Raw genomic sequence first — 72,089 nt, forward strand, 5'->3', positions numbered from 1 at the left:
AATACCTTCCTGGTTACCCAGAAGCCAAAAACACAGTTCCCGTAAAGCAACCCAGCCTTAGGCTTCCACCCAGATAACCAAGTCAAATATGATGTGGATTACGGAAAGTCTTGTTCATCAGATAAAAAGTTCTACCAATCCCAAAGGACTGGACACATCACCCTCCAAGTCAATGAATACTTAAAATCTCACCCAAATACGCGTTTACTGCCAATTCTTATTAACTAAACATTTATTTAAAAACAAAAAGGCGAGAGAATTGGTTAACAGATCATTATCCATACAGACACGAATAGTGTTCTTAGGTCAGTTTCATAGTAGAGATGGTGAGCTTTAGAGTTGCGAAGAGTTATTTTAGAATTAGTCCCTAGGTTGCAGTCCAATGTCCAATATCAGGGTGATCCAGAATGGAACTGGAAATCTCAATCTTGTGGCTCAAGCTTCCCCTGATGAACCTTACGCAGATTTGAGATGAAAGGATCAGGTCCCAAGAGCCCTTTATACAGTTTCCAGGCAGCCTCTTGACAGCATGAAGTCCTTGGGTGAACAATAGGCAATTATCCTAGCTTTGAAGTAGACCTCCTATTTTCTACGCATCATCGGTAATTAGCTACATGGATTAACATATGGCAATTGCCTATCTCCCGCCATTTGCAGGTAGTTTGCTACATACTTTCAAGAGAAATTAAGACAGTGATATCACTACATTCACAGTTTGTTTAAATGTTAACATCTTCTTTTGATCTCTGAATTAACAGAATGCAGCGATAACCATGTAATCAAACAGTTCCTGCCTAACATCTAACAAGATATAAGTAAACACATACAATTAGTATTACCTCTAATTCTCTAACAATACAGGTTTGCATTTCAAAGCTCTAGTCTATCAAACATGAAATGGCCCTAATTACCATTTACATATCCTTTCATATGTTTCTTAGGGTTGGATCTGGGTCTATTAGCTTGCTAGCTGTGTAACCCTTTCTGGCACTGTGTCACAGCCAGGTATCAATACAGTCTATGACTCAGACCACAGACTGTAAGGCCAGAAGGATCATCCAGTCCTGCACATCACAGGTCACAGAACCTCATCCACCCACTCCTGTAATGGACCCGTAACCTCTGGCTGAGTTACTGATGCTCTCAAATCTTGATTTAAAGATTTTTAAATGCAAGTTACAGAGACTCCACCATTTACTCTAGTTCAGGGGATCTCAATCTTCCTTACACTTCAATCCCCTTCAGACAATAAAAAATACCACATGACTCTAGGAGCGGGGACTGAAGCCTGATCTCACTCAAGCCCCACCGCCCTGGGCAGAAGGACCAAAGCCCAAGCCCCAGTGCGCCAGGTAGGGGGACCAAAGCCAAGGGGTCTTGAGTCCTGGGCAGGGGGCCTGTAGCCTGAGCCCTGCCGCCAAGGCTCAGACTTTGGCTTCAGACCTGAGCAGTGGGACTTAGGCTTTGGCCCCAGGCCCCAGCAAGTCTAACACCAGTCATGGCAACCCCATTAAAACAGGGTCCCGACCCACTTTGGGGTCCCCACCCACAGTTTGAGAACTGCTGCTCTAAGTCAAACCAGCAAGTAACCCATGCCCCATGCTGCAGAGGAAGATGAAAAACCAGCAGAGTCTCTGTCAATCTGACCTGGGGAAAAATTCCTTCCCACCCCCAAATATGACGATCAGTTAGACCTCAGCATGTGGGCAAGGCCCAGCAGCCAGACACCTGGGAAAGAATTCTCTGGAGTAACGCAAAGCCCTTCCTAACTAGTCCCATCTCCAGCCACCGGAGTCTGATCCTGTGAGATGCTGAGTGCCCTCAATGACCACTGAAGTTAGGGAATGGAGGGTGCACCCCAGCTTGCAGGAAACACTCAGCGCCTTGTAGTATTGGGCTTTATGTCGGGTTTTCTAGCCAACTAAAGTACTTCCAATTACAACCATAATCACAAGACACAAAACTAAGCTGGAGCCTGAACTGGCTAATGGACACAGCTGATTTACAGCCTAAAGGCTATATTCTCAGTGAGTAGGAGTATGAGGTGGGCATAGACAGCCCTGCCCATGACCTTGCACAGGGACGAGCCAGAATGTCAGTGCTTGCACTCCTTGGGCAAAGTGCTAGGACCCACCACCCAGCCCAGAGAGCGGCTATGCATGAGATCACACTGCAGAAATGCTCTCCAGATACTGTTCCTGTGCGTCATGGCATTAACACATCCAAATTGAAAAGAGGACCCATACAGAAGCCCTGATCCTCCTCCCTTAGCTCACTCCCCTGCACAGGAACGCAGGGAGCCCCCATTGTAACTAGACACTGCATTGTGATCAGTCTAGACCCTCTCCCTTACGCACTGGATCCTGCCCTGGTTTTGATGCCCAGGGGATCTCTTTGGCTGCGGAAGTCATGAATAGATTTGCCCCACGGAGCACAAGGAACAGAGCGGGATGGCTTTACATAATCACAGGTGGCTGAAGACGAACGCTAGGGGTCTGCACCCTTTCAGTATGCGTGTTTTAAGTGCTTACCCCAGCAGAATTCCCACTGTCAGTCTTTCACAGGCAGAATACCACATCTGCCCCACCTCTCACCACACAGCTCAGGCACGCAATGGCACAACAGCACTTTTAAATGACTGTGAATAACTGGGTGCTTCCTGATGCCCCCTGGCGCCCTCAGAGCAGCCCTGTAAGCAGTCTCTCACCTCCGTTTTCCCTTTTTGGCTGATCAGTAAACTTCAGCGAGGCTCCCTGTGGCCAAAAAATACCCCTCTTTGGGGGGTCTAGGTTTAGTAATGTAAAAGAAACTCAAAGTAAGACTTAAGTCCCACATGAAAGTCCAACACAAATCTACACTCTTCCTACTGCCAGGTCTTCCTGCCTGGGGCCTGGTAGTACAGTACACTGTACTAGTAAGATATTTATAGCTGGTACTCCCTACCAGACAGACACAGGAGGAGCAGAATGTGGGGCTACCCCACGCCAGCAGCTCCTCCAGCACGGCTATACCGCCCCCAGCCCCAGCCTTTCCACACAGCTGCGTCTCCTGTCTGGGGTCTGTACAGCAGCCCCGCCATAGGACAGGGCTGGGGGCGGGGTTGAGGGCAGTACAGCCACCCCGGAGGAGCTGCTGGCACGCGGCCACCTGACAGTCCCATGTTCTGCTCCTTTGGCCTCTGCAGTTCCCGGGGAGCCCAGCAATTCAGAAGTCTCCACACAGTGGAAGGAGGACAGAGCCTGCCTGTCCCCCCCAGGTAACATGAGACGGATCATGGGGAGGAGACGGAGAGAGCACGGGGGCCCTGGGCTGGGGGCGGGGAGGAGTCACGTGGGGAGGTCATGTCCCCCCCTTTAGCTGGTGCCTGCCCTTTATGTCCCTCCCATGAGTGCAACATACTAGTAAGAAATTAATTCTACTTTCACCACTTCTGGGGCCTTTTCTGCAGTGGCAGACCACTCTCAAGCCTCTGTCTAGGTTTCTCCTTTTTGCTCTCCCTGAGCATCCCCCTTCACTGCAGCCTCCTGCTGCTCTTTACAGGGCAATCACCTGAACTATACCTAGGTGTGACTTTTTAGTATTGAGGTTCAGCTGGCCCCAAGCCTCCAGCCCTTAAGGGGCTAGTCACCCTTTTACAGTGAAAAACAATGCAAATGTGAAGGATTGATTCATTATTCAGATTAGATAGACAGACAGGCAGTCAGAATGTATTTAAAGGTCATTGTAACTAGAATTGGCAGCCTGATCTCACCATGAAACGAGCTCCAGGATAGCACTTTCAGTTTGAGGTTTTACCCATAGTAGAAAATAAGAAATGACATCACTCCAGTCGCCCACAGAAAAACCATACTTTCACTTGGAGGTGCCGGTGTGATAACTCACAGCAACTCAAAGCATGACTAGTTTGTGTTCATGTCACTGCAACCCCAAATGTATTTAAAGTTTGAAAACATGGAATGAATTTTGCTGAGCTGTCAACTCAGGAGATTGCCCCCCCCACACACACATCTCCTCCAAACTGATGTGAAAACACAGCCTTCGCTGGTTTTGCTTACAGATCTGGCACGGATGCTTTCAGACCTGTACCCTTTACATGACAGTCATTTTACTTCCTCTTCATGGGCTTATAGAGCAGATCTATCTTGCAAGGATCAAACTGTTTATTTGCTTCTTCATACGTCATCTCTGCTAGCACTGTAACTATTCCAGAACATTTCTATTATCTGGTTGTTAGTGATAATCTATGAAGCAGAAAGGATATAGTTTATTCTGTAAGTTGCCTTGAACCCATTGTGGCAAAAAGGTAAAAAAATTGTTTGACTAGTATATTGATCCAGCACAATATAAAAATTACACTGGTAGTACATTTTGTTAATTAGGGTATCATTTTTATCACAAGGCTTTTACTTTAAAAAAAACAGATAACATCAAATCTGAAGGCCTCAATTTATCCACAGAATAGCTGTAATAAAAATAGGGATATTGCTATTTTTAAGACATAGAGAGATTGATTTTTCAATGACCAAAACACTAATTTAAAAGATTACATTGACTATGGCTAGGGTGCCTTTTCATGAACAACCCAGCCAGGCTCTCATCTTGGACGTAACACTGAAATACATTTCAAGTATTATAACGGGCCAAACTAAAATGCCTGGTCAAAATTCACAAATGAAAAGTTTTCATGTTGAAAAATGGGGTTTCATGAAAATCAATATGTTCCCTGGGAATATGTCAATTTCAACAATGTCCAAATTTTCCAGTTGAAAAATGTCATTGAAATGTTTCATTTTCACATTTTGTGTTTTGTTTTGATATTTGAAAATTTAAAAAAAATGGTTTTCCTAAATGGTTTGGGGATTTTGAGGGCTTCCCACCACCTCTTCTTACCGTTTTTATCATTTCCCCCTTTTTCCACTGGAAAAAAAGAGGGAAAGGTAAAAAAAAAACACAATAAAATTGGAAAAACCCACTTTTTACACCTTTTTACTGTTTTCCAATTCTACATTCCAACAGTCCCAAAATGAAAATTTTCAGAACCTTTCATGTTGTAAAAAAATTGATATTGTGATTTTTCATTCCCATTCAGGATAGAAACAAATGTCAAAGTACCAAGATGAAAATTCTGTTTGCTTACCACCTTTACACTTGGATCGACATGTCCCTGAAAGTGTTAGGGGATGAAATCTGGCTTGAACTTTAAAGCTGTTCCTAATCATGCTTTTTGCTTTTGTATGCAGATTGTGGCATATAGGCAGCATGGCACCATTCAACTTTCTTTTGAGCCACTTTTGCTGTCTGGCAGTTTGACCCTGTTCATTAGAATATTTCCTTTAGCACTTTCAAAAATTTATTTTTTCTTAGGCTTTGCATTATCTGTTTTATTGCCAGGTACTTATACTTCCCCTGCTGCTGTGCTCATTACTTTCCAAAGCCTTTTGCACTAACCTGACTTCTTTTAAATGTAGTTTGCTCTCTACCCATCCATTATTTCACAAACTCACCACAGGTCAGTATAGCCTCCCAGCCAGATAATTTATTCCCTTGTCATTTGGATATAGCCCAATCCTTCAAAAAAGTTTGCATATCTATTTCCATAATAAGTAAATAAACAAACCCCAAATGCCTACCCAACAAAACTAAAGCCCTGCCTGCCTGTACCTATGTTTAAGCCACAAATCCAAAACAAATTTACTTCTGTTCTCCTAGCCTTGGACTAATGCTGGTTGCAATTCAAAAACTATTTGTTTTCAGATCCTGCCCAGTTTACCCTCACTTCTCTTGTCACAATTGGAAAGTAGCCCGTATTCTGAGATGGGCCTAGGTCACAAATTTGAGCCCTGGATCTGCACTCTCTGTTTGCATGGGTAGGCGGTTTCTGGTTGGGGCCCATCTCAATTTCATAAGGAATTTCATAAGGAATTTCATCAAATCCCACCTTACATGACTGATCTATAAAAGTTGCACTTTACTTTATGTTCCTTTATGGAAATTTTTGCATCCTAATTTCAGCTAGTGTTCTCCTGCACCTGTGTCAAGGAGCAGTTTTTGATGATATCACTGCAGGGTTACTTCTTGTTTTTGTACAATGGCTGGAGGAGCAGCAGGAAGCGCATTCTGATAGCTTGTTCTTGGCACAAACAAGAGTACACAGGAGAAGAAGAAAAGGAAACAGTGAGTTTCATGTTTCTCCTAGATGTTCAAAATCTCCTGGGAAGGATTCTGAAGTGAGTTATCACAGCCTGCCTCTGATAAATACATCTCTTTACTGATGTAGGGACTCCAAACCCTCCTTTAACTAAAGAGAGAAATACCTGCTGTCGTCATGTCTGGAATCTGATTTGGAGCTGCAGGGCCATTCTTCCTAATGAAGGAAGAAGTTTCTCAGTGATCTGAAAGGAGACATTTAAAATCTGGAGCAAGTCCCGTCACTCTTTGATTTTTCATCTGACTCTCCAAAGCGTGTGACAACAGTACCCATGAAGCCAGTTCTTCATGTCACAGCACAACAAACAGAGAACACATGCCAAAAAGTGTGACAGAAGGAGGGAGATGGGGAGGGTGGCCTCTCAGAAAGTTAAGGAGCTAATTGTCTTCTCTGAGTTTTCTGTTCATGGAATTTTACCTACAGCGGAACCACACTAATTTGCAGAAATGACTGGGAGACCCGTTGTGAACTACTGAACCTTGTAAATTACTGAGTAATTGGAAAAACACAATGGAAAGCAAGGATCTTGCACCGTAAACTGTACTTCGTTCATTTCTTGAGAAGAGTGTAGATTTTGTTATTTGAAAGAAATCTTTGCAATGTGCTAGCAAAGTGACTAGAGAATATTTGGTTAAAAAAACAAACTATGAAATCTTAATAAAGTAAGACTTCATTATATGAAAGCTAGGTATTATTATTACACCGTTATTACATGTTGGCCCCTTTTGAAAGTATCTTGTCTCCTCATTGGTCATTTTGGTCAGGTGCCAGCGAGGTTACCTTTAGCTTCTTAACCCTTTACAAGTGAGAGGATTATTCCTCTGGCCAGGAGGGATTTTAAAGGGGTTTACCCTTCCCTTTATATTTATGACAACATGAAAGACAGATACAACTTATGCGGCTGAAGAAGGAGGAGAAGGAAGAAGAGAGGAAGCATGTGGGAGAAGAGAGGAAGCATGTGGAGGAGGAGAGGGAAAAAGAGAGGAAGCATACACTGGAGATGGAGAAGGTAAAGGCTCAGCAGAATATACCAACAAACCCTAGCAATCCTTTTCCAGGTACCACTCCCCATCCCAGAAAGTTCCCCACCTACAAGGCAGGCGATGATACTGAGGCCTTCCTAGAAAACTTCGAAAGGGCCTGTCTTGGGTACAACATCTCTACTGACCAATACATGGTAGAGCTGAGGCCGCAGCTCAGTGGACCCTTAGCTGAGGTGGCAGCTGAAATGCCTAAAGAACACATGAACAAGTATGAACTGTTTAAATCCAAGGCGAGAGTCAGAATGGGGATAACACCCAAGCAGTCTCGTTGGAGGTTCAGAGCCCTAAGGTGGAAACCAGATGTGTCATTTACCCGACATGCCTACCACATTGTGAAACATTGGGATGCCTGGATATCAGGAGCAAGTGTTGAATCTCCAGTAAATTTGCCCTTCCTAATGCAAATGGAACAATTATTAGAGGGTGTTCCTGAGGAAATAGAAAGATACATCCTAAATGGGAAGCCCAAAACTGTAATCGAGGCAGGAGAGATTGGAGCCAGATGGGTGGAGGTGGCTGAGAAGAAGAAAACTGGTCGCAGTTGGAGCGGAGACCAGAAGGGACAACCCCAGACCACACCCTATCACCAGGGGCCGCCCAAAGCCCCACCTACCTCCCAAAGAACCCTCCAGACCCCTTATCGTCCCACCACCCCGTTCTCCAGCAACCTACCTTGCCCCAGTGACCCGTCAGCTAGACGATGTTTTAAATGTAACGAGCTGGGGCATGTAAAGGCCAACTGCCCCAAGAACCCCAACAGATTACAGTTCATTGCACCGGGATCACACCAGAGGTCCGCAGGCCCAGATACCTCCCAGATACCCTTGGAGCGGAGGGAAACTGTGAGTGTGGGCGGGAAGAAGGTCACCGCATGGAGGGACACCGGAGCACAAGTGTCAGCTATCCATGCTTCCTTAGTGGACCCCAATTTAATCAACCCAGAGATCCAAGTGACGATTCAACCCTTCAAGTCCAACTCTTTCAATCTGCCTACAGCCAAGTTGCCTGTCCAGTACAAGGGCTGGTCAGGAACGTGGACTTTTGCAGTCTATGATGATTATCCCATCCCCATGCTGTTGGGGGAAGACTTGGCCAGTCATGTGAAGCGGGCCAAGAGGGAGGGAATGGTCATCTGTAGCCAGGCTAAACAAGCCGTGAGGCCTAGCTCTATTCCGGAAACTTCTATCAGGACCCAGTCAGAGGTGATGGACCCGGACCCCAGGCCAATGTCTGCAACAGCAGTAGTGGATCCAGTCCCAGAGACCCAGACGGAACCAGTCCCAGAACCGGAACCAGCGGAACAACCAGCACCAGACCATTTGCCAGCACTGAATCCAGTACTTGCAACCTCAACACCAGAGGGCCTGACCGAACCTGAACCGGCAGCAGCCCATAACCCTACACAAGAGGCTCAGCCGGAGCCTGAACCCCAACATAGTGTCCCAGCGGAGAGCGATTCACAGTCAACGGAAACAGCCCCATCCCCTACACTGCTTCCAGAGGGACCAAACATAGGTCCACAATCCAATGAGGAACTGATGTCTCCAGCATCAAGGGAACAGTTCCAGACCGAACAGGAAGCAGATGAAAGCCTTCAGAGAGCTTGGACGGCGGCACAGAGCAACCCGCCTCTCAGCTCTTCTAATCGATCCAGGTTTGTTGTAGAAAGAGGACTTTTATACAAGGAAACTCTTTCTGGTGGACACCAGGAAGACCGGCATCCTCAGAGACAGTTGGTAGTTCCAACTAAATACCGGGCCAAGCTCTTGAGTTTAGCCCACGATCACCCTAGTGGCCATGCTGGGGTGAACAGGACCAAAGACTGTTTGGGGGGGTCATTCCACTGGGAGGGAATGGGCAAGGATGTTTCTACCTATGTCAAGTCTTGTGAAGTATGCCAAAGAGTGGGAAAACCCCAAGACCAGGTCAAAGCCCCTCTCCAGCCACTCCCCATCATTGAAGTTCCATTTCAGCGAGTAGCTGTGGATATTCTGGGTCCTTTTCCAAAAAAGACACCCAGAGGAAAGCAGTACATACTGACTTTCATGGATTTTGCCACCCGATGGCCGGAAGCAGTAGCTCTAAGCAACACCAGGGCTAAAAGTGTGTGCCAAGCACTAGCAGACATTTTTGTCAGGGTAGGTTGGCCCTCCGACATCCTCACAGATGCAGGGACTAATTTCCTGCCAGGAACTATGGAAAACCTTTGGGAAGCTCATGGGGTAAAACACTTGGTTGCCACTCCTTACCACCATCAAACAAATGGCATGGTGGAGAAGTTTAATGGAACTTTGGGGGCCATGATACGTAAATTCGTAAATGAGCACTCCAATGATTGGGTCCTAGTGTTGCAGCAGTTGCTCTTTGCCTACAGAGCTGTACCACATCCCAGTTTAGGGTTTTCCCCATTTGAACTTGTATATGGCCAGGAGGTTAAGGGGCCATTACAGTTGGTGAAGCAGCAATGGGAGGGGTTTACACCTTCTCCAGGAACTAACATTCTGGACTTTGTAACCAACCTACAAAACACCCTCCGAACCTCTTTAGCCCTTGCTAAAGAAAACTTACAGGATGCTCAAAAAGAGCAAAAAACCTGGTATGATAAACATGCCAGAGAGCGTTCCTTCAAATTAGGGGACCAGGTCATGGTCTTAAAGGCGCTCCAGGCCCATAAAATGGAAGCATCGTGGGAAGGGCCATTCACGGTCCAGGAGCGCCTGGGAGCTGTTAATTATCTCATAGCATTCCCCACCTCCAACTGAAAGCCTAAGGTGTACCATATTAATTCTCTAAAGCCCTTTTATTCCAGAGAATTAAAGGTTTGTCAGTTTACAGCCCAGGGAGGAGACGACGCTGAGTAGCCTGAAGGTATCTACTACGAAGGGAAAAGTGCTGGTGGTGTGGAAGAGGTGAACCTCTCCATGACCCTTGGGGGTATGCAGCGACAGCAGATCAAGGAGCTGTGCACTAGGTACGTGCCAACGTTCTCAGCCACCCCAGGACTGACTGAATGGGCATACCACTCCATTGACACAGGTAATGCTCGCCCAATTAAAGTCCAACCTTACCGGGTGTCTCCTCAAGCTAAAACTGCTATAGAACGGGAGATCCAGGATATGTTACAGATGGGTGTAATCCGCCCCTCTGGAAGTGCATGGGCATCTCCAGTGGTTCTAGTTCCCAAACCAGATGGGGAAATACGTTTTTGCATGGACTACCGTAAGCTAAATGCTGTAACTCGCCCAGACAACTATCCAATGCCACGCACAAATGAACTATTAGAGAAACTGGGACGGGCCCAGTTTATCTCTAACTTGGACTTAACCAAGGGGTACTGGCAGGTACCGCTAGATAAATCTGCCAAGGAAAGGTCAGCCTTCACCACACATCTCGGGCTGTATGAATTTAATGTACTCCCTTTCGGGCTGCGAAATGCACCCACCACCTTCCAAAGACTTGTAGATGGTCTCCTAGCGGGATTAGGAGAATATGCAGTCGCCTACCTTAACGATGTGGCCATATTTTCGGATTCCTGGGCAGACCACCTGGAACATCTACAAAAAGTCCTTGAGCGCATAAGGGAGGCAGGACTAACTGTTAAGGCTAAGAAGTGTCAAATAGGCCTAAACAGAGTGACTTACCTTGGACACCAGGTGGGTCAAGGAACTATCAGCCCCCTACAGGACAAAGAAACAGGTTCAATCCTTCTTAGGTTTGGCCAGTTATTACAGACGATTTGTACCACAATACAGCCAAATCGCCACCCCACTGACAGACCTAACCAAAAAGAAACAGCCAAATGCCGTTCAGTGGACCGAAAAGTGTCAGAAGGCCTTTAACAAGCTTAAAGCGACACTCATGTCCGACCCTGTACTAAGGGCCCCAGACTTTGACAAACCGTTCCTAGTAAACACAGATGCGTCCAAGCGTGGTGTGGGAGCAGTTTTAATGCAGAAAGGACCTGATCAAGAATTCCACCCTGTAGTGTTTCTCAGCAAAAAACTGTCTGAGAGGGAAAGCAACTGGTCAGTCACTGAAAAAGAATGTTACGCCATTGTCTACGCTCTGGAAAAGCTATGCCCATATGTTTGGGGACGGCGTTTCCACCTGCAAACCGACCATGCTGCACTGAAGTGGCTTCACACCGTCAAAGAAAATAACAAAAAACTTCTTCGGTCGAGTTTAGCTCTCCAAGATTTTGATTTCGACATCCAACACATCTCAGGAGCTTCTAACAAAGTGGCTGATGCACTCTCCTGTGAAAGTTTCCCAGAATCAACTGGTTAAAATAGTCCTTGAGATGTGGAAAATATTGTTAGTCTTTATGTACTTGGCAGTATATTTAGAGATGCATGTGTCTTATTAACTCTGTTTTTCCTAGAGCTCCAGGAAGAAATCCCAGCCAGTGTTTCACCCTAGCTGAGATTTTGGGGGGCAAGGTTCCTCCCCCACTCTGAACTCTAGGGTTCAGATGTGGGGACCTGCATGAAAATCTCCTAAGCTTCCTTTTGCCAGCTTAGGTTAAAACTTCCCCAAGGTACAAATTAATTTTATCCTTTGTCCTTGGAATAACCACTGCCACCACCAAACTCTAACTGGGTTTACTGGGAAACGCAGTTTGGACACATCTTTTCCCCCCAAAATCCTCCCAATCCTTGCACCCCAATTCCTGGGAAAGGTTTGGTAAAAATCCTCACCAATTTGCATAGGTGACCACAGACCCAAACCCTTGGATCTGAGAACAATGAAAAAGCATTCAGTTTTCTTACAGGAAGACTTTTAATAGAAATAGAAGTAAATAGGAGTAAAGGAATCACCCCTGTAAAATCAGGATGGTAGGTACCTTACAAGGTAATTAGATTCAAAACATAGAGAATCCCTCTAGGCAAAACCTTACGTTACAAAAAAGATACACAGACAAAAATAGTCATTCTATTCAGCACAATTCTTTTCTCAGCCATTTAAAGAAATCATAATCTAACGCATACCTAGCTAGATTACTTACTAAAAGTTCTAAAAAGAAAAGGAGTACTTGGGGCACAAGTACTCCTTTTCTTTTTGTGAATACAGACTGACACGGCTGTTACTCTGAAACCTAAAAGTTCTAAGACTCCATTCCTGTTCTATCCCCAGCAAAGCAGCACACCCACAGAGAGACACAGACCCTTTGTTTCTCTCCCTCCTCCCAGCTTTTGAAAGTATCTTGTCTCCTCATTGGTCATTTTGGTCAGGTGCCAGTGAGGTTACCTTTAGCTTCTTAACCCTTTACAGGTGAGAGGATTTTTCCTCTGGCCAGGAGGGATTTTAAAGGGGTTTACCCTTCCCTTTATATTTATGACAGCCCCAATCCTTGTGACTGTATCAGAGAGCCTCAAAATATGAAGCACCTCCTACAATGTCTGTGGCTTGAGTGCAAATGCTCTTCCAGTGACCTGGTGGAGTAAAATGATCGGGCAATCGCACAGATATGGTGGGAAGCAGTGTGACGTTGCACTCCGTAATGTTTTATGGAAATATGCTTATGAGTGTAAATATGATGTAATTGGAATATGCTTTATGCAAAAGATCTCTTGTAAAGTATCATTGCAAAGCTTATAATCTACTGAGTGTGTTCATCCTATCTGTATGTGTGTATCATTCTTGTATCTGAAGCTAGAAATATATAAATTATAGCTCTGAGGTACTTTTGTAATTATGCAAAGTGTGGGCCATTGATGATGGTTTAGAATCTTGATGGCTTCCATTGACAAGGGCAATTAGTTGTAAATGGCTCTGTTTACTTGCAAGCCTTCCTGTGTTCATGTAAGCCAGCCCAGGAACAATGGTGGAATCCATCTTAAACCTGGTGCTTTTCCATTTAGAAGGAGGGGTGGGGATCCAGAGAGACAAAAGATTCCCACCTTGTGCCAAAGCTATAAAAGGGGGTGGAAGAGAACAAAGGGGGGTCCCAGTCATGAGAAAGCCCCTGCTTTTCACCTAAGTGCCTGCTGGAAGTAACAAGGACTGTACCAGGGGAAAGGATTGGTGCCAGACTAGGAAGGAGTCTAGTCTGTGAAAGAAGCTTATTGGAACATCTCTGAGGGTGAGATTTACCTGTAAACAGTTTCTTAATATATTAGGCTTACACTTGCGTGTTTTGTTTTATTTTGCTTGGTAACTTACTTTGTTCTGTCCGTTATTACTTGAAACCACTTAAATCCTAGTTTTTATACTTAATAAAATCACTTTTGTTTATTAGAAAACCCAGAGTAAGTGATTAATACCTGGGGGAGCAAACAGCTGTGCATATCTCCCTATCAATGTTATAGAGGGCAGACAATTTATGAATTTACCCTGTATAAGCTTTATACAGAGTAAAATGGATTTATTTGGGGTTTCAGAGCTGGGTGTCTGGGTGCTGGAGATAGGTGACCTGCTGAGCAGTTTTTGGTTAAAGTCTGCAGCTTTGGGGGCATGGACCAGACCTGGGTCTGTGTTGCAGCAGGCTAGCATGTCTGGCTCAACAAGGCAGGGTTCTGGAGTCCCAAGCTGGCAGGAAAAATGGGCTCAGAGATAATTCCAGCACGTCAGGTGACAGTCCCAAGGGGTCTCTGTGACCGAACCCATCCACAAGCAGTAAGAGGACACGCCAAGAAGATCTTAGCTAAGAAGTAGGGAGAGTCCACTGATTTTTGTTGGACTTGCAAAGAGACTAGATTAGTGACCTGTGGATCAGTGAGGTTACACAAAACCAAACTCAGTGCCTTCTCTCCCACACAGACCCTTTCTCCATGGGGATGTGGTACAGTGCATTGCCCATCCTGCAACCAGATGCTCTCTGCAGCATCCACCAAGCTAGAAACCCTCTGTTAAAATGTTATTTCTCTGCCCTGCCCCACCCCAGCTGACTGGCAGCATCACATATCCCACCTGATGAGGGTGAACAGGCATTTCCTGCTTCCTGGCTGGCCTGAGGGAGCACCTGGGAGCAGATAGCTGCTCTGCTTGGGCCTGCTTCAGCCCAGCAGTGGGGGAGCACCTAGCAATGGTGCCACTCTCCCAGCACAGCATGGGAGAGAACCAGCTCTCCTCTGCCTCCTGCCCTGGAAAGGAGCCTGTAGATAAATGGGGTGAGGCACACTAGGAGTTTGGGGGCTGCAGGGAGGAGAGGCACCATGTGAATTTGTAGGAGTGGGGCACAGTATAAATTGGAAGTGGGAGGCAGGGTATAATTGGGGGAGGGAGAGTATAGACTGGGAATGATGGGGAGGCACATTATAATAGGGGGAGGGGAAAGCCAGGGCTGGATTAATCCATAGGCCAATAAGGCTATAACATTAGACCCTGGTCAGACAGGGGGTATGGCTGGAGCCAGGTGAGGCAGGGAAGTGAGCTTGCTCATGCAGCCCTGCTGGAGTGCTCCTGCCAGCAAGAAAGGCAAAGCAGCCCCCTGTGGCTTGGAAGGAGTTCAGCTGGCAGCCAGCCAGCAGCCTGCTGTTTCTCCCCACGCTGCAGGAATACACTGCCAGATATCCGGTTAATACTGGTGACTGGACACTAAAAATCCGGTTACCACAGGCACTCGTGCCAGCCGGGGGTATAGTTTGAGCAGGCATTGTCCCCCACCACCAATTTCTCTGGAGCTCTGCTTAGCTGTCAGGGAGGGAAGAAGCTCCCTCAGTCCCTCTCCTCCGCTGAGGCTGGAAGGCATCTCCAAGACATTTCCTGAGTCCTAGTGCCGGTAACCATCATCTTCTATGTGTGCTGGGTCCCATTTCTGGACAACTGGTGAGTGCCTTTGGGGGGCAGGGCAAGAGGGTGGCGGGGGGAAGAGGCAATACCAGGGCAGTAGGGTGGGAAGCTTGCACAGAACCTGCACACACTCTATCCCGCTCTAGCCAGAACTATTGCCCCTACCATGTATAAGGAACAAATTTCCACACATTTGTAGGAAAAACAAAATAAAACATCCCATTCTGGATACCAATACTTTAACTTTTACAGTACCTTCCATCAAGGGGCTTCAGATTTGTGATGCACTGTGTTCAATACTGTATTGAACTGTACTAAAAATCAAATATATCACATTTTTTTTCTTTGATGTATTTTTCTGTACTGGGATGCACAGACAACCAAGTTCTTTCCTTATGCTCAGCCTAGCTCCACAGGCCAAGACATCTTTGTACTTTTAAGGGGTTGCAAAAGCACTGGAGGAAGCTCAACCCACAATGTTGTAGGTTTCTCCCTCCCCTCTCCCTCAAGGATTTTAAATCCACTTCTTAGCAGGCTATGATAGAAAGACTGGCTGAATAGGGTAAATGCAGGTTCTGTCCATTTGCTGGTTCTCTAGCAATTCAATCCATCAGAAAAGTACCTCACATTTGATTTCTTTTGAGTTTCATTCCAAAAACTTAAAGCTAAATAAACCTGAAATAAGTCATTTTTCTGCCCCAACTCAAACTAACTTCCTTCCCAAGTGGAAATGTTGGGTAAGCATGGAATGTGTGTGATTTGAGAAGGGAATGAGAACACAGGCCAATTTTTGCTGACAGTTACGCCTGTGCAGCCTTATTGACTTCAGGGAGAACAGATTTTTGCACAAGAATAGATTTTGGTCCCTTCTGCTTTTTCATACCTGATATAAGCAGAATCTCATTCACTTTCCTCCCCTAAACTCTCAGCACTTTAAGGGAAAAAAATAAGCAAGGTCTGTTTGATTTACACATGCAAATGAAACAGGAAGCTCTCCCTTCATTCTACACCAGCCTTAAACAAACGCCAGACCTGATGTAACAAGGGTGTCACTACAGCAGCATTGGTTGGACTGTTCTTTTGAAAGGTCCTTAATGGTTCTTTTAAGATGCTGATTTTCAATGAAGTCTTTTTGTTCAGGGGGGCAGAAAACACAACAGGGAATAGCTCTGTTTTGCCAATTCCTTGTCATTCAAAAGCTGACAGGCTTTAGATTAAGTTTGTTTAATGTTTGTACAGTGATTTTGAAGAGCTAACATAGTACAGAAGTGCTAAATATTATGACTGGGCAACCATCTAAAGATCTGAGTCACTTCTAAAAAGCTGTTTCCTTTTTTCTTACAGAAAGCTTAAAACAAACAAATGCAAACCATAGGGGGCTGGTGCACAAAGAACTCATGCTTTAAAAAATCATGTCAGAGCTGCTGATCACACATTCTAGAATAGATAATAGTGAGTCCTGCCATGAGTACAGAAGACCGGACTAGATGACCTCTCGAGGTCCCTTCCAGTCCTATGATTCTATTCTATTATTCTAATTGTGGAAGAGCTTGGTGACGGAATGGCCTGATGTGGTGAATCACTGGAGATTAACTACATAAACTGGCTATCACCCCACAAATAATATTTGGGTTCAATGTGAAAACAGTAATTCATTGTCCTCAACCAGTGCAACACTGGGAGGCATATTTCAGAACAAGACAGCCTAAAATACAATGCCACCCAATGTAGTTTTCCCACTACTACTTCCTCTACTTCAGCAGATTTTACACCTGAGTGGTTTTCTTTTATATAATAAAAGCTGGCTGCCTCCCAGACTGCAGTCAGAGTGAGATAGGCTATGTGGTGTAGAGGCCATAGCCTGGGGGAAACACCTGCAGGGCTTGGCTTTGCACTGTGCCATGAGGAGAGCTGAGGGTAGAAGCACCAGGTTGAAAGAGGTGAGCAGGATGGAGAATGTTGCAGAATTCATCCTCATGCAGATGAGCACTCCACTACCTCGGAGGAAGGTGGCCTAAGAGAAGGACAGCGTAGCATCCCTTGTGCTACCTCTTACTCAGAAGTATCTCAGAAGAATTGAGTGTCGTGAGAGTAGAATAAACTTGTTAATTTTACATACATAAATAATATCTAAATATGTATGTAGAGAAATGTTTGATAACGTCATCATTTTTTTGCAATACGTCATTCATACTTGGGCCCTTCCCTCCGGTTAGCCTGAGGCCCCTCATAACTGTAATCCAGCCCTGGGGGCAGCACAATATAAAGGAGGGGTGAGGGCAGGGAGGCCCAGTGTGACTTGGGGAGAAGGAGGAGAGACACAGCATCAATTTGCTGAGGCTGGGAATATCTATCTGCTGGGGTCAGAAGCAAACATTAACAAGGAGGGAGGCTCAGTAACAAGCATCTGTACTAACAGGTCCTTACAACACTTGACCCAAGCCCATTGGGAGACAATAGCAGCCCTTTCCCATTGACTTCCATGGCCTTTGGATAAGGCCCTTAAGGCCCTTCCCCCCCCCCCGACTCTGTTGCGGTGGACACCTGCGGCCACATGGAGTTAATAGCAGGTCTGAGCCCTTAATCTGGCAAGAATTTATCAGGGGGCCAGTTCTGGTGCACACATGAACTGCTCCTCCAGTCTGTTATTAAATCAAAACATCATCTCATGCATCATCTGCAGCCCAGATGACACAAAGGCTGCTGGTATAGACTCGGAGTACTTGTGGCACCTTAGAGACTAACCAATTTATTTGAGCATAAGCTTTCGTGAGCTACAGCTCAAGTATTCCTTTTCTTTTTGCGAATACAGACTAACACGGCTGTTACTCTGAAAGCTGGTATAGACTGTAGCTCTGCTGTGGGGACATGGGCACAAATGACTGAAGAATGGCACAGTACGTCTGCTTCAGAGGAGACACAACTATATGTTATAAAACTGTGGGGACTGTGGGACTAAATGTTGAGCTCCAATATGACACACCTCCAGATCAAGGGAGGTTGTGTGCATGCTTGGCAGTGGGTAGAATTAAGCTCAATAGCTTTTTGTCCTAGGGCTCTCTTAACACACCGAAGAGAGAATTACGAATTTCTGACCTTATCCAGGTTTTGCACATATACAGTTTGCTCACAGGCCATGAGCTCTGTTGTAAAGAGAAAAAAGGGTTCTCTGTCTACTTGTCTCTAACTGTACCACCAATTGCACTTCTGCTATTTCTCCTTCTGGCATGCAGGAATAAATGAAGAACAATACAATAGAAGTTTACAGTGTCTATCTTTTTCTTTCTGTAGCTTTTGTATTCATTGTCCTAGTTAGTGATGAATGAGTTTAATCCCTGCTCTTTTTCTAAGGTCTTTTGATTATTTACTGGTGTTCCAGCAGTTTGCTGATATATATCTGCAAAGGAAATTCTGTAACTTTTGATGCCTGCATTAATGGAATTTTAGACCAGTGTACACATTGCTCAAGTGCATATTTCTGAAATAGATAACTGTCCACACTGCTTTTGACAGATGATGCTTTTCAATCTTCACAATAAAAAAAATTATCCCCTTTATCAGGATCCTCCCCACCCTCCAAGAAATGGTGAATACTTTTGGCGTATGAGGGAACTGGGTCCCACTGAGGCTCTTGCTGCTGACTTGCCTTGAGTTATACTTTAGCTGTCCGAATTTTAAATCTCAAAGTTATTTGTGTTTGTGCTGCTGTGTTTAGAAGAGATAGTTTAGCTGTGTCCCAAGAGATATCAGCAAACCTCCTAGGGTGTTTTGTTTTTCTTTGAGATTATTACAAAAATATATATGTTATTGAAGATATGCCCATTTTTCATACTAAACTTCCTTTTTTAATAGGATTGTAAATATAAAGAGATTCAATATCTGAAGAGACTTTCTACTTTCTCCATTATTTAATCAGCACTATTAATATTTGGGTCCACTCCTAGAGCACATAAATCACGTCAGGCAGACAGTAGGGCTTAGCCTTCCTGTGCACGTATGGAATGCTAACCATTAAAATGAAACTACAGCGATCTTATTTTACATTTATATAGTGCCGCTCATCGCAGAAGATCCCACAGCACTTCACAGACTACAGGGTGTACAGAAAGTAGTGCTGAGACGCAGCTTTCTCTGGAGTGGAGGGTGCCAACCAGCTGGCATATTACACACTGCATTCCAGAAGGGATATTTTGGGCAAAGAGACTAAGGCAAACCCTTGCTTCTTCAAAAAACTGTCCCAGAGTCTTTATCATCCACTAGCACAGACGGGAATACATTTTTCAAGGTTTCTTCTGGAAAACCCACCCATGCTAAACAGCACTTAACTCTGTTTTGCGTAATGCACAAGGTAGGACTTGCGAGAATGTCTGACCCAGTGTGAGGGATGGAACAACAAAATACAAAGCAGAAAGCCAAAATGCTGTTCCATTAAGAGGCAGTGTGGTCTACCAGCTCGGGAGTCAGGAGACCTGTTTTCTATCTCAGCTCTACCGCTGATGCAGCGTGGTACTTTGAGCAATCACCCTCAAAGGGATTAATTAGTTAATGCCTGTATAATGATTTGAACTATGTGAACACGAAGTATTAGTCTGTAATTGGGAGGTAAATATTTTGATAGACACCACTGTCACAGACCTTGTGAATTCTCCCCATGGGACCAGCAGCAAACAGCTCTGTAGTAGAACCTGGTCTTTTACATTAACCACACTGTGCTAGTAACTTTGTGGAGATACTTAAAAGTGGTTCTGAAGGGGTCTGATTTATAATTGTGCAGGTTGGCCATAGTATAGGTTTGAGTGAAAATTGTTACTATGCCTGTTACAAGAACCCAGAGACCCCCACCACTGCAGCCGTCAGCCCCTGCCCCAGGCTAGCGCCCCCAGACCTGAAGCACCAGGAGGGTGGGCGATGTGACCCCAGCCTCCCCAGCCCCAGAGTGCCAGGAGGGCTGGTGGTGTGGCCTCAGACTCCCCAGCCCCAGAGAGCCAGGAGGGCAGGCAGCTCAGCCCCAGCCCTGGAACGCCAGGAGGGAGGGCATCGTGGCCAGGGCCACCGCACAGGGGGAGTCGCAGAGCCGCAAGCACGAGGGTGCCTGGGGGTGAAGCATGGGTGGACCATACCAAGCTGTTGGGGAGGCACAGCCTCCCCCAGCCTATGATACCCACTGCCCATGCTGAGAGGGGAAGAAAACATCCCTCAGAACCACCTGCAGTGCAAACATACAAGAGATACCCATGCGGTGGAACACAAGTGAATGATTTACATGTTTATGGTGTGAGTGTACCTGAGGGAAAAAAAATAATAAAAAACGTTATCCTTGTAAAATCAGGCACTGTTCCAGTTGGGATTTAAACAGGTTTATAGGAGGCTGGGTTTTCACAGCATAGACTCCAGTACAAAAACACAAAATGGTATTCACCCTTCTAGGGATAGTTTGTGATACCTTTACCGATGATGAACCTTCTCCCTGAGGAGTCACTTTGACGCCCACAAGGCTACTTTTGGATTATGGAGTTCCAACATGAGTAAGGCTACATCTACATTATGAGCTGAGGTGTGATTCCCAGCTTGCATAGACATAGTTGCATTAGCTCTAATTGAGCTATCATGCTAAAAATAATAGTGTAACCACAGATTCATAGATTCTAAGGGACCATTGTGATCATCTAGTCTGACCTTCTGTATAACACAGGCCACTGAGCTTCCCCATAATAATTCCAAGTGCAGATCTTTTAGAAAAACATCCAATCTTGATTTTAAAATGGTCAGTGATGGAGAATCCACCACAACCCTTGGTAAATTTACCCTCACCATTATAAACGTACACTTATTTCCAGTGTGAATTTCTCTAGCTTCAACTTCCAGCCATTTGGATTGTGTTATACCTTTCTCCACTAGATTGAAGTGCCCTTTATTAAATATTTGCTCCCCATGTATGTACTTACAGACTGCAATCAAGTCACCCCTTACCCTTCTCTTTGTTAAGGTAAATAGATTGGGCTCATTCAGTCTATCACTCTAATGCATGTTTTCTAATCCTTTAATCATTCTCGTGGCTCTTCTCTGAACCTCTCCAATTTATCAATATCCTTCTTAAACTGTGGACACCAGAAAAGTACACATTATTCCAGCAGCAAGCACACCAGTGCCAAATATAGAGGTAAAATAATGTCTCTATTTCTACTTGAGATTCCCCTGTTTATACATCCTAGGATTGCATTTTGACCAGAGCATCACACTGGGAGCTCATGTTCAGCTGATTATCTCCCACTACACCCAAACCTTTTCCAGAGTCACTCCTTCCCAGGATGGAGTCCCCCATCCTGTAAATATGGTCTGCAGTCTTTGTTTCTAGATGTATACATTCCTATTTAGCCACAATTAAAATGCACATTGTTTGCTTGCACCCAGTTTATCGCTTGATCCAGATTGTTCTAAATTAATGACCTGCCCTCTTCACGATTTACCACTCCACCAATTTTTGTGTCATCTTCAAACTTTATCAGCAATGATTTTATGTTTTCTTCCAGGTCATTGATAAAAATGTTAATTAGTGTAGGACCAAGGATCAGTCCCTGCAAGATCACTTGGAAACAGATCAATTCAGTGATGATTCCCCGTTTACAGTTATATTTCAAGACCTGTCAGTTAGATCATTTTAATCCATTTAATATGTGCCATATTAATTTTATATTCTTCTAGATTATTGATCAAAATGTCTTGTGTTACCAAGTCAAATGCCTTACAGAAGTCTAAGTATATTACATCAATACTATTACCGTTATCAACCAAACTTTTAATCTTATAAAAAAAGATATCTAGTTAATTTGACAGGATCTATTTTCCATAAACCCATGTTGATTTGCATTAATTACATTACCCTCCATTAGTTCTTTATTAATCATGTCCTGTATCAACTGTTCCATTATCTTGCCTGGGATTACATAAGGTTGACACCCTGTTATTAGATGTGTTATCCTGTTTACCCTTTTTAAAAATTGGCACAACATTAGCTTTCTTCTAGAACTTCCCTTGTGCTCCAAAATTTATTGAAAATCAACATTAATAGTCCAGTGGCCTCTTCAGCCAACTCTTTTAAAACTCTTGGATGCAAGTACTCTGGACCTACTGATTTGAAAATGTCTAACTTTAGTAGCTTCTATTTAACATCCTCCTGAGATCTTAGTGGAATGGAAAGAGTGAGTCTCATCACCATATGATGAGACTATACACCATCTGTTTTTTCCCCAAATACAGACTCAAACTATTTATTGAACATTTCTACCTGTTCTTTGTTATTATAGATAATTCTAGCATTTCTACTTAGTAATGGACCAATACCATTTTCAGGATTCTTTTTGTTCCTATATATTTAAAAAACTCCTTCTCATTGTCCTTAACTCTGCTGGCCACAGAGTTCTCCTTCTGTCCCTTGGCTTCCCTTATCAATTTTCTACAATTTCTAACTTCTGATGTATATTCATTACTATTCCCCTTTCTTCTATTTATTATACAGTAACTCCTCACTTAATGTCATCCCGGTTAACGTTTCGTAGTTAAGTGACTGATCTATTAGAGAACATGCTCATTTAAAGTTGTGCAGTGCTCCCTTATAATGTCATTTGGCAGCCGCCTGCTTTCTCCATTGCTTGTAGGAAAAGCAGCCTGTTGGAGCTAGCTGGTGGGGACTGGAACCAGGATGGACCGGCAGCCCTGCTATCAGCTCCCCTAAGTTCCCTGTGCAGCAGCCACCCAGCAGGCTATGAATTGACAGGAAGTTCAGGTGTCCTTCCCCCACTGCTGTGTGCTGCTCCTGCCCTCTGCCTTGGAGCTGCTCCTGAGAGCCTCCTACTTGCTGTGCAGGGGGTGGTGGGGGAAGAGGGGTGCTGATGTCAGGGTGTCCCCCTCCCCCTGCTCCTGCCCCCTCTTCTATACCCCATCTCCCTAGAGCGGGGGGGGACATGACAGGGCTCAGGATGGAGGGAGCTTGCTGGCAGCTGCTGCTGTCTCAACTTGCTGATCTACTTAAAAAGGCAGTGTACTTAGAGTGGGGTCAGTGTACTTAAAGGGGCAATGCGTGTCTCTCTCTCTCTCACACACACACACACACGCACCCCTCCTCCCCAACCCTCCCCCCCACCCCCACCCCCCGGCACTTTGGAAAGTGGAGGGAGTGGTGCGCTCCAATGGGATAGCATGGGTTCATCACCACGTTCAGTTTCTGCATGGAATGTTTGCAGCCACTGCCATGCATCCATTGTGTCTGCTCCCTCCATTCATGCTGCCTTGTAGATTGTGAGGCTACATTAACAACAATGTGTTAACTATTGAGGGCTCAGCCAAGTGCTAGTTCATCATTTAGTAGCAAGGCATTCCCTGGGAAATATCCCACCCTCTGACTCCACCACCTCAATCATCATTGTTGTGTACACTATTAAATTGTTTGTTTAAAACATATACTCTGTGTGTGTGTCTGTGTGTATATATATATCTTTTGTCTAGCAGAAAAAAATTCCCTGGAACCTAACTCCCCCATTTAAAGTAATTCTTATGGGGACATTGGATTCACTTAACATCATTTTGCTTAAAGTAGCATTTTTCAGGAACATAACTACAACGTTAAACGAGAAGTCACTGTATACTATTTGTTTATTTTTATAGCTTCCTTCACTTCCCCTCTAAACCAAGTCATTTTTTAACCAGGACAACCTTCTTCATTGAGGGACTGTGGCTTTTTATCACTCACATTTTTTGATTAAATTCTTCCTTCCAGCTGATTTGGCTCATTTTGGTTCAACTTTGTGAAATTGGCCTTATTAAGGCACAGCGAGAGAGAGAGAGAGAGAGAGAGTATGTATAATTGCTGATCTGGACTTTATTCTGCTTGCACATTATAAATGTGATCAAGTCATGATCACTTGTATCTAAGCTACCATTAAATTTAGTTCTGTGATTAGTTCCTCTTTATCTGTTAGAACCATGTCTAATATAGAATTCCTCTGCGTTGGATGCAAAACTTTTTGAGTTAGAAAATGGGCACCTATAATGTTTAGAAATTCCAACAATATTTTATTACTGGCAGCATGGGACCTCTAGCGTATGTCACTCAGATGGAAACCCCCATGATCACGCAGCTTTTCTTCCCTACATGTTCTAGATAGATGCGTAAGGAGGATGATATCTTGTTTCTAGTGTGACGTGATGGTCTGTAACAGACACCAACTAGTACCTCATCTTGTGCTTTATCTGTTAGGACATTGATCCAGAAGCATTTTCTGGATCAATCTATCATATTCTTCTGATTTATCAGTGACTCAAAAACAGGCAATGCCATTTTTGACATAGCGTGTCACTCCCCATCTCCTCCTGCCCACTTGATCCTTCCTAAATAGCTTATAACCATTGATTTTAAAATTACAGTTGTTCGAATCATCACACCAGGTTTCAGTAATACCAGTTAGATCAGATTTGTTTACTCCCAATGCTCCTAGCACAGGAGTACAGTTTGAGATGCTCTGAGGGCTACATTATCCAGCACTCATCCCCAAAGAAGGAAAATTACCACTTTCTCACTTCAACAGTCTCACTAACTAGGTTCACAATCCTCAGAATACCCATCTCATGGGTGAAAGAATATGAAGACTGACAGTGCTTCCAGCCCTGCATCACAGCTGATCCGTACCGCCAGCTCCACACCAGTTCTTCCTTAACTATGGCCTGACCTACAGATGTGACTCCCCTCCAAACAGCCGGTTCAGGAATCAGCAGATAATAAAAACAGGTTCAGGTTTGTGATCAGGGTGAAAGGTTTTATAGCAGTGGTTCTCAAACTAGGGCCACCACTTGTTCAGAGAAAGCCTCTGGCGTGCTGGGCCAATTAGTTTACTTGCCGCGTCTGCAGGTTCAGCCAATCACGGGTCCCACTGGCCACAGTTCGCCGCTCCAGGCCAATGGGGGCTGCGGGAAGCGGCGTGGGCCGAGGGATGTGCTGGCCGCCCTTCCTGCAGCCCCCATTGGCCTGGAGCAGCAAACCGCGGCCAGTGGGAGCCTCAATTGGCTGAACATGTGGATGCAGCAGGTAAACAAACCGACCCAGCCCGCCAGAGGCTTTTCCTGAACCATTGGCGGCCCTAGTTTGAGAACCATTGTTTTATAGTATCCAGACCAGACATTCATCCATAGAGAGACAAGGTGGGTGAGATAATATCTTTTATTGGATCAACTTCTGTTGGTGAGAGAGACACAAGTAGGTCCGATAAAAGACATGATCTGTCTCTAATATCCTGGGACCGACATGGCTACAACTACACTGCATTCATCTGGAGAGTCTCAACTCATGTCACTTTTAATGCTGAGCTGCCACAGTCGGCTCAGATATGCCAGCTGTATTTTCTACCACTCACAGTTTGCTGAGAAGTGAGATTCTTATAAGCCCACTTTCAAGGTGTGTCGCTGAGCAAGATGGAAACAAGCTTTTTTTAACATGCAATGAGGTTAAAGCCAAATGTTTGCAATTGCTAGCACAGTCTGCTATTGCAGGATGGGCTCTCTGCGATGACTAATACCACATAATAACTAACATGGAATGAAAGCAATGTTCACTTTCATTAAATAATAACATGTGTGGGACAGAGCTTCACTAAATTATCATTTTAGAAAGTAATGTCAGAAGTTATTACAAAATCTATGCACAGTATGAAATTCAAAGGCTATGATTATTCTTTGGCACAGCTTGGAACTCTGTGGAGGTGAGGAGGAGAAGTCCCACTCTCTTTCAGGCTGGTGACTGCTAGAACTATTGAGACTCCTCATTTATGGAAAGATTCCCATCTTTAGCAACGCTCCCACCTCCCCCATTGCACTCTCATTTGTCTGTTTATCCACCTGCTCTGTCTTGTCATACGCCCAATATTAATTGTAGGCCATATATATTCTCTTCTAACACATGGTGTGAAGAGGAGCAAAATCTGCAAAAGAGGGAAACCTATATCCACAGCACAATCTATTCAACCCCAGACACTCCTGGAATCCACTGCCCATTGTATGTTCTCTAAATCCCTTTGTACCCATTCCACAGAAATTGTGAATATTACAGTCCCCAACAAAAGAGGCCAGTTCTTTATCTCCAGCTGTAAAGATTCACACATTTCTCCCGGGAGGGCCTCAGTTCAATCCCTGTGGCCAGCCAAGACCCCTATGCATGATATACATAGAGTTATCTGTAACATACTCCTATCACAGAGCTAGTGTTTTTACTAGCCACTCCTCCTCTATCTCAAAGCTTTTGGGTCCATATTTTACAGGCTTTGATTTTTTCCATGGGAGAATGTAGCATGTGAGCCTACATTTGTTGTCTCACTGCTTAAATAGGATCTTTCTTTATATCGCTACACTGCAATCCGGAGATGTGATGGCAGCATAATAGATATATCTAACCTAGCTTTGATCGAGCTAGCTAACACAGCAGTGAAGCTGCAACAACATGGGCTAGCCACCTGAGTATGTACCCAGGGGCCTGAGCAGGTGGCTAATCTGTGCCTACCACAGCTTCACTGCTCTTTCTAATAAGCTAGCTTGGTATGGCTACATGTGCTACAATCACATCTCCTGACTGCAGATATCCTAAAAGATACATATCCTAAAAGACAGGTTTCAGAGTAGCAGCCGTGTTAGTCTGTATCTGCAAAAAGAAAAGGAGGACTTGTGGCACCTTAGAGACTAGCAAATTTATTTGAGCATAAGCTTTTGTGAGCTACAGCTCACTTCATCGGATGCATTTAGTAGAAAATACAGTGGGGAGATTTATATACACAGAGAACATGAAACAATGGGTGTTACCATACACACTGTAATGAGAGTGATCAAGTAAGGTGAGCTATTACCAGCAAGAGAGCAGCGGGGGGGATGGGGGGGGGAGAAAACCTTTTGTAGTGATAATCAAGGTGGGCCATTTCCAGCAGTAAACAAGAACATCTGAAGAACAGTGAGGGGGAGGGAGGGGAATAAACATGGGGAAATAGTTTTACTTTGTGTAGTGACCCATCCACTCCCAGTCTTTATTCAAGCCTAAGTTAATTGTATCCAGTTTGCAAATTAATTCCAGTTCAGCAGTCTCTCATTGGAGTCTGTTTTTGAAGTTTTTTTGTTGAAAAATTGCAACTTTTAGGTCTGTAATCGAGTGACCAAAGAGACTGAAGTGTTCTCTGACTGGTTTTTGAATGTTATAATTCTTGACATCTGATTTGTGTCCATTTATTCTTTTACGTAGAGACTAAAAAAGAGGCTACATGGTCTAGTGGTTATACCAGAAGGATGGGAGACAGAAAATCAGGGTTCTAATACCATTCTGACACTGGCCAACTGGATTACTTCAAACAAATCACTTTACCAAACTGTGGCTCAGTTTTCCCATCTGTAAAATGGGGCTAATAATAGGAATATAAGAATTACTATCCCGGATCAGAGCAGTGAGTCTGATACCCTGTTACTGATAGTGGCCAACATCAAATACTCCAGAAGAAGGTGCAAGAAACACTGCAGTAGGCAGTTGTGCCATAGCCTGCCCTAAAAGAAAATTTCCTCCTAACCCCAAACACTTAGAAGTTAGACTAAGCCCTGAAGCATGAGGGTTTCTCTCTCTTCTAAAACTCTTCATCTTCTTAGTAGTTATTATTATAACTTGGACATATTTGTTATCCATATACATGTTTAATCCTATTCTGAATGCAGCTAACCGCTCAGCCTCAGTGCTGTCTTGTGGCAAAGAGTTCCACAGGAAAATTGTAGGTTGTGTGCAAAAGCATTTCCTTTTATCAATATGAAAATTACCACCTCTCAATTCTGTTATATTTTTCACAGAGATGATGTGAGCCTTCATTCATAAATGTTTGTAGAATGCCCTGAGATACGTGGACAGAAGGGGATAAGGAATGGCAAAACTAATGGTAAAAATATGTGCGGTAATTAGTGAGGGGCCCTTATGGTGAAGACCCATTCTTGGTTCTGTGGTATGGGGCAAAGTATGGTAATAGAAAAGAGCAAGAGAACAAAGTAATAAAAGGAACAATTGGGAGATAAACAGTGTGGAGTAGGAAACATTTGCCTGTTTGTAAGTGGAGACAGAAAAACAGAAAAAAGTATGCAAGATAAACAGTTAAGAAATTATTATTGGGTAACTCAGTTATGCTGCAACCTTCTCTCATCCTAGGAACCAAAGAAGGAGACTGGTCCAATTTGTGCAAATATCTGAGCATGTACCATGGAAGGTGCTCTCTCAATATTGCTTTGCCTAAAAGTCAGAGTAGACAAACTGTGACTATAAATGTACGGAGGCATAAAAAGTGAAGGTATCATAAATTTAGACACACCTGGTACCAGCATAAATTTTTGAAGAATTCAGGCAGCCCAGGAGAAAAAAAATATGAATTTACAGAAAAGAGATTCACCAATAGGATGAATTAAAAACAACCTAGAACCAATGAAAATTAACTGCATTCGATGATTTCATTAGAATCAGTTTTGTTTCTCACTTCTTTTTACTGAATTACAAAGAGTAACAAATGAGTGTTGACTACATTGTAATCCCAGTACAGTATTGTGCTAAATAAACATGGAAAAGCAACACAATATGCTTTATACTCACACTGGCTTTCGTTACTTTAACTCTTATACATGATTTTAATGAGGCAAAGTTCCTCATATAATTTCACTGTTTATATCAGCAATACAAGGGTGTCACCACAGCAGAAGCAGTACACCACATAAAACGTGTGAATTAAAATGAGTTGAATAGCACAGAGTTTTATCATTTAAGACAGAGAGAAAAGGGGGGGGAATAAATTTTAAATGAAAGAGTATGCTCACTTTTCATTCCTTTTCTCCCTGAACTCTTGGGTTCAACACCCCATGTTTTCTGAAAAAAGAAAAGAGTACAGACTAACACGGCTGTTACTCTGAAACATGTTTTCTGAATTACCCTAACTCACATCAGTTATTCACCCTGGGATACAAAGAAATAGCAGATGTGTAAGTGTATTTGATACATTATTACTGAGATACTCAATCTATTGAGCTGATTGAGGAAAAGGTTAGAAGTGACTTGATCATGGTCTACAAGAACCTACACAGGGGGAGAGCATATTTGAGGTTAGAGAGCTCTTTAATCAAGCAGACAAAGGCATAACGAGATTCAGTGGCTTGAAATTAAAGTCAGCAAGGTTCAAACAGCTGCAAATTAGCTGTGCAAACTAAACTGTATAGATGCTGTGGGGCAAACCCTGCCACTCAATTCCACAATGGGCAAAGGCTGTCCAGCTGGCAGCCCATGGAACTAGTGCAAATGGAACTGGTGCATTTGCACAGTATACATTCCACCAAGGCCCTGTGCAGGGGATCCATAACCCCTGTGCACGATGAAGCTGTGCTCCTGTCTCCGCTCATAGGAGGTTGGGGGTTTAGGGTGGCTGCGTGAGGGAGGGCTAGTGTGGCCATGCAAACCTGGCTGCCCTATGTGGGGAGGGAGCAGATGCTGTAGGTGAAGGATTGGCCCCAGAGTGGCTTTGTTGCCACTCCACAGCTGTGGGGAAGAGAAAGGGGAGGGAACGTTCTAAGCCCATTACATTGGTTTGACTATTCAGCACTATAGATTTATGAATACTTAAATTTCAGTGGGTTTCCTTTCTTCCCTCACCTGAAATAATTTCCCAAGTATCCTGATTCTCTAAGTATAACTTCTTTGGTGACATCTACCACATTACCCAGGTTGCTGCCCTACATACCTGATACATCCCTATGCGACAGTGAAAGTGTTAACTGACATTGTTACCACAAAGCTACAATGGAGAAGCATCTGCTGATGTAAATGCATGTCACTGCATTGAAACTGGGGATGCCTTCAAGGTTTTAAACACATTTGTAACCCATCTTCTTTGCCGTGCTTGCAAGGAATTATTAGCAATGTCATCCGCTTGCAGATCAAATCTGTCTTTGTCTGTTTAGGAAACATGTTATGTTGCTACCAGTTGCCTTGCTTGAGCTGTCAAAGCTTGTTTGCTTCCCAGTTCAAGTATGGAAGCACAGTGAGCAGCATCGCGGTGCCAAGGCATTGCTTGGGCAAGCAACATTCCTTTCCACCTCTTCAAGGACTTCCTATCAATGTGATATGTGTTTGTTCTTATTACTGGGTGTGGCTCCAGTTTCTAAATGGCCACCTTAACTGCAAGAGCAAAGTTCACATGTGCAGTGCTTCTTTGGTGCACATGGGAGTTTTGAGCTCACAAAGAGAATGCACCTGCAAACTGTTTGGTGCCTCTGGGGAAGCCATTTGAAAAACAGGTTAATGTTATGAAATGTATGTCAGGGCTCCAGTCTCCACTCCACTAACCCACAGCATCAGGGTCTTCTCTCCAGCCGAACAGGTGATACCCTTCCAAGTCCCAACCCCCAGTGCTTGGCCTGAACTTCTCCCTAACAGTCCATATACCCAGTGCTTCCACCAGGCACCAACACTGAACTCTCTCTCCTCCAAACGCCTATAGTCTGCTACACCCAGACCCCCAGCCCTGAGTCCAAACTGCCCAGTCCCCACAATTCATAGGCCCAGTTTCAAATTCTTACTTCCTGCTTATGTTTTCCTCCCATAGCCAAGTCTCAGCACTGCTTGCTCCCTTGCTCCCATTGAAAGCAAGTGGGGAATCTTGCCACTTACTTCAGTGGGAGCTGGATGGGTTCCACAGTGGCTTGCCATGCTGCACATGACAGCACCTGTACATCTTTGGGAGAAGGTGCTGACTACTTGCTCCACCCAGCTGAGGCTGTAAGGTATTTTCACACCCAGACAGGGGCTGTAACTTCAGATTTTCCCCCCTCTTATCTATTTGTCCAATAGTAACGTAAATTGAAATAAAGAACCCAGTAATTCCTTGGGAAATGTGGAGCATACACAAGTCACACACTCAGCCAAACGACTTGCCGCCCCCCCCCCCCAATCTCAACAGCATGATGCTGTGCCCACATTACAAAATAAAGTGACTTGGACCACCATCCAATATAAGCTAATCGCAGATGAAAATTATTTGCATCTATTTGTCACTTAGAGCCAGGTTTTCAAAATGCTCAGCTAGGGATGCTGAGCTCTTCTGAAATCTGGCCCTCATTCTGGTGCCTAAATGGCTGCTGAGCTCTTTTGAAACTCTAGTTCTGAAACCCCTAAATGTCTGTCTCCACAGCTGCAGAAGTCCTCCTGCAGCAGAATTGACATGTGGTTTGTCTGCATAAACTGGGGTTGGATTCAAGGGGCCATGCAGTGGGCATATCACTACAGAGCATTTAACTTAATTGGGAGTCCCTTCATTATAGCTTGCGTGGAGTGGGGCTGGGCAACCTGGGTAGATGAGGGAGCAAGGTCAGGGGATTTTCCATTGTGCAGATTTTCCAGTCCTCTCCTCTACAGTGGACCATTTTAGGATTGCTAAGGGCTACCACAGAGCCACTCCACATGCTTGCGGTAAGGATGCCACACCCCCTTCTCCACTGTACCCAGCCCAGCTGCTGGGGCTGGGAGCTGTGCCAAGGACCTGACTCTTACTTAAATTCAACAAAAGCATTCCAAATCATCAACCACAAATGCCCTACCTTTTCCTAAGGGAATCATTACCACAGCATTCCATTTCCCAAGTCAGGGCACCTGTTCATCCCTCCTACAACGCATTACATCTCTTCCATTAGATGTTTATGGGTGTAATTTTCCACCAGCATGTATTAGCATAAGCAATCCTCCAGTAATGATGACTGGGACCCACTGGAAGAGTATATCTAAGGCTGTATAATTACAATTGATTTTTCTATCAAATTTGCATTTGGAATAGTATCTTTTTGTACCTTGACTCAAGATAGTCCAAAAGGACATTTAGGATTTAGCTTTGATACAAATTAATCTTCCTATTGGTCTGAGGTTATCAATTAATGCTGGGTGAACTTCAAATGATCTGTAGGTGTCTTTGTAGTTTGTTTTCTACAAGCACTCAGAAGTTTGGGTACTTACACAAGCTTTTTGAGACTGGACTAGAAATTGCATAGAAACAGCCGTGATAGGCCAGAAGTTAAATGCCAGATCTAAACCTGGTTTCATATTCAAACTCAGACTTCTCTCTATAGTAATCAGCTGGGAACACCAAATCTGAACACCTCAAACTTTGGGGAAAATTCAGATCTGGATCTTGAGTTTGAACTCCCACTTCTGGGATGTGCACTCAGTCAAGGTCATGATCTCGAATCTGGAGTTCAAAGATCAACTGTGGTTCAGGCCAGTCTCTATTTTCTCACGACTCTTGTTTCTTGCCAGAACACAACTACAAAAGAAGAACCTCTCTAGTAGTATGGCAGCATATCTGTTTGAGCCTAGAGAGAACTAGGAAGTGAATGCTGTGGAATGGTGGGAAACCACAAAGTTGTGCATTTTTGGGGTGGTGGCAGAAGGGTTCAGTGGATAGAGCATTAGTCTGGGACTGCACAGACCTGGGTTCTATCCTTGCCTGGCCTGCTGGTGATCTTGAGCCAGTCACTTTACCGCTATCTCCTCCTTCTCTCATCTATTTAAACTGTTAGCTAGTTGGGGCAGGCACTCTCTCTCTCACTGTGTGTTTGTATAGTGCCTAGCACAATAGGCCTTTGTGTGCTGCTCTAATACAAATAATACATTGATCCTTACCAGGACCGGCTCCAGCTTTTTTGCTGCCCCAAACAGCGAAGAAAAAAAAATGGATTGAGCTGCTACTGATTTACCGCTGAAGAGGAAGAGAGGGAATGGAGGACTTGCCGCCGAAGACCCGGACATGCCACCCCAATAACGCACCAAGTGCTGCCCCTTTCTATTGGCTGCCCCAGACACCTGCTTCCTTTGCTAGTGCCTGGAGCTGGCCCTGATTCTTACTGATCAGAACCAGTTTGCCCACTTGGAGTACTTGCCATACCAGGAACAATTTATCAACATTTTTAACGTTGGTGAGCTATTGGTGGGGAATGAAGATGAAGCATTGTTGTCCCCCACACCAACATGTTTGTCTTACAGTGCCAATTGAAGAACCCCATATTACTGTGTCTTTAATACCCTTGCCTGGCCAGCTAGTCCACACCTTCAGTACTCTGACAGCATCCAAAATGCTTCTGGATGTTGCTTTCTCTTTCATTTTAACACATTCCCCCTCTGAGTTTGTGGCTTTGTGGAGCAGTTACAATAAGACACCATTCACTTACATCTTTGTCCTAATTCTTTCTATATTAATCAACACTTTCTATTCTGTTAGCTTATCTCCCCACTTGGAGAGTGGCCTCATCATAACTTTTATTAGTGAGGCAGATATTATCTCTACTCCCAGTACATCTTTAAATACAGCAATATTTTATCTCCTGTGGTGCTCCAAATGACAACAGAATTCTCAGGGAGGTCTTAAAGCAAAGTTGTACAGTTTCATAAACCTCCTTTGACTCTCATTCTGCAACTCCAGCAGCACTATGTTATTATGCTGTTACACTCATTTACATTTTTCCAAGCACCTGCCAAACCTGAAGAGTTATCCAGAAGGTGAATGCAATTTGATTGCTCTTCAGTAAACTGATTTCCAACTAACCAGGGCGTTGGGAGGATGTCACTCAAAATATGGGCAGAGTTAAACCAGTTTCAAAGGTGGTGTAGACTGTGGAGTAAATCTCAGTGTAACTGCTTGGTTAACCCCTTTTCACAGTTGTCCCACCACAAGTAGGTGGAGTGTGCCCAGCTGGTCAAATAGCACAAAAAGCAGGACTGATGGTGGCCCTGGTATAGAAAATGCTGCAGGGACTTCTGGTGTTTGTAACATCTTGTCAGTTGAGGCTGAGATTCCCAAAACAGCCTAGGGCAGTTAGTCAGTTATACTGACTTCCAATGGGATTTGGGTGTCTAACTCCTTTAGGTCCCCTCAAAAATCCTAACCCATTCTGCTTTAAAAGTTTGACCACTGAGGCTCACAGGTGATGATCTGAAGCATGTTGAGATCCTGGACTTCAGTTTACTCTAGGCAGCTGGAAGTCTTGTCTCCTTTAAATGTTTTTAAATCTTATAGGTAAAATGATTAAACTAGCGTTATAGATCTGGTCTCTATAGATGAATGTTTACAGCTTCTTGATTTATTAGGTACCCACATGGAAAAGACTAAACATATAGGTGTTAAGGGATTGTACTAAGGACCCAGTGCAAAGCATATCTTCTCAGACCAAAGGGAAAAAGGTTAGGCACTGAAGATTTTGATTCTTCAGTACAAATAACCTAACCACTGCACAAGCCCACAGTCAAAATGGGCCTGAACTGCAGCTGCTATTGAGCAGTAGTGTTGCCTGATAGCTAGGACATTAGACTGGGTGTTAAGGTACATAAGTTCTACTCCTTGCTCTGCTGTTGAATTGCTTTGAGCCCTTGGGAAAGTCTTTCTGCTTCCCACCTTTTGTTTGCATTGTCTGTTTATACTGTAAGCTCTTTGGCTCTGGGTCTGTCTCTTGCTATGTGTTTGAACAGTATCAGGCACAACAGGGCCAATAAGTGCTACCCACCACATAAATGTTAAATAAGAATAAGGGCTAATATATTTATCAGCATTTAGCAAAGAAAAACACAAATTCTTACTTCTAGAACCAGGAATTCTCTCTTGACCAGAAATTAGACAAGAAAAACTTATTTACTGAAGCACAAGGCATAGGTTGATTTTTCACTACCAATCACTAGGACGCATTGCAAGGTCTAGGTTTTGTTTGTTTTTTTTGTTTGTTTGTTGCTATCCATCGTTTCCTTGACTGTCCCACATTTACAGCAGATGGGATGGGGCCTCCTGAGATTTACTGTTATGCTGCATGCTCTAATAGTGCTATGACTGTTTCTCTAGGATGCCTTTGCTGATTATTTTCTGGTGTCTTTATAGAAGAATGGCATCATGTCTGACTGCAATGATCCTAGTTTACACCTTTATAATTTTATTCTCCCTAATATCTGCTTGCAGTGACTTTGGGATGGAGTCAATATATAATGGGTGCAATATTCCATTGGTAGGTGTTTCTAAAATTTTTCTACCAATCCCTCTTTATTGCAAAGATTTCACCATTAAGAAATGTGTGGTGCATCAAGCCAGCTTTATCTAATTCAAAGTCAAGGATCTCTCACTAAACAAAAGGGACAAACATTAAGCATAATCATAGTATAAGTGTTCTCCTTTCCTACATGTACAGTAATGTTCTCCTACTTGGAATTCTCTATTGCAAAATGTATATCACTTAGTCATATTCATTCCATGTGGGTTGGTTCACTCCAGTTCATTCCAGCAGAGTACTAAAAACCTCTGAGGGATAAAGACTGGATTTTAAGGAGATTTCAGGGTGATGACCTGGATGACCCAACAAGCCTTTTCCAGCTGCAAATTCCCCTATGGATACAGAAACAGTGAGCTCTGGTTTACTGTCTTCTATGAAGAGATAAATTACATACCGATAAGAAACAGAAACAAGCAAAACATAATGAATTAACTATCTAGGAAGAGACAAGTCAAGGTGTTGGAACCAGGCTACACCTTACGCAAGCTAAAGAATGTCATAGGTACAGCAAACTGCAAAAATACTGGATATTCAGTCATGCTCTACAATGAAATAAAGCAGAGCTATCAGCCTTCCAAGACACTCAGCCTTTGGCGATGGCTGGTCCTTATTCTTAAAGCTCACAATACAGTTTTTTCCTGCAAGATCCATCATTAAGATCACATCCTCTTCAACTCTCTTTATCTAGGCATGGTCTACTATTTTTCTCTTTCTGGAACTGTAGATCATTAGACAAATATGCTGTTGGCACTTAACCACAGGATTTAGTGATACATCCACACAAGTTACCTACAATTGCTGACTATGGCGTTTGCTGGCTGAGTCCATCATGGAGAGAAAGAGGGTCCTATCAAGTCATTCACATTCCCCAGCTACTAGGCAAAGCAGCTGAAGCCATTCTGAAACAAAAGAAAAGGAATTACTGACCTCTTCTCATCAGTGAGGGGCGTGTGTGTGTGGAGCATAGAACATGCTTTAAATGGGACAGCAATATAAAAAGGGGGAAATTGTAGCCTTGATGAAACAGAGTGCAACACCTGGAACCCCTGTTCTGATAAGGCCTCCTTGATGAGGCACTGAGGAATGCCTCACTTTGGGTCCAATGAGTTAGGGAAGCCCAGAGTTACATTTCCAGGGAGCCTGCTATTTAAAAAAAAAAAAACCAGCTGCATACGGTTAGTGTAATCCACTTAAGTACTGTACACAAGTGTCTCCATTTTGGGGAAAACAATTTCTCTCGACAAAACTCAGATATTCTAAAGGTGGGTATCAACACTCTTGAAAGGATTATAAATGACCCCCACCTACTGGCTAGCATTTATCCCAGTGAGACTGGCAAAGCTCTTTAACTGTCTTGGGGAGAATAGAAGAAATCAAGCACAATCCAGCTGGCCTATTCCCAGATCACAGAAACTCTGACCTGGGTAAACTTAGGACAGTTAAGACTCACTCAGGCTCAGCAAGAAGGCAAGCAAACACCCTTAGTGTTCCTCATTCACCATCTGTTACCAGGTTAGTCATTTGTAGAAACAGATGACTTTCAAAGCTATCTGTGACCTCCTAGCCTAGATAACGAGTACCTCTCCTGTAGCATTGCCTCTGAGTACATCTTCTGTTTTCAATATTAATAGAAATACAACAGAGCAAAATTTCCCATCTGGCCTAGGACAGCTTGGGAAATTTACAATAAGCTTTTCCAGTTGCTGAGTCCCTGACTAAGGATGAATAGCCAGAGTTCCCTCTCACTGGTGGAAATTGTGAATAATTGTATTGAAGTCTATGGAATCAATGTAAACAAGTGTATGCAAAATGAATCAGGCCCTTCGTTTCTATAATATTTCAGTGGAATCTCTTCAACAAACAAGATCCATTATGCCCTGATAAGCAGACGAGGGTTTGTGCAATGGTCAGTCATTTTTAGATATGGCTATAAAGATTTGCCTTCCCTCTGCCCTGCCCTAGGCCCATATGTTGGAACATCACAATAAGTTTTAATGATCAAACTGCACTGTAAATATTTGGGACTCAAGGAGATAGTTTGTCCCAGTAGGACACACTCAGGAAGCATTTGAGTTCCTAACAAAAAGTCAGCCAAAGGCAGGGATGTGGGAACTTCTCTAAGAAAAGAAGTTTGGGGTTTGGAAGGACTCCAGGCTTTTTGTCACTGCAGGTTAAGGGCCAGGACTCAACTGGAAGGGCCATGTCTGGCTGCAACCAGCAGCCGATATGCCAAAAGCTCATGCTGCTTAGATTTTCACCCTAATTTTTACAGAGGCAAGAAGCCTGGATGAACTTAAATAGCCACATTTTTTGATCCTTATGCAAACCAAACCTGAATTATGAATCCTTCTGAGGTTCCACCAACACTAAGTAGAAGTGCCACTTCAAAGTCAACCTGGTATCCCCTTTCATAATGTTACCTTTTATGACCTAGGAAATAACTCTGCCTTTGCATCTTCTGTTACAGGCGCCTTTGCAGAAGAAGAGAAAAGAGGCACCATGCTAGGAAGAGGATAATCAATCCCAAAAGATACAAACTGGCCAATCTGCCATTAGGAGAGAGCAATGCATATCCCCATTTATTCTGCAGAAAAGCTGGTGAGCCTCCAAATCTAATAGCAGATGAAGACTGTAGTCTGTACCCTGAGAAAGAGTGGAAAAGAACAAGGGTTGAACTATAAGTTTCCTGGAGGGTGGGATTTTACTTGCAATAGCCCACATTTCCAAATCACTCAGGCCTCAGATTCACATTTCCTTATAAGAGATATATACCCCACACAACCGTACTTTTCTGTTCCAGAGAAAAAGGCTAATGGAGAAAAAGGCAAAAAGTCAGAAGCTAGCCTATAAAGGGTTAGAGTTTAAGGCTAGATTCCAACTTTAGGCACAGTCTGAGCAAGCAGGGATGCACATGCTCCACCAATGCAGGAGAAAAGCCGGGAGCCTCTCTGCTTCCAAGACACTCCTCTGAGTGACAATTCCTCCTTGCTCCCAATAAATACTAAGTTACTATTAACCAATACCTGCAGCACATTTCACTCTCCATCACACAGGCCCAGCTACTCTACCCAGTGAGAGAAGCATATACTCAAGGCTCCACCCACGTGCTCCAGGGAGGGAATAAGTGAATAAGTAGTCTATGTGTTGGGGGTTGGGGAGCGTCTCCTTCTCCAGCATGGGGGTGTGACGACAACCCCCCCATAATCTAGCCATTAAAGGGATAGCTTTTTGGAGGTGTTGCACACTCCCAGGGACTTTGATCGAAACTGCAAGGGCTCAGCACCACTGAAACACAAATCCTTCATTTCTACTCTCACCTTCAGTGTTATGCCGTCTTTCTCTCTTCTGATTATCCAGCACCTCTGCCTCCTGGCATCAGCTGCGGGAAGTCCTAGGTTTGCTTCTGACCCGGTGTCTCACTGTGCTCAAGGGCTTATAAAGAGGGAGAGGCCCCTTGTCCTTCGCGTCTTCTCTTGCCGAAAACAAATCTGGTTAAAGTCTGAAAGACCATCTGCCTTCTCAAGCATGATTAAAAGTAATTTCACAAAATCAGCAGAATGTTTTCCATGGTGGCTCATGTTCGGCTGCCAAGCAGTTATTCATGCAGATTAGCCATCTAATACGTGAGAGGATTTCAAGGGATGCGCTTAATAGCTTTTCAAATTATTTTATAAAAAGTTGTAATGGTGTCTTCAGTTCTTTGCAAATCGTGCTGAGAAGGCTATTAGGGTTAATCAAAATATGAGGGGAGCTCACCATCTACTCTTAATTAATAAATTGTGTGCCTCTGTGTAATCAGTGAGATTTCATCAGGGTTGGAATTAAATAGCAGCCCCATGACCCACGATCACAATTTTCAAATTAAGAACATGAGACAATAGCAGCAAATTAAGCTCACATTCCAGAGTGACAAAACCATGCTGTGGTTTGTTCAACTCGCTGAGAGGGACGCCCAGGTCTCCCAGGACAGCCATGATACAGGAAAGTGCTTGAGTACATGGCTTAACTTTAAGCATGTATTTAAGTTTTGTTACGGTGAATGTGGTTGAAGCATGAGCTTCAGTTCTGTCCTGGATCGGGGCCTACGCAAAGAAGGAAAATACCATAAGAGTAATGGTGTTCAACGTTAAGGCTCCGCTACTACAAATACTTATGTATATATTTAACTATGCAAACCAGTGGCATTAACATGGGCCTAAATCTTTGCAGACTCAGGAGGCCCTTAATTTCTGTCTTTGATCCTGTAAATGCTTATGCCTGCATGTAATGTTATGCACATGAGTAGCCCCATTGAATCCCACAGAGCTACTCATATGTTTAACGTTCATCACATCTGCAAGCATGAGGCCAACATCTGTATTCTCTGCAGTGACTTACAGTAAATAATAAATTAAACAATTTCTCTTATGACAGACTATAAAACAGTTTAACATGTTACTTAAGACTTTGATACTGAGCTCTCACATGACCATTGCCAATAACACTCCTGAAAGCAGCTGGCTGGCACCAGGAGAAGGCTCAGAAATAACAACTGCATTTTCTTTTAAATTTTCAATGCATTTTATGATTTATTCAAAGTAGTCGTCTTTTTTAAACTTCCAGGCTCCTGGGCTCAGCCAAATGGGATAATTCCATTCTTCTTGGAGGTTATTAAATTAAGATAAGGTAAGTCAGGCAAGGTGCAGTATGCTGCTTGATGAGGGAAGACTTGAAGTGAATGGAAATCATTTCTGATAAGCAGCTAAGGGGATTATGGGCCTCAGAACTGAGAGACAAAGTGCAGAGTGACATTTGTATGTTGTTTTTGAGATCTTGCTAGGACTAGGCTTTAAATAGTTACTCAGATGTATGCATTTCTGGGGCCAGAGTCACTACTGAGGGAACGTGGCACCTCCCCCTTAATAGTTGCATTGTGCCTACTTACACCAGTAGACTATTTGGTCCCTTGGAACTGTGAATTTAATACCATTGAGGAGTTAACACCTCAAGAATTGGTGTCACAAAGTGGAGAATCAGCCCCCAGTGCCCCAATTCAGGAAAACTATTCAGCACATTTATTTTTAAACACATACCAAAACTTAAGCACATGGTAGAATCATAAAATCATAGGACTGGAAGGGACCTCAAGAAGTCTTCTAGTCCAGTCTCCTGCATTCATGGCAGGACTAAGTATTCTGTAGATGATCCCTGACAGATGTTTGTCTAACCTGCTTTTAAAAATCTCCAATGATGGAAATTCTTCAACCTACCGAGGCAATTCATTCTAGTGCTTAACTACCCTGACAGTTAGGAAGTTTTTCCTAATGGCCAACCTAAACTGCCTTTGCTTCAGTTTAAGCTCATTGTTTCTCAGAGGTTAATGAGAACAGTTTACCTCCCTCCCTCCTTGTAATAACCTTTTATGTACTTGAAACCTGTTATGTTGCCCCTCAGTCTTCTCTTCTTCAGCCTAAACAAACCCAATTTTTTCAATCTTACAACCTAGATGGAGCTACTACTATAAAGGTGGGTGCATAACTGGTTGCATTTCCATAGTTTGTTTATGAGGTGGTCATGCGAGACAGTATCAAAAGCCTCACTAAAATCAAGATATACCACACCTACCACTTTCCCCCTATCCACAATGCTTGTTACCCTATCAAAGAAAGCTATTAGGTTGGTTTGACATGATTTGTTCTTGACAAATCAGTGCTGACTGTCAATCATCACCTTTGTTTCCTAGGTGTTTTCAAATTGATTGCTTAATTATTTCCTCCATTATCTTTCCAGGTACTGAAGTTAAGCTGATTGGTCTGTGATTCCCAGGTGGTCCTTATTCCCCTTTTTATAGATTGGCACTATATTTGCCCTCTTCCAGTCTTATGGAATGTCTGCCATCTTCCATGACTTTTCAAAGAAATAATCACTAGTGGTTCAGATATCTCCTCCCTGGATGTCTCACTAGCAGTTCCTGGGACTTATCTGGGGATAAGGGATAGTGATTAGAGACATTCCATAGGACTGGAAAAGGGCAAATATAGTGCCAATCTATAAAACGAGGAATAAGGACATAATAGTTCATAATCCCCTTAGCTGCATTAGTGATTAGAGACATTCCATAGGCCTGGAAAAGTTAGCTACACTAAGGGGATTATGACTAGAGCAGCTAAGGGGATTATGAACTTCCTGCTGGGCCTCAGAACTGGCTGTGGAGAAAAGCTTGGAAATGTGACCTATGAAAGCTCAATCCCCAGAAGGCAAATAAAGAACACCAAATTTATTATCTTAAAAGCTTCTGGTTTTCAAGCCAAGCTCATGAGGTTGGGGGCATGACAATTTTTTTTTAAAAATACTCGGGATTAGCAGTATTGAAGCTAATCACTCTCTGAGAAAGTCAGAAGAACTAGAACACAAATAGTAGCCTATCTGGTGTAAATCAGCATAGATCTGCTGACTTCAGTTTGTGCCAGCTGCGGATCTGTCTCACTGAATGCAAGTGCTGTGTTGGTGACAGACTCTTCCCACACAGACATTGTTGAACTTAGTTGCCCTTGTGTGTTTTTAAAGGCTGGAGGTCATCCCTTATGGGGCAGCTCCACACTGCAGATGAGCTTTCTGAGATGTCAAATGATCGATCCTAGGGCATCAACAGCAAATGCAGAACCAGCTGCCAGCTTTTGAAAGCTGGTGACAAGGAAATTCTTAAGTGACAGACTGAGAATTATGTAAGTGCCGAATGCCCTTCCAGCCTAATGGGGAGAGCTTTATGCATACATTTCTGGCCTTGGCTCAGTTGTCAGGTCATCCTTAGTTTGATGTTCTAAATTAGATCCCTTAATTAAACCCTTAAGGCAAGATTGTGTCTGCTGACCCTTGAAGTGGATTGGGCAGGGAACCAAGCTGTAGAAGCCAAGCAGAGATGGCTCCAGGTGTTCTCTGTGTGCATAGCAAACAAACAGAATAGCTTGGGGGAGTGGGGAGATCTTGGGGGAGGGGACCTGCTTAGCAGTAGATAGAACTGCTGCTTTCAAAAGACCCAGTGTCCACTCTCTACCCCAGCCAGACATCAGCAAGAGTGCAGATGGTCACGCCCTTCTGAGGCCATGAAGAATCCCAGGGAGTGCTAGTGAGACATCCAGCCTAGAGCCCCAGCTATCACTAGACTACATTGTGGCTGGTTCCTGTGCAGGTATACTAAGGGGCAAGAGCAGGGAAATTATGCCCTCTGTCCTCCCTCCCCTCCACAATTCTGAGACATCCAATATACATATTCCTTGGAGCACAATTGCTATACAGCTTCCTAGCATAAAGTTGACTATCACTGGATTCCTCGAGTCAGCTCATGTGCATTTCTCTGGCCTACCCTGGGCTTTTAATTGCCAACTTTCTTCTAATTGAATCAGAATTTGTTTACTATCAGCATAGGTTAGCAGAGCAAAATTAATAATCACCACTCTTGGGCTGAATACAACAATATGTGCTGTATAAATTTATTCTGCAGAAAAATAGATTTTTTGCTAATGCTGCACTTCAGCCAACAAACGTTTAATGAGTTCTGAGGTTGGGATTTGGTCAAGGGGAGGAGTTATTTAAATTCTAGACAAGGCTCAGTGAAATGTCCTCCAGCTCCAAAGACACTGGAGAGTTGGCATTTTAATTAAATGGATTATCTACAGTGATTCTGAAGTAGATAAGTTCATAAACCTTTCCCCTGCATTGGGCAACCCAGCTTAACAATGAAAGAGAAACCCCTTATTCCACTGCTCGAAACTTTTCAAGGCATGAGGACACAGCAGACAATAGGCTATTGTGATTTGACAATTAGATCCCTAAACTAATGTAGTTAAGGAGAGAAAAAACAAAAAAGTCATGTACAACAAATAAAATGTTTGAAACATCATGAAAAATGAAGCTTTGTAAATAACCCTTTCCCCATTTTAAGGGCACACAAGCTCCCACTGAAGTCAATGGCAAAACTCTTGTCAACTTCAGCAGGAGCATGAACAGATCCCAGAACATGGTATGCCTCCCCCCAACTCCACCTCTCCCTGTGAATGTGTGTACAGGTGAAAGATTGTGATTAAGAATTTAAACCAATGGGAGTTAGGTGCCTAAATACTTTTGATGATCTAGGTCCTGGTCTCTGGAATATTCTGTTCACCCACAGAGCAGTATTATAATGGGCACAGCTATCTTCCCCACCCTAAACACCTCTGCAAGTAAAGGGATAGTTCGATCTCTACCCCCTTCAGGTCCCTATCTAGCAAGTTACTGAAGCATGTGAATGGTCCCACTGCAGTCAATGAAATTACATAAGTGTGTAGCAGAGCTCCTTTACTCCCACAAAGTCACTCTGAGACCCTGGCATTAGTAACCACAGGTGCAGTTTACTTACAGGCTTTCCCCACCACCATTTCACCACATACAATTGGCCCTTCACCATCTGGAGGTGGGAGACCTACCTCCCTGCTTCCACTCTCTCTCTTTTCCCTTTCTTTCTGCTCCCCCCTTGACTTCTATACAGCCCCAGGCTAATTAGGGCCAGATTATCTCCAGCCAGCTCTAATTTATTCCCCTAAATGGGAGCTGGTGTGACAGAGGGCTGAACCAGCAACCTTTTGCCCAGCACCTTGTCACAAGGTGTTTAAAGTTATACAGGGGCTTAAGTTCTCAGTCCTTGTCATCTGCTGATATGGCCAACAAGGGTACCAATTAGTACTAACCTTGGTGGTGGATGGGTGATATAATTTGTCTGCTGGGTATTGCATCACTCATTCCATGTAAACCATAGAGCAGATAACAGATTGGAATTATTGTGAGGCACTACTGACTTGAATTGAATTCAGATAGGTCTGCTAGAGTTGAAATACCCTATATCCTATTACCAATCCTTTTAGTCATCCAGTCCTCTTTACTGCCTATTTTGTAAAACAACCAAGTCTCCTCATTCTGAGCTAGTAGACCAAATGTAAACATTTAGGAAACCAAACTTCAACCTTGTATGTCCCAACGGTCTATACAAAGCAATGATAGAACATCAACATAAACTCAATGATAAATCACAAACAGTACATTCCTATGTAACAGAAGATAATCATAGCTCACGAAAAATGAGTATCTCTGAAATATGAACAGGCATGTAAGGCCTGCTTTTCTAGGATGATCATGCATAATCACGTGTACCAGTATATTAACAGACATACAACTCCTGCTCCCAAGAGCCAGTGTGAGCACAAATCATGTATTTTTAGGTACACATGGCCAATGACGGTATCTAACTCATTGTGCCTGCCTAGTGCCTTGAGAGAGCAAACACTTCCGATTTGCATCCACTAAATCCTCACCTCCACCAGTTCCCAATATATGGCACAAACAAAAGCCCAGCTGAGTCATTGGGAGCATTTCCATTGACTTTTGCGGGCTTGGGATCAGGCCCATAGTGCTTTTATCCACCTAAGAAAGTTAGGTCCAATTCAGTATTGTTCCAAGCCTGCCTTCAGTTAATCCCACTCTTGATCAAAGGCTTTTCCAGCAGCCAATACTAATACACATGGGTCTTTCTTTGACCAGGCAGGGTGGATAATCCCCTGACTTGCCTAATGCTGTCTGTTAGCTGCTTGCCACAGAGGAAGCATGTCTGAAGTCTGTGTACATGTATAGGTTGTATTTTGTTTTTTTCTAGGAGCCAGAATCTTGGCCTAATTTTTACTGTTATTTAACTCCAGTCTAGGACAGTACATGTCTAACAGAAATACGTCAGCTAAGATCTTTACCTGGCTTAGGAGAGACTGTCATGGAATCTTCTGTCACTGATGCTGGAAGTAGAACTAGCCAAAATATTTCAAACAAATTTTCATTGGGAAAAAAAAAGGGGGCCATTTTTTTCTTTTAAAAGAGGGCTTTTCTGCCAAAAATCTGTTGGCCTTAAAATTGCTCATTTAAAAAAAAGTGTTTTTGAAAATAGTTTAACAAAACCATTGTTAAATTATCAAAAAATTGTTTAGCAAAAAATCCAGTTTTGCATACTTTAAAAATGTTTTAAGTGTTGGAAAAAAGGAATTACTTATTAAATATACATATTAGCCAGTTTCAAACACTTGGAAATGAGAACAGTTTTGAAATTTTTCATGAAAATAGGTTTTTATGTTTTGACCAGCTCCAGCAGGAAGCTTGTGCTCCACCAGCGTAGCCTTGTAAACACGTGTCAGCATACTTATTATCCCTTCATGAAAAAAAGGGTTATAAACCTTTGCAGGACCATAGGCTATGTCCCTAGTTTGCACTCTATGAAAGCAGGGATAAGGTGGGAGAGGGGGCTGAGGTGGGCCAGAAAGAAAATTGGGGGGGTGTTGCACCCCCTCCTCCACAAGACCCCACCCCGCTCCATGGCCCTGCCTCTTGGCAGAGTCGGAAGTCAAAGCAGGGCAGTCCAGGGTGCTGGCTGCTCACAGGTGGTAAGAGCTTCCCAGGTAGGGGGCACTGGCTACGGGACCAGCACAGTTCTCAGGGAGCAATGATCATGGTGGGGGAATGCCAGGAGCCCAGACTGGAGGAGATCAGTGCAGCCTGCTGTGAGGAGCCCCGTACCCTTCACCTGCCCTAGGTGGTATGGCCTAGCAGGCAGAGACATGGGCCAGGGGCTACTCTAGGGCACCCTGGTCCCCCACCAGGGCTTACTTCCTGCATTGCTGCTGGAGCTGGGCACCTGGCCAGCAGCCACTGCTCTCTCCACTCTGCCTTAGAGCCAGGTGGCCAGAGAACAGCAGTTGCTATGGGCAGACGTGGGACTGAGGCAGATTTTGGGGTGGCTATAGCCCCTGCAAGCTCCCCTCCCGAGTGCCTCCTCTGTATGAAAGCTTCTCTTACACTTCTTCCATTACAGCCACTTCCCACCTTTCTCTATCTAAATCTATGAATCCTGAGAAACTAACGGCCTGTACATAGTTATAGGTTTTATCTACTTCTAGGCTATAACATTTGTTTCAATTGCTATAGTACTCTCCAAAACACCATGCTTATTTCTTTGAGAAATGTAAATCATTTTACATTTCTCAACAAAACCATTTACACTGGGTACTTCTCATTTGTGTTTTTCCCCTACAAATCTTTCAACTTCCAGGTCAAAAGTCTCTCCTTTTATTTCCTCTCATAATATTTCTGCTTCATCAGCGAAATGTTTTTTTGTTTGCTTTGTTATAAAGATATGTAATTTCCATCCTTCATGTGGCAATTTTTGAAAAATACTTGATCAGTTTTGTGTAATTAGATAAATTGGTCCTATGGTCAGATATGGCCCTCAAGACCCTGTATTAATCACCATAAATCAATGGTGATTCAGCCACTAAAGTTCTTAGATGGAGTGAGACTGGCATATGAGCTGACTATGATGTTTCCAGTGGTGCTGCCATCAACTAATTGCAAGCGAGAATATGTGATTGAAAAAATCGAGAGAGTTCTATTCCTGCAAGAGAATTAAACAAAATCTTTATCATTCAAATGTACAGTTCTCCATTACCTCGGAGAATGTCCACCAGTAACTAACTAAAATGGAGTCTCTTTTTAGAAATATTTGTCAGATCAATCACATTTTTGTTTCAGGGTTCAATTAAAGAACCTGTCTAGTACAGCTTCCCATTCTCTAAACTTGTCTTGAATGTTAAAGAAGTTCTTAAGGACTCCTTTATTCTTGTGTGGCTCCTTCTTTCCTGATTCTCCACATAGCATCTCTGAAGGAGAGGATAATCTTGCTTCTCTCCAGCTGCTTGGTTTGGACCTGCTGATTCAATGCTGCATCTGCATGCTCTTCTATTCCACTTTCAGCTGTGCTGACCCTCTCATCTAGATCAGCCCCATCCTTTCCTATAGCTAGCAGCTTGGAGTGAATATTAGATAGGGTTGCCTTGATCGTTGTTAGAAGCATCTCCAGATAAGCTTCTGAAGCAGGGTGAGGGTCTTTTCCTTCACCTCTTTAGGTAGCCTAGGCACCATATCATTTCCTTCATAAAGCGGAGGTGAATCCTCCTAAGCTGTAGCTTTTAAGGCTTGGATTCCTGTTTGGAGTAGCCACTGGATCAGTTATTTATAATTTTGAAGTTCAGAAGGAGATGGATTCTTCAGCTTCCCACTTGGAGCTGGGAGTTCATGCTGCCATCCCTGGCAGATGCCCCCACAAAACTTACTATAGGACAGTGACTGCTGTTACAGTCATTCAGAGCCAACACATTGAAATCACAGAGTGCAAGATGCTTTGAAAATATTCTGCAGGGAGGCTGCAGAGTTTGATTGAATCTTTACAGGAAGACATTGAGTGTATGAGAAGACTTACTGATGACATTCTCTTTACACTAATTTCTTTTCATATGTTAGCAATAGATAATACTTCACACATATGCAGAGCTTTTAATTCAAAGATCTCAAAGCACTTCACACTATTATTCCTGTTTACAGATGGAAATGATGAAGCAGAAAAAGGAGGCGGCGATTTGTTTAAGTTGCACAGACTCCACTCCAAGTCCAGTGCCTTCTCCACTGGACCACACTTCAGAGGTCTCAAGTTCTGGGTCTCCTCCTCCTTCCAGCCCTCACCCATTCTCGCCAAATGAACTCAAAGGGACAGATCTTCAGCTAATGTAAATCAGGGTTGCTCTGTTGACTTCAATGGAATTATACTGATTATGCCAGCTGAGAATCTTGTTTTGGGCCATCATTGGAAAGCCATCAGAAATATACTAGCCAGGCAATTTATGGGTGGTATAGATAACTTAGAATGCCAACAACATCCTCTGCTTTCACAGAAACATCTGGGGCAAGCTTTTTATTTCATTGTGTCATTTCCTAGAAGGCTACTGGAGTACTTTGACACAAACTTTGCAGAGATTATGTATGACAAACTTAATAGATTAGATTTTTGCAGAGTCCAATCAGTTGATTGAATTATTTAAAACCCTCTAGTCAGTCTGCTTAGCTGTCCCAAAATCTGTTCTTCTCTTCGTCCCATTTTCTATTTAAGCCATTTTTTTGGTCAAAATAATTTTTAAGCGGTTGAAAATGCTGTTTTTCTTCATTGTTACATCTGATACCTATTGACAAAAACACAGCAGATCAGCTATAGGGAGCTCAGCCAACTTTAACATAAGACGCCTGTGTTGCTATAATTGGAATGATGAAAAGCAGTTTTCCCCCTCTCTGCCCTATAGGCTACTGATGTTTCTATCCTTAGAAAGGTCAACTGCTTTCTACAAGAGCATAAATGAAACTTCCAACTGCACTCTACAGAGCAAAGCTTTGGCCCCATAACTCACATTGTAAAATCTGATACAAATGCAAATCTGTTGTCCTGGGGGAGCCATGGATACTGTGAAAAAGTCAAGTAATTTCATTCCATTTTCCCCACTGTCACAGCAAGGACAAAAACTCATGCCAACAAAATTAATTTATTCCTGGGATGAAGATAGTAACAGGAAGAGAAAAATGGTAGGGAAAACAAATGTAACCTTATGACATTTCTAACACAGTGACCAGAATAAAAAAGGCCTGTTTTTAATAGCAGCCCATCACATCATCCTGTTATTGTCAGAGCTGACATTATTTATTCTACATAAGTCACCACTCTCAAGTCTGCAAAAAAGCCAGAGTTACAGAAAGGAGGACAAATGTGACAGACTAAAATACACTAAAAAAGTCTTGAGAGAGTCCAAGGAAGGACCAGTGTATGGTTTCTCCACCAATGCTAAAAAATAAAATTGAACCAAAAATATACAAAGACCACTAATGATGTGGATGTAATGAGCTCACCCCAGTGCCGTGAGGTTCAGTGGGATGAATCTTTGTCACCCTCCAGAAGCCTGTTCACTCAGTTTAAGAGAGAGAGCGGAAGGCATGTTTTTGTCCATTCATTGACAGGACTATAATACAGAATTAAGGCTGACATCAGCTGTTTCTTCACACTCTTGTTTTGTCATAGAGCAGCAATCCTGTGGCACATGCACCTGGCACAGTCTGGAGCACATCATACAGGATTGAGGCACTTCGTAGGACCAACTTCAACCCCTAATAACTCTCCCAATATTGCTTCCCCAAAGTGGTTGTGGATGCCAGACACTAGCTGAGATCAAACGCAACTAAGCAATATCAACTTAGGACAGATCTGTGACATCATTTGGGCCTCAGATGCATGCAAAAATGTTAAAACAGGAAAATTTTACTGACATGTTCTTTTATTAAAAAGGTACTGATTCTCAGGAACCCCTTGACCAAACGACACTAATTTTGAACTATTAAACTTACCACATATTTCAACAACACACCCTAATGCTCAGGGCAATCTGAGCATGCATGTAGATTTTAGAATCCTTAGAAAAATCAGCTGTTAAACAATAAACTCTAGTCAGTCTTGACTTGTGCTTATCCATAATACAGGGTGCTGCAAGATGAAAAAAATCGAGGACAGTGGTTCTCAAGTTAGGGTCCCTAGACCACTGATGGACTGCAAAGTAGTATCTTTCAAAACTGCAAGGAATGCTCAGGAAAAACAAGAGGCTGGTCCACCATCTAGAACATGTCAATTGTTCACGCATCCATCTTCAAGCAAAGCCTCCTCCAGGCCTGCCACAGCTCCCTTGTAAACCTCTGCCTGTTTGGGTTGCTTCACAGAGATTTAAATTCTTTATTAATCAGTCCCATTCATTATTTCACATACCTTTGCTGTAAATTTAACTCATATCTGCTGAGGTCACCAACATTGTAGGGGGCAGCAAACACATACGAGAACAGAGTCAAACTGGAAAGAGACCCTTCAGACATTTTTGCATTAAGGGGCTATAAGCAAGGAGCAGAGATTCAGGACAGTCACTACAGGGGACAATATCAAGGTATCCCATGGAAAATGAATTATGCAGGAAGCAATAGATGGAGTGTCCAAGTTCAATACAAAGACAATGAAAAAACCCATCTGAGCTAAGCTAGAAAAACCCACTGACTCCCTAGCTTCCATTCCAGTACTGGAATATGTGTAAATAAAACAAGCTGCACAGAGAATACATCCAGACTCCATGTCACTGGTTTCTCCTCCAACAGGAAAGAAACATGCAAGACCCTACAGCTACTACCACTTGGCAGAGGGGTAACAATAGAAAGTCAGTGATGGGATTCAAGGACAGCACAGGCTGGAATGACAAGGGCAGGCAGAGAAAGGATGTGGGTGCATTTACAAACCAGCCTTCTTTAAAATGACACACAAAGTCAGACACAAGGTGGGTGAGGTAATATCTTTTATTGGACCAACTTCTGTCAGTGAGAAAGACAAACTTTCAAGCTTATGTGGAGTTCTTCAGGTCTGGAAAACTAAAGCTATGTCTACACTACCACTTTGGCAATCAGGGTTGTGGAAAAAAAAAATATTCCCCTGAATGTCATAAGTTTCAACAACTGAAGCACTGATGTGGACAGTGCTATGCTGGCAGGAGACGCTCTCCTGCCAGCATAGCTGTTGCCACTCGCTGGAGGTGGTTTCATTATGTTGACTGAAGAGCTAATTACATGCTGTCTGTGGAAAAGGCATAATAAAAGACATTCATTATAAGAAATTAAACAAACTACACTTATCTTAGAGGAAAAGCCTACTTATATTGTAGATGTATCAAAACTGGAGCCTTGCCAGAGACCCTTCAAATTTCAAGAGGGGTAGAGTGGCCAATTTTTATATTGTTTCATTCAAGTAAGTTTCCCCATAACCAACACGTCCCATACTTCACAATTTAAATTGTCCAACATGGGAAGAGAAGGACTGTGACTCTGGGATGCAATAAAACGTCTGAGGGCAACCAACAGCAAGTGCAGAAGATCAGCTTGTCATGGGTGGACAGTAGCTGCACTAAGGAAAGCAAGAGGTATTAATTGGTACAGCAGAGACTCAAGATCAGGCTGACTATATTGCCAGGATGGCAAGTAAGCCATGGCTAGAGTAAAATATGTAATTCACTGTTACAAGATCAGTACCAGCTATCCTGGGAGAGATTTCAGGTACTTCAGACCCAGTACAAATAAATGAGGTCCTTCCCCAAAAATGCATTTTAATAGGCCAAGACTTATGAAGATGCACTTGTGAGGACAGGTAGAATCAGAGCACTGCCAATCACATAGGATTTATAATTTCATGCCTTCAGCAGTTACAACAGGCCATCTTGTCTAATTTGATATCAGCATGAAGAAATTGCAAATGGTGACCAGGCATCAACAGACAAGCAACATGTATTCATTTCCCAACACCCCTTAGGAAAAAAAATTACTCCCTGTTTTACTGAGACTAACAAACACATTCCTCGCTTTAATAATGTGCCAAGTGAACTCTGAATGGTGTCAGCAGCACCTTGGCTGCTGCTGTCTTATTACATTCAAATAATATTCAGAAATTCACTTAGGAAAGTTTAAGAAATCGTCTCTCAAAATATCTAATACGTGTACTGGCATTTTTGACATTACCTTTTTTAAATTTCCTTTGTATCTACTTTTAAGCATCGAGCTTAGAGCAGGAGTCTCAAAGTCCTGGCCCACGGGCCATCTGCAGCCCAAGAACCTCCCCACTGCGGCCCGTGGAAGAGAGACCAATGCAGCCATGCTGCCAAAAATGTCTGCTGCTGGCACCGCCCCCCACAGCTCCCATTGGCTGGGGGAGAGGGACAAAGGTACCATCACTAGTCGCTGGGCAGAGTCAGCCATGGAGGCCACATCACTCCCCCCCCCCCCATGAACATAAAGTTGTATGACAGTTCTATTATTTCTAAGAAATTCAAAATAAAAAATACAATTTAAACGTTTTCTTTTCTGAACACCATCTTCAATGACATTATTGGCCTGCTGGAAGGATTTGAGGACTGACACAGGCCTTAAGGTAAATTGAGTTTGAGACCCCTGGCTTAGAGCATAATCCCCCTCTGCAGCACTCAGGGTATGTGCTCCCAGCAATACGCTCTACTCCCTAGTCAATGCCATTTGAATAATCATATATGGACCAAATTCTGCCTTTGGATATGCATTTAGGGCTTCCACAACTTCCAAGACAGCCAGGTGGCTATAGCCAAAGGCAGCTTGTCCCACAGAAAGTGAACTGAGAAGGTCATATCAGCACTACTACCATGAGTTACAATAGGAAGATGCCCCATCCTGATCTCATGGATACCAGTGTAGTTCCAGAGGCTTCAATGAAAAAAGGATACAAGGGGGAGAGGAGAATCCAACCCCTGGAGACAATGCGTGATACAGGTTGGAAGCCAACCAATGCAGCTACTTATGTTTGGGCTGAAATGATTAAAAAAATTAAAAAAAACACCTTCCCTTGCAAGATTCACTCCTGACTTGCCATTTTGGACCAGGCTAGCTCACAGTGAATAGTGCCTTACCATGCAAGCCATTCTACTGATTTCTGTGCGGGTGCCTCACCAAATGAGGATGCATAAAGGGAGACAGAACCCAGCCCCTTAACCTTGAAGGGGTTGTTAAAGCCAGTCCTGAATAATGACTTTGGTCTGTGGTAATACCAAGTCTTGATATTTAGCTTTGCAAAAATAGTTGGAGATCTATTTGGGTCACTGAGGCCAGGAAAGGCCTCTAAGACAATGGCAGGCCAGATGTCAGTTTACTGCATGCAAAGCGCATATGACTTCTGAGATGGATACTCAGCACTTTGTTACATTAATTTAAAATTAGTCCCCTTTTCAGTATCTCAAGTTGGGCACCCCCCCCAAAAAATGGAGGCATCCAAAAAGTGACTCATCCCTTTTGAAACAGTTGGGTTTGTGGCTGTTCCTGGAATATGTGATACCCTGAGACTTGCAAAAAGATGTGAATGCCACTGATTGTTTATTTCTCTCGCTAGAAAGCACCTGTCCCAGTGCATCTTGTTGCTGGTATATTCTGAAGTGCACCACTGTATACATTTGCACATATTTTTTAAAACATGCAAATAACTTGGCTTATGAATCAATCCCAGTCACATATATAGTTCACCTGCAGTACAATAAAACCATCCGTCCTCTGACCAACCCTTCCCCCCAAAAATCATGAAAACAGCATACCATGAAGGGCATCAAATCTGAAACATGGCTGCCTGAGACAGCATTCTAGAGGCGAGGATTCTTTGCAGAGACTGTCCTCTCACCAGCCTCATCCCTTTTAAACTAAAAGGAACTGCTAGGTCAGGCACCTTTGCTGGTCGCTATTACAATGGTAGCAAATGAAGAAAGAGCCTAGCTCTCTAGCAGCTATCCATTTAGGACTTTATAAGTCAAGATCAAGACCTATAACTTGAACTACACCCCAAAATTAAACCACCCATGTAAACTACAGCATAATATGCACTCTGCATTAAGTGCCTCTTAACTAGACAAAAGTCATGTCCTGCCCTAGCTTATGTTCTGGATGGCCCCGGGGGATAGATTTGCACCACCATCCTTTGAAAATGCAATTTCAGACTTATGCTAGTTGTGTATAACGTATAGAGCTATGCAAACTTATCTCTGGGATGGTAATTTTGTGTGTCAGAGATTTTTCCCTCAAGAGCTTTAAAAACAAAAGAACTCTTTACCTCACAAGATTTGTTGATTTTAAATCCACTCATTAGTACAGTACTACACAGTGTATGGGAAACTACAGTGGATTCCTGGTGCACATCATTCATAGCTAGCCAGCTAGACAGACAATGTTATGGGTAGCCTGGCACTTCCTCACTTTGTTAAAAACTGTTCATCCAATTATTATGAAAACATCTGTGTACTGGTGGGAGTTATGCATGGTAATAGGATCACAATGACAGAGGTTCATGCATCACCATTAATAAAGCTAAGTACCTCAAAGCTCTTTATAACCATTAACTTACTTATCCTCAAAACGCTTCTCTGAGGTAAGCAAGGGTGAGTATATAGAATACACACATGCAGGTAGATATGGGGGATGAGCACTGAATGTGCCCCCACTTTATCCAGGTGATAGCTAGACATCTGGAAAGGCCGTCATGCAATGTAAATATTTTGACATTGGTAGTGAATATTGACTGTAAAGACATACTAAAAAAATTTCTGAACTCAGCTATTTAGTCTCCCTAATAGCATTCATCCCATAGACCTGTTCTTCTTTAAATCCTGCAGCAAGCTATTGTGTAGTTTAGTGATATCTCAAACAGCTGCTATGTTTCCCTACAGAAGGGTGCTGCATTTCAGAAGAGTGGTGGTGACTATCTAATTTCATCTTCCACCCTAGTTTAGTACAACATAATTTAAAAATAATAAAATGTAAGAGCAACAACTAATGCAATACAATCTTTGCAAATTAGGTTAGAATGTAAAATGAACATGGAATCTATTTAGATTCCATACAGTACCTGCCCAAGTAAAAATCAATAATAAATCACTATTATGAGGGGCTATGTTTCTAACTTTAGCACTTCATATGAATTTAAGGGATTGCTGATCACTTGGTTCACTGAAAGTACATTTCCATTACTTAACACTGGTATTTATTAACTTTGATGTGTTATATACAATATTGTCACCGTGGTGATAGTAAATGCAGCAAAGATGATGGCTAGAATTATCCAAAAGTTGTGCTGAAATGGAGAGGCATGCTTGATACGAACACTTGGGCCAAACTTCTCCCGGGTATCTCTGCGGCTATAGTGAACCAGCAGAGGTGGAATGATCAGCTGGATGGTGGTTGCAGCATAGGAGCCAGTTATTCCTACAATCACCTCAATGTTCTCAGTAACGACCGCAATCACAGTTGGTGGGATGATGGCCAAAAGCGGAAAGAGGAGTCTTTCAACAGCCCAAATGTGAGAACATTGGAAGGAGCTGAACATAGCCCATATGTTGTCTCTTAAAGCCACTGCGTTCAAGGGAAAGATGGCACTCACCTTAAAAGCGGTATAGAGTCCCAAGAAGTAAATGAAGAACACTCCAGGCACAATAGAGCAATCCAAAAAATTTAACAGAACAATTTCCTGAATCTTGTCCTTTTCAAAGGTGAACATGATAGTTAATGAAAGCAGTGCATAAAATGCACCCACAACTATGAAGACAATAGCAATTCCCAGACCAAGGTTGGCCTTGTTTAGTATGGGAGGAATGATATGAGGAAGGGTGGCATGGGATACAGCAGCTAGTGAACAAGCTCCAAAGATGTTTGGAAGAGCACCAAAGTTAGCCAGAGTAGGATTTCCTTTGCCTCGGCCAATAGCTAGGAGGTGGAACGCCATGATGAACATAATGCAAAAAACTGTAAAAGAGAAGAGAGAGTTAGGATTAAAATTGTTGGTGGTAAACTCGAATTCCTAGATTACTGATGAAGACTCATGCAACTTCTTTATTCCTTTTTAAAATCCAGGTATTAACCATTCTATTTCCCCCATCACCACCTCCCTTTTCTGAGAGCTGCTGGTTACTACAGTAAACAAGACAGGCCCAAGATAAAACCATGAATGCAAACAGCTCTGAACTTGGACTTTGTAGCTGGGGGCTAATCCCTAGCAAAAATAAATAGTACTAGAAGGGGATGACTAACCAGCTCCCAGCCAGCTCTTCAGCTGGTATAAGTCAGGATAGCTCCATTGATTTCAGTGGAGCAATACTGATTGCCACCAGCTGAAGATCTGACTCACTCAGAACGTACATGCACTACTTATCCATGGACTCGGGCAAACAAAAGAGAAGGTGAAGAATAGAGTTCAGACACAAGTTAATTAATAGGCCTCGTCTGGCTTTATGGGTTAGAGCAGGGGTGGGCAAACGTTTTGGCCTGAGGGCCACATCTGGGAATGGAAGTTATATGGCAGGCCATGAATGCTTACAAAACTGGGGTTTGGGGTTCAGAGAGGGTGAGGGCTCTGGGGTAGGGCCAGAAATGAGGAGTTCAGAGTGTGGGAGGGATCTCCAGACTGGGGGAAGGCTTGGGGTGTGGGTTCCAGCTGGGGGTGCAGGCTCTGGGGATAGGCATGAGTGGTTGTGGGTGCAGGAGGGTGCTCTGGGCTGGGACCGAGGGGCTCAGAGGGCAGGAGAGGGTCAGGGGTGCAGGCTCTGGGTGGCGTTTACCTCAAGCAGCTCCCAAAAGCAACGGCACGTCCCTCCTCTGGCTCCTACACGGAGGCGTAGCCAAGCAGCCCTGCACTCTGCCCCACCCGCAAGCACCACCCCTGCAGCTCCCATTGGCCATGGTTCCTGGCCAACAGAAGCTGTGGGGGTGGTGCTTGGGGCAGGGTCAGCACATGGAGCCCCCTGGCTGCCTCTACATGTAGGAGCTAGAGGGGGGACATGTCGCTGCTTCTGGGAACCATGTGGAGCCATGGCACATGTGGAGCAAGGCAAGCCCCGGACCCTGCTCCCCAGCAGGTGCTTGAGGGCTGGATTAAAACATCGGAAGGGCTGGATGTGGCCCCTGGGCCATGGTTTGCCCACCCCTGGGAGGGAGCATGAGTAACTAAATACTCTATATAAGCAAAGGAAGACCCAAGAAAATCTACACTTTAGAGATTTTTCTCATATAAAGTGCCTGGGACCAAAGTCATGTACCAGGCTGGAAATGGAGAATATAACGTTCATACAAACTCAAAGCAACATTCAGCCAAAACCAGCAAGTTTTGCCAGAACTGGTGAATTTCACTGTATCTTCTTCATGAAACTTCTGGGCTTTGACAGTTTTTAGGAGCCCAGGGAGACTCCTCAGTTTTGTAATGAAACTGACCAGGCAACTTGCTGGTTTCATGCATGCTTTTCAGCGTCTCTCCTACTTTGTGCTGTCTGTCCAGAACAGAAAAATCTGTCCAAGAAAAAAAAAATCCTGCCAGACTTTGTCAACAAGTGAATGCCACCTGCCTTTGTGTTGCAGGCCCACAGAAGGTGGAGACTGAACAGACCTGTCAATCAGTCTTCCTGCCCAAGCAGGGTCTATAAATGAATGGGACAGATTCTCACACACACACCCTTGCTCTACCATCTTCCTACAGCGGTTCTGCTGCATGGGTGGCGTTAATGTATGTCCCAAGATCTCCCGCTGGCTGAGAGAGGTGCTGGCCTTGTTGATTATTCTGGCCACACATACTCTCCTGAGTCAGCCTAGCCCACTCTCTGGGCTGCATTGGCAGGCTCCATGCTCCCTTCTAGTGCAGGGCTGTGGCTTCCAGTTTGTGCCCTGCTCAGTGTTCCCTCCAGAATAGCTCTGTCCCACAGAAGGCCTGCAATGTATCAATGCCCAAAAACCCTAATCAGAATTGTACGGCATCAAACACAATGGGGCTCCAAACACCTACTAAGAGACAGCACCTATCCCAAAGAGCTCACAAGCAAAAGAACAAGCAGTGCAGTGGATTTAGCCAGACTGCTATTAATCTAAGTGGAAGATGGATGACTGAACTCCCGATACTGCTTTGAAAATCTCAGCCAATTGCTTTCCTGGAGAATGATTCATAAACAGCAAGTTTGTAACAAAATAAAGGACTGCCTCCCAAGGTACAATATAAACGTGCCAGAGAGTTTTTTAAGAAACTCCCTTTTCTCTAAACAGCTTTAACCCAAAATGTCAAGGTGGATTTTCTGCTTGGAAAGAATTCTGTGCTATCACACAAATACTGTATGTGTTATTGCTGCCTGACGTAACTCCTTGGCATTGACATAATGTCAGTGGTTGAGTCCTTGCTTTCAGCCATGTATGATTAATGGGCCACCTGGCAAACACACTATGTGTACGGTGCCAGGTCACGTTGAGTTAATTTTTGCCAGGTGACACAATAGAAAATATTCCTAGTTGAAAATATCTACAGATTTCAGCTGCCAACATAATGTCCCAAACTCCATGCACAGCAAGGGTTGTTTCAGCCTCTCCTCTGTCCTAGCCCTCAATATCACACACTGAACTCAGCTTCCAAATCTCTTCTTTCCAATGGTGCAAGCAATGGTGGGCCAAGACGTTCTGATCTGGACCTGAACTTTGCCTGGGGCTATTTTGGGAGCGAGCTGGAGAAGCAATGCAGAGGGGCGGTTCTGAGGCTGTGTTTCATTCCCACCTCTATCGATGTGTGAGATACATTTAACTGAACAGACATGAAAGCCTCAGGTGTAAAGACAACATCTGTGCTCATGCCAGCATTAAGGGGGTAGAAGAACCCTGGCTCCTGTGCATGGGCTGCAGGTACTTGCAGCTTCCCTGGACATGCTACTCCTATCCCAAGCTGGTGGGCAGAACCTTGACTCCACACCTCCCACAATGCACCAGCCAGTGCAGCTGAACCAGCACAGAGGAAAGTAGTCTGCACACATGAAAGGTGCTAACACAGACTATTTCTTGCCTAGAGCAAGGGGGGGGGAGGAGGAACCAGGGACTGAACTGGGACTCCGTCACAATTCAGTCCCCAGAGGCAGCAGAGCTCTGTGCGGTCCCTTACTCAGGGTTTCTGGTAACTCCCTAGTCAAACCCAAATTAGGTACTACCATATAATCTAATGCAATCCACCACAGCATGCACCAGAGTCTGTTTGCTCCAGTATATCCACTGGAGCACTCTGAGAAATAGCAAAATGTCTTGTGGATACTGACATGTTTTAAAAAAACCTCAAGATCTTCACTTATGGTATCATTGGCAGCCATGTTTGGGGAGTTTTTAACTAAGAACCTCACACTTTCTTTTTCTTTCCAGATCCATTAAGACCCAGGACAGAAATATTCCTAGATAGTGAGGGATAGATGGAAGCAGAGATGGAAGGCTGATAAACGAAAAGGACCTTCTAGCTACTTGGACCAGACTTTCCTTCTGGGTAGGCAGACCTCATGGGAAAGGATAACTAGGAGCTGGCTCAAACGAAGCCTTGGCGATTTATACTTACATATAAAAGCAGTAGAGCTTGTTAGAAGTGATTTTTGTCCTGGTTTTTGTCAAAATTTAGACAACTTTGAAATCTGGGGGATTGTCAAAAAGCTAAAGTTTTGTTTTCCCAATGTTCAGTTATCAAAATGTTCAGTTCAGAAAAAAAACAATTTTCATTTGCCAAGCAATGAAGAACATCCAGCGTTTGAAGAAAAAACAAACGTTTGAGGAAAAACCATTCTTGTGCAAACATTTTGGTTACTTAAAAAAAAATTGTCAAAAAAGAAACCCCCCACTGTGATGGAAAAATGTTTAACTAGCTGTAACAAACTACAGTAATTGTTCTACCCATGTTTCCTCTTTGTCTTTGGTGCACCAATCAATTGTCTGAGAAACTCCCCAGCTAAAAATTCATTCTTAAAATGGTTCCTCAATGTCATGGTACTCTGAATTGGGGGCGAGGGGGCATACAACACATGGGGCCCAATTCCATAAACACGTAACATAGACCATTCCCACGTCACATAGGCAGTCCCACATGATGAGCACTCACAGGATCCAGCCCCACAGATGCAGCATTGCAATTGGTAGTACAGCACCACTGGGCACGTGAAGGGTTGAGCCTTACATTTCATGGATTCTCTAATTTAAGTTGGGCCTTTAAGCAGCCTTGAAAAATTGCAGCCTAGGGATTTGGATGCCCAATTCCTATGTAAATTAATGGGAAATGGGCGTGCAGATTTCTTCGCCTTAATGTTTGTATTCTAACCACTTCATGCTCATGAGCAGCTAACAGTTGCTCCCAATTGTAAAGGTTTTCCTTGTGGGTTTGGAAAGCTCATTTGTATCAGTCTCCTTCACAATTTCAAAAGAACCAGCAACTTTTCCATGGCTATAGGGGCCTTCCTGCTCCTTACTGAACCAGCTTGCTCAGTCTAAAGTAGGCTCTTAAGAGCAGCTACACTTTTTAACATATCTTGTATGGTAACAGTCCTGGCAATAGCTCTCAGACAGGATTTTTGGGTAATGTACTAGAAAAAAAATGACAGCAACAGCAAGTAATATCACCTGTTGATTTAGGTTTATAACACAGGGGCTGATAGTCTAGCCCAGGGGTTCTCAACCTTTTTCTTTCGGAGGCCCCACCCCCCAACAGGCTATAAAAACGCCACGGCCCAGCTGTGCCGCAATCACTGGTTTTTTTGATGTATAAAAGCCAGGGCCCACGTTAGGGAGTAGCAAGCAGGGCAACTGCCTGGGGCCCCATACCACAGGGGCCCCCACAAAGCTACATTGTTGAGGCTTTGGCTTCATCCCTGGGTGGTGGGGCTCAGGGCCCTGGGCTTCAGAGACAAACACCTACAAGATCTCTATCAAGAGTTCTTACAACTACAATACCCACCTGCTGAAGTGAAGAAAGATTGACAGAGCCAGAAGAGTACCCAGAAGTCACCTACTACAGGACAGGCCCAACAAAGAAACTAGCCGTCACCTTCAGCCCCCAACTAAAACCTCTCCAACGCATCAAGGATCTACAACCTATCCTGAAGGACAACCCATCGCTCACAAATCTTGGGAGACAGGCCAGTCCTTGCTTACAGACAGCCCCCCAACCTGAAGCAAATACTCACCAGTAACCATACAACAGAACCACTAACCCAGGAACCTATCCTTGCAACAAAGCCCGTTGCCAGCTGTGTCCACATATCTATTCAGCAGGGAAGGGGCTGGGGACTAGCCTCCCAGGCCAAGAGCTCAGGGGCTGGGCAGGAGGGTCCAGCGGGCCAGATGTGGCCCACGGGCTGTAGTTTGCCCACCTCTGGCCTACAGCCTTTTATTCCAATCAATGGTCATTAACCTTTGTGCCAATATTTTCATGCACCAAAATCTAAGATGCTCAAGCAAAATATGCATCTGCACATGCAAAACACTGTTCACTTTAGGCCTGATGTCAATGGGAGTCTGTCCATAGGACTCAAGCTCCTCGTGCATCAAAAGGTGAAGTCTACCCTAACCCTTTGTCCAAAGCCAGAGTAAAGGGTTTTGAGAGAGTGACCATATAGGAATTGGAGCAGTTGAATCCCACATTCCCAGCAATTAAAAATTCCAGCCATTAGGCTTTACCAAAATAGGGACAAGAACTCCTGCATACCCTCTGTGCTCTGGGTCTGGGGCCACTGGATCAGCATAATTTAATAGGTCATAACATTTTCCAGCCCTTTTTAAATTCAGCTATGGTATTTGGCACAGTGATAGCCTGTGTAATTTCCATTTCCACATCTCATTACACTTTCTCAGATGCCACACAAACAAAATAGTACTGCCTGCTTATTACCATGCCTGCAAGAATTATTGCTCCAAACAACTGCACCGTCTGTTGGAAATGCCTGATTATTTCCTACATTTTTAGTCTGAGCTTTGCTCTTCTCTAGCAGGTAGATGTACATTGCAAGGCACAATGTAACTTCAGACAATTGAAATGTAGGAAGCTTGTTTGTGTACTGAGTTTTCTACCTAGTGGATCAGATTCCCATCTCATTTATGTCAAAGCTCCAGAGTAACTTCATTGAAATCAGGATTATTACAAATGTATGCCAACATAATTAAGATCAGAATCTGGCCCATTATATATGAACCAGCTGGTCAAATCCACTTCCCATCAACCAAAGGGCTCTTTGAAAAAAAGTTATTTCCTTATTTTTAGAGATGGAGAATGCCCATTGTCAGTCTGTCCTCTGATGTATTCTGCCTGCTGGAATCCTTTGTTTTCATTTTAAATGAAACAAACCTGCAGAGTTAAGTAAGGAGGCAGTGGGGAGAAAAACAAAAACAAAACAGAAATGGCCCACCTTGATTATAACTACAAAAGAGGTTTTTCTCCCCGCCCCTCTCCTGCTGGTAATATCTCACCTTACCTAATCACTCTTGTTACAGTGTGTATGGTAACACCCATTTTTTCATGTTTTGTGTATATAAAATCTCCCTACTGTATTTTCCACTGCATGCGTCTGATGAAGTGAGCTGTAGCTTACGAAAGCTATGCTCAAATAAATGTTAGCTAAGGTGCCACAAGTCCTCCTTTTTCTTTTTCCTTTACTGTGCTACATGCCTGCATTTCACATTTAATTAGTGAACAAGCCAGCTGTGCACTCCTTCAGCTTCTACATCAAACATTTCTTCTTTTGTTAGAAGGAAAATATGTTCTTGGTAATTGGCCACTTGATAGAGAAAAATGCAATAAAAAAAGAAAAATGTTACCATAAATAGATTGGTCAATATATTTTGATTCCTATGCTCTAACACCAAAAAAAGGTCCTTAAACCTTTGCGTATTGAACTTTGTGGGTGTCTCTTATTGCACTCTGTTGGAGTCCCTCCCAATCTAACAAAGTCATCAGGTCTCTGGATAAGGAGAAGCAAGTTTTCCAAGGTAGATTAACTCCATAACTTAATGCAGCAGCAGCATTATGGGGCAGAACCACAAGGCAGGCTGACTAGGAGTCAAAGTCGGCTTACGGAACAAGACTCTCCACTGGAGTACCATGAGTCTTGAATAACCAATCATAGATTCATGGCATTTCCCTGCAATAAGCTTTTCCTGTAGCTCTCAAAAGGAATAGCTAGATTGATGGTAGGGATCTTAAAAGCCACCAAACTCTGCAACATGACTACTGTTTGCAGTGCTTGGGGGAGAAGTGGGGGCAAGTGTTGTGAGGTCCATGTGAATCTGGGAAATCAAGGAGGACATATACATACCTAGGATAATTGCAACTACTAAAATGATAAGAATTAACATGGGCTGTGTCTAGGTTTGTAAAGGGTAAAAGACCCTGAACTACAAAGAGTTAACTATGGGCTGTTTAAATGCTCTAAGAGCACTACCATGTGAATATAAAGTATACCTCTTTACTTACTAATGATTTATGATGTGCTTCTACTCTTAGCCAAATGGCATTCATCATCAGATACTGTATCACAGAAAATCCACTACCCCACAGAGAGTGGCTTGATATAGGCACCTCATATTTGAAATTAGACTCAGGTCTTAGGTGAGGTGTGGGGGGGGGGGGTGGAGAAGGGACGACTGCCTTTGATTCACTCCAGGAAGCTTATGACCTCAGCTCAATATCCACATTCATTCAAATTTTGAACAAGGTACCACCAGATATAAAAAGGACCTCCGTTTGCTAAACAGCAAAAAGGTGCTAGTAAAGATTGAGGAGAGAACATTCCAAGCTGCTGCAAAAAAACATTTTCAAAGGGATGTGCATGCAGGACCACAGAAGTGTTGTGAAGGCCATGATACTACCAGAGTAGCGCTAGGGGACATGCATGCTCATTACTAATATTGACTTAGCAAACCTGGCAAGCATGCCCAGTTGCAGACTGACATCAGCATGTGGTTAATTTGTACATGACTCACCAAGTGCCTTCCTAGAACCTCATTCCAAAATTATGCACAGTAAACCTTTCAGAGACAGACAGCACCTACTACGTAGGACAAACACTCACTAGCTGAAGCTCTGAAATCACAGCTTTCGCTTTAGACCCCAGTATAATATGGGCCGTCAGTTTAAGATGGCATTATTTATAATTAAGCTGATTTTAAAATTGCCAGGAGACAGGACTAAATGGCTGAGAGGCTGGTAATGGGATACAAAGCCTTCTGCCTCTAGATCAATCAGCTCAAGTTCCGGGCAGTAGTAAGTGAAAGCTATTATTTTTGTTCAATGGCACGTGTCAGTCACTCCAGTTCAGACAGGCATCTTTCATGGGTTTCAGGGGGAAATTCAGACCAGTGAGGGGTTGTCTCACCACTGGTGAAGCATTCAGGGTTTCAGGACAATGTTTTGCTGCTGTAGCTTCCAGCCTGGGACACTCACAACCAGCCCACAAGCATGTAGGTCACACCCTGAAGTGTCTGTGTGGTTCAGCAGCTCGGACCTCAGCTGAACCACAACCCCACTCTGGCTTCCAGCAGCCTTACTATCAGCAAGCTGACCCAACACACTCCCAGCCCAGAGTTTTCCCAAAACCATGTGATCTGTAAGTTCCAGCCCTCTCCTGGACAGTCCAAACAAACAATAAGTTTTGTTTTTTCTTGTAAAGACACAAAAGCACATCACAGCTTATTAACATAACTGGGGTAAATACACCCTTCCATTTAAACAGCACTGAGCTGGCTTATAGTAAAAATAAAACAAATTTACTTACAATAGAGTATAGGTTAAATTATACCAACCAAAAGGAATAAAGTTAGAAAGTTACAAGCAAATAAAAGTGAACATGTGTAAAAGTCTAAACTTTACTCTAGCAAGGTACAGGCTTTGTTCAAGAGGTCTTTTCTCACTTATATTCAGTTCCCAGAGACTTCAACCAAGGGGCCAGGGAGGGTTTGAAGGGCCCATCTTTCTCAGCTTGGGAGAGCTCTGTTCCCTTGTGTCTGTCTAGTGATGGATGCCAAAGATGGCTTCTCTTTACTCACATCTTCCAAATGGTCAATAACTGTTTCAAGAGGCAGGATAACCTCATGCTGTTCTTGCCTTCCAGTGAGTTTCCCATGCCCTGGTGACTTCTATTAAATGGGGCTTCCATTGGTTATGGTCACACCTTGCTTAACCTCTGTCTGGGTGGGAATGTCTTTTTCCTTGTTTTGCCACAGGCTTTAAAAATTATTAAGTATCCATATTTCTTCAGATGGAGTTAATACATTTCACAATGATATTAGTCACCAGTGTGTCATTAGCTTCCAGAAAGACCTCATTCTGTAAACTCTTATTAAAAAAAAAAAGGAGTAATATTTCATACAATCAGTCGCTTCAATTGCATATTACTTGAAGTTCAACCCCTCCTGTCTTTATAGATGAGTGAACCTTTGAAATGGATTCTTCTGAGAGTTACCCCTCAAAGTAAAGTTTACTCAAGCTGTGAGAAAGGCAACAAGGAGTCTGGTGGTGAAGGATGCTGCTGCCCTTCTCACACACTTGTTAGCTTAATAGCTTTGTTTATCTAATGTGTGAAAATGAATCATGGTCTTTGCCTTAAGACTGGCAGAGACTCAAATACACATTCCTTTGTCTAAGGCAAAGCTGTTTACCAACTCCCTCTGACATGTCTGGTTTAAACACACTTCAGTCATAACTAGCATGTATCCATAACTCTCAATACCCACCATGTACACACATTGTGCAAGAACATTAATGATCAGTGCGTTAGTTTTCAAACCAATAGGCATATTAGACCTAGTCTGCACAAAGATTACTGCAATAGCATTTGGAGTGTCAGTGTTCACATCAGAATTGTCACCCTTGTTGGGAGTCTCAGAAGAGACCAAGGATTGAAGGGGCAGAGAAACTAAACTAGCCTTTCATCCCTATAAGTAACCTCTAGAAAACAAGAGAGAAGCACATTGGTGATATAATTCAGGGAAACTTATACTGCTGCCACCCCGCTGTACTTAGGAAATGGATAAATAGGTTTTAAGGCCCAGAAGGTGCCATTATATCATCTAAACTGACCCCCTGTCGCACGCAGGCCATATATAGAATGGTTATCCAGTGACTCCTGTACTGCACCCAATCACTTGTGGTGTTTGACAAAAGCATAGCCTTTAGAAAGGCTAAGAAGACTTCATGAAATAGAATCCACTATTTTACTTCGTAGTTTGTTCCAAACCTGCCCTGTTAAAAATTCTGCCTTATTTCTAATTTGAATTTGTCTGGGTTTAACGTCTAGTCATTGGTTCTAGTTATGCCTTTCTCCACTAGACTAAATGTAATACCCCATACATAGAGTCTTTGTGCTTGAAATCTTCTACACCCAGCATATGGCCACTAATTGACATTTATTAATTCCCAAACAAGTTGGCTCATTATCCTACTATTCTAGAATGACGACAATACTTCTACTTTGAAACATAGATGAACAAAATACAATATGGGGAGAGACAAATAATGGATTGTTTGAGCTTTCTGGGAAATACTGGGTCATTTGATCCTCTGTCCAGCATACTAAAAAGCATAGCAACATATTACAGAAACTCCCCTGAAAACTGGAGCACAAGCCAAAAGTCCTACCTTGTATAGTGCTGCATGAAATTGCAACATATGCATCATTTCATACAGACGATCCTCAGAGCAGACAGGATTGAGACTTAGGAGACTGTGAGGAACCAGAGAACAAACAGCCCTATTTGATAACATGGTGGGGAAAAACATAACTTACTACAGAAGAGGCGTGATTGGCTTTTGCTGCTTAAGATGCACTAATTTATGATTGGCAGACATCTGAAGTTCAAATCAGCAGTGAATTTCTAACCATACTGAGACCATCTGTTTAGGTGTGGTGGGGAGGGTCTCAGTCTGAAAGAGGTTTGACTAAGCTTGCCCCCTAATTTACAGGGATCTTGGACTTCTAATGCTGCCATATATGAGTAGAGCAGTAGCCAGCATCTTCCCAGTCAAGGTCTCCATAGTCTTGAGCACTTTTCAGTGGGTGTTTTCAGCCATGCCTAAGGCCAGTTAGGAGTGTCATTTCTTTCTCAGAACTGGACAGCATGATAACTTACATAGCTCGTTGTTGTAGCTGCTTTCTGGAGCTATTAGATCTTTCTGCACATTTTCTACTACAAAGGAGAACTTATGGCCCTGCATGTCTATTTCCCAGTTCTGTTGAAACTCCGCCATTTGACAGCAACAGACCAGAGCTACGGTTTTGGAAATAAAATTTTAGCAAATGCATCTTAGGCAATTCTGAATCCCAGCCCCTAGTCCTGTTTGGAGAAACTCAGCTCATCTCCTATTCTTCAAGAGGGAGCAATAGGTCTCCCAAATGTAGTTTAACTCCTCTGAGCTTTCCTAATTAGACACCACATCTATGCCCCAAAAAGCCATGCTTGTTCCAGCTTCTTTCAGCACTGCATTTCTGACAAACTAGTCACTTTTTCTTCTCTTTTTTGATCTTGTATAAATGTGAAGACAAAGATTCTTCTGAATAATGGATGTTCAGAGATTTCACTCTAGATGAAACAATGTTGTTTTTATGCTAAAAATAGATAAAAATCATGAGTTCAAGAATAATAGAAAACTTGCCCCAGTAAATCCAAGGGGGAAGCTGCACAACTCTGAAAATAGCACTGGAAAAGGGATGAAACAAGCAATGGTCATCTACAGGACCTTGGGTTGCTGGCTCAAAATCTGTCTTACACTGATGCACACTGCTCAAAAATTCTCCCCATAAAAAGTCTATTTTCAGTATGACTGGCTGAACCCAGAGACTAGTACAGAATCTGGAAACCTACAAGCAGACTTATTGCTTGATCTTTTTTCCAGTGTTATTCCACTAATGTCAGGTGTCATCTTAAAGTAACTTAGGCAACAAGAGGTGTTTGCACTTGAACCTCAGGATTCACAGTGAGCAGGTGGTCATGTCAGGAAATTCACATCTGAGAAACATCAGCCTGGCTCACATGCTTCCCTTAGAACAGGGGTAGCATACCACAGGTCCATGAACCAGTCTTGGTCTGAAAAACACTTGTGGGTGATCCCCAATATGGTGGCTGTTCACATGGTCCTGGTTCTTCCTCCTTGTTTCCAACTGCTAAAGCACATTGAAATGAGATAAAAATGCATAAATATTGTCTAAATATTATCTTTCCATGTAAGCAGTTGCTGTAGTGGGCATAGGGATCTCATGCAACTGAAAACAGGTAAGGAGGAACCAGGCAAGAACCTCACATAGTCCATACCAGGGATGGAGCTCAAGCATGCCTGCATTGGAACTATTCTCCAGCTCCCTCACAGAAGAGCTGTGCTTAGATCAGAGTACCTCACCATTGTTCCAGGAGCTGAGAAAATATCAACATCTGTTAGCTTACAAATACTAGATACAATCTCATGGCCTCCAACTAGCTTTTCCTTATTCTGAGCTTCTGGCTCCCAAACAGACCTCTTAGATACAAGGGGATTGTGCTGCATCTTGCAGAGATAGAAAAGTTATCTTGCCTCTGTAGAGCAGAGTTATTGATCCTTTTCCTTTATATATGGTAGCCGTTTGCAGGTCGCATTGCTATTAGTTATGGTTTGAATTATTTTAATCATGTATGTTTTGAGTCTTTTAAATCAGTCCCTGTTGGCAGAGGGGCACTTTACTAACATATCACTAATTTTCACTAAGAGCCCTCCCACCACACAGCAGATCCTCTGCCAATTCAGACCCCCAGGAAAACCACCCATAATAAAGAATCACATTCTTGCCAAAGAAGGAAGCATTTTCTCAGTTTGTCTTTATTTTGTTGGCTCTTTTGTAGGCTGGGAAATGAATGGCCAGTATTTGCAAAGTGAAAATTTCCATTCCTCTTGGGAGGGAGGAGCAGGGAATTCATTATTTTCAACACAAAAAATAAGTGAAACTTTTGCTGTGCTGAAAATTCACAAGTTGTGCTAAGTTTGCAAAACTACCTTTGATGGAAAAATGCCACCCATAGCACAAGGCTGCAAAACAGTTTCCTGAAACTTAGGAGGAGGTTAGTTTTCACATGCAAATATTCACAAAGCAAAAGCTCATACAGTTGTTTCCTCCAAATCTACTAATGAACTTGCAGATTTTTGTCACTTAGCAAATGGAGTAAATCTCGTTTGACCCAGGCTCCCCTATTGTGAACAGAAAGCAAGGAAACCATATCTCTATATATTTAAATGCCTCCAAACAGATGTCCAATATTTAATGGATCAGGTGTGCACTAACTGATGGTAACTAGAAGGCTCGCCAGATGCTTTGAATGCCATGAATAATTCAACACTCCCATATCTTCAGTTCACAGCAATTTCACAAAGCAAGTGTGTGTGTGGGGCTAGAAAAAAATCAAAATCCATCTGTCAGACTTGATTTCTTTTAAGGAAAGAGGTTTACCATTTGTAGAGCACTGTTTATAGTCTGGAAAGGGTCTCTTCTTCAGGCAAGTGGTGTATTTGTTGGGGCAGATGGAACAGATACTAGTCCAGGAAGAACAAACATCATATTTTTTGATTATTAATAAGAAATTCCCTTTACTAATCAGCATCACTTCTGTTTTATTTTCAGAACAGTATTACAACTAATAAATGTTCTCCTATTCACACTATACATTAGTGTCATTTTAGAAAGGACACCCTTTTTAATTATGCAGTGTTGTTGTAGCCATGTTGGTCCTAGGATATTAGAGAGACAAGGTGGGTGAGGTAATATCTTTCATTGCACCAACTTCTGTTGGTGAGAGACAAGATCTCTTTATCCTCAAAAGCTTTTTAACTGTTAAACCTATTTTTCCCCCTGCTGTTCCTAGCATTTCTAGCTGTAATATATTATTAGATTCAATCCAAAGAAATCACTGAGGACCATTCTTTTACTGTACCTAGGCACAGTCTCTCTACATGGCCATACAAATATTAGTGCAGTGCTTTGGGAGAGATTTTAAATACAGATGAGCCAGAGAATTTAGTTATAATTGATTTGTACTATAGCTGCTTCTGGAGGCCCCAGCCAAGATAGGGGCCCCATTGTGCTAGGTGTGGTACAAACAGAGTAACAGACAGTTTGTGCCTTAAAGAGCTTACAGTCTAAATAGACAAGGACACACAAAGGGAGAAATGGAATAGTATTATCCCCATTTTACAGATGAGGAATTGAGGCACAGAGAGATTAAGACCATGATTCAGCAAAGCACTTAAGAACGGTCTTACCTTTTACTTCAATGGAACTTAAGCATGTATTTAAAATCACAAACAGGATATCTGTGCCACACTCAGGAATTGAACTAAGGTCTTCCAAGTACTAGTCCACTGTCTTAACTAGAAGCACAGCCTCTCTCTTTAGTTATTGTTATCAGGTTGTAATCCCATGGTAAATTTCCCTCTGTTAGGCTAACCCTAATGTACGAATGGGCTAAAACAAACCCAACCTAGTTTCTCCTGTAGACTTATTGTTAACTGAGAAATGTATTGGGTTAAATATTTCCTGCATGATTTTGAATATTAATATTTTCATTCAATGGAATTTCAAATCCCAGTGAGACATATGCAGTGTTTAGAACAGCCCCTTTTCTAAGCTCTCATTGTTATGCAGATACATATTTGGAGTGAAAAACAAGTTCCAGTTTTAAATGTAATGATAGAGACAGCTGACACTGTGAATCAATGATCTTTATTTCTTGGAATAGTTGCTCCTGGGGATCTCAGTTCACGGTAGCTGCAACCGCTCTATCCAAGCCTCAATAATGCTGCTTGGGATCAGTCTCACTATCCATGCGGAGAATAATTGACCAAGGGAGATAAAAATGTTTTCTAACTCCTATTTGGCAAAACAAGTAAGGTTTTAAGCAAAAGCAGTTTCAGTCATAGGCTGACATTAGCAAAGATTTACAATTCCTGCCAAGATTTACAGTTCCTGAATTCTCAAAGAACTTCCTTACCTCGTTGCTTATTACTTTGAAAGGTATAAGCTCATCCAAGGTTCTTTCCCATAGACAATTTTCATTTTCTTTATCTCATGTACTCCATCCTCTATGTTTTCAAATGGTGTTACTGGATGTACCTGCCTAACTCATATAGGAATCAAAAGAATGGGTGTGCTAAATCCTGTGCATTTCTCTGAAGATGGAATATATGTTTTTATATACCCCCCCCCCATTATGTCTGTTGCTGAGTTACTAGAGAGTAAACTACAGTTTAAGTAAACAATATCTTACGGAAGAGGATAGAGAGGCCAAGACATCACACTCCAGGATGAACCGATCAAGGTGAACATGCAAGCTGACAAAAGAATAAAGTGTGCATTTAGCTGTTGTATAGAAGCCCTTGATACAAACAGAGCATTTCCATCTGTCAATTTCGTTCCACATAGGAGGACTCCGGGTTTCATACATCTGACCTGAAATCATTATGTGAGATCTGCCCTCCCCACATCCTACTGCCTTGTAGTAGGATGCGACACAGCATAGCACATGGGATGTCACGCAAACGGAAAGAAAAGAGATTCATGAGAGTAAAATGTCAATGCAGTGCAGAGGGGAGAGCAGGATTGTGCATCCTATTTCTCCTACCCCACATTGAGAGATGAGCCCCTAGTAGCATACATATCGGAACTGCTTTTGGTGGATACTGAAGTACTAAAAGTGATGCAACGGCCTTACTTTTTATCCTTTACACACACAGTAGGATTCATGTTGGGGGAAATGGGAAAATGTAGCTAGAGAATATTGCGCTCCAGTTGCAATTTAGAGCAGCCCTGACGCTGCTCAGGCCTACACTGGGGCCAAACTGGCCCCTGGTAGCTGACGAGAGTGCTGAGGTGACATATGATCAATCTTTGCTTCCCCCACCCCTACCTAAGCTGTGCCTGTGCTCAGTGCAGCTAAAGACTGGAGCTTTTTAAAAAGCTCCAAGCTCAATACGGCAGATTGGGCTTTTTTTGAACATCCAGCAACAAACTTCCAGCAGTCCTCCAAAGCTATGTGCTTTAGTGATGGATGGTATGGACTTGCAGTCTGTTTTGAAGGCTGAACTTCCCAGGAGCAATGTGACTGTTCAGGAGCTTAGATTAATGTACTGTAGCACATCTGTCATCCAAAGAAATAAGACTCGAAGTAGGAAAGAAAAGGCTTTCAACATTAAACTACAAATAAGAAAAAGCAATCTAATTCTGCTTCGCTAGATGAAGGGGGTTGCTGAATGGTAAACATTATGCGCCTGATTCTCCTCTCAAACTGGAGAGAATCAGGAGTTATGCCATTGACACCAACAGAGTCACACATGTAGAAAACTGAGGAAGTAAGCGAGTGTGGAATCAGGCCCTAGCTATTTCTGACATCCCTGTACAATACATCTGAGGCTGGATCTAATACATGCCTGTCTCTGAGGTTGGAGAGACTGTTTTCTAGTGGACAGAGTAGAGGACTGCAAGTCAGGATTCCTGAGCTGAATTTCTAGCTCCAGAAGTGGCCCTTGCCAGAGTAGAAAACCTTTTTGCACACATTCCCCAGCAGCCAACAAAATAGAAAAACCACAGGGAGATCAGAGTGGAGCCAAAATAAAGCCCAGCAGCAGTTCAGAAGCACCTTGGAGACCCCTCCTGTTCACCCACCCCCCAGAACCAACCCTGCCTAGCTCTGACACTGACTCACTGGGTGATATTGGGCAAGTC

General features: G+C 43.2%; 1 protein-coding gene across 3 annotated transcripts; it reads left to right on the plus strand.

Annotated features, from left to right (window-relative positions):
- The first annotated feature begins 14,751 nt into the window (after positions 1-14,751).
- On the plus strand, positions 14,752-51,887 carry LOC311526910 (uncharacterized protein). Of its 3 annotated transcripts, none has more exons than XR_014713186.1 (4): positions 14,752-15,018; positions 37,562-37,692; positions 39,697-39,759; positions 51,586-51,887. XR_014713186.1 is itself a non-coding variant. In XM_084640377.1 (4 exons), exons 1-4 carry the CDS (start codon positions 14,988-14,990, stop codon positions 47,673-47,675), a joined length of 363 nt encoding a protein of 120 aa, XP_084496503.1. In that variant the 5' UTR covers positions 14,752-14,987; the 3' UTR covers positions 47,676-48,053. The 3 variants fall into 3 exon arrangements, 1 of the variants encoding a protein (XP_084496503.1); XR_014713187.1 differs by lacking the exon at positions 51,586-51,887 and adding an exon at positions 47,521-48,050; XM_084640377.1 differs by lacking the exons at positions 39,697-39,759; positions 51,586-51,887 and adding exons at positions 35,007-35,052; positions 47,521-48,053.
- Positions 51,888-72,089: the final 20,202 nt, after the last annotated feature.

The sequence above is a fragment of the Lepidochelys olivacea genome (genome assembly GCF_965140295.1).
Source record: "Lepidochelys olivacea isolate rLepOli2 genome assembly, chromosome: 10".
NCBI classification, from domain to species: Eukaryota; Metazoa; Chordata; order Testudines; family Cheloniidae; genus Lepidochelys; species Lepidochelys olivacea.

Excerpts from the sequence above, each read along its gene's own strand:
- LOC311526910 (XM_084640377.1), top strand. The coding sequence starts at position 14,988 with ATGTGTGCTGGGTCCCATTTCTGGACAACTG. Across the intron at positions 15,019-35,006 it reads GTCCCATTTCTGGACAACTG|TGACTTTGGGATGGAGTCAA; the intron begins GTGAGTGCCTTT and ends ATCTGCTTGCAG. Across the intron at positions 37,693-47,520 it reads TTTATTCTGCAGAAAAGCTG|ATGGAAATGATGAAGCAGAA; the intron begins GTGAGCCTCCAA and ends TCCTGTTTACAG.